This window comes from Platichthys flesus, chromosome 6, assembly GCF_949316205.1.
Source record: "Platichthys flesus chromosome 6, fPlaFle2.1, whole genome shotgun sequence".
Taxonomy (NCBI): Eukaryota; Metazoa; Chordata; class Actinopteri; order Pleuronectiformes; family Pleuronectidae; genus Platichthys; species Platichthys flesus.
Window position 1 is genome coordinate 14,469,959 of NC_084950.1, and position 72,089 is coordinate 14,542,047.

The 72,089-nt window shown below is 43.4% G+C and overlaps 2 protein-coding genes and 1 long non-coding RNA gene across 3 annotated transcripts in view; all 3 read left to right on the plus strand.

Moving 5' to 3' along the window:
- The first annotated feature begins 1,259 nt into the window (after positions 1-1,259).
- On the plus strand, positions 1,260-5,915 carry morf4l1 (mortality factor 4 like 1). The gene is made up of 12 exons (XM_062390535.1): positions 1,260-1,398; positions 2,583-2,629; positions 2,724-2,791; positions 2,893-2,979; positions 3,319-3,396; positions 3,510-3,535; positions 3,701-3,792; positions 3,960-4,061; positions 4,164-4,252; positions 4,367-4,539; positions 5,281-5,365; positions 5,455-5,915. Exons 1-12 carry the CDS (start codon positions 1,359-1,361, stop codon positions 5,537-5,539), a joined length of 972 nt encoding a protein of 323 aa, XP_062246519.1. The 5' UTR covers positions 1,260-1,358; the 3' UTR covers positions 5,540-5,915.
- Positions 5,916-8,639: 2,724 nt separating this feature from the next.
- LOC133954748 (uncharacterized) lies at positions 8,640-48,435 on the plus strand. The gene is made up of 3 exons (XR_009920816.1): positions 8,640-8,681; positions 20,528-20,660; positions 48,012-48,435. It is a non-coding gene; the product is annotated as an uncharacterized LOC133954748 (long non-coding RNA).
- Positions 48,436-60,417: 11,982 nt separating this feature from the next.
- tle3a (TLE family member 3, transcriptional corepressor a) overlaps positions 60,418-72,089 on the plus strand; it is a 19,973-nt gene continuing 8,301 nt past the window's right edge. The window contains exons 1-7 of the mRNA XM_062390008.1: positions 60,418-60,820; positions 61,271-61,423; positions 61,996-62,096; positions 62,308-62,371; positions 63,762-63,806; positions 68,023-68,085; positions 68,268-68,342. Of these exons, the coding sequence (XP_062245992.1) occupies positions 61,400-61,423; positions 61,996-62,096; positions 62,308-62,371; positions 63,762-63,806; positions 68,023-68,085; positions 68,268-68,342 (372 nt within the window). The 5' untranslated portion in view covers positions 60,418-60,820; positions 61,271-61,399. The remainder of the gene's footprint in view (positions 60,821-61,270; positions 61,424-61,995; positions 62,097-62,307; positions 62,372-63,761; positions 63,807-68,022; positions 68,086-68,267; positions 68,343-72,089) is intronic.

Consider the following 72,089-nt stretch of genomic DNA (forward strand, 5'->3'; position numbering starts at 1 on the left):
TTGACTCTGAAGACAACAGGTCTTAAGTTGTGTTTCTGATCCTTTGGGGGTTTCAAGTTAACATTTACATTACACTCAGTAATGATTTTTTTGTTTTCTGGAAATAAAATAAAGGGGCCAAAGCATTTATGATTTATTAATTTGGTTTATTATCTTATAATCTGTTCATGGATAATAAATAAGAAAGAATGAATGTGGTTGCATCATTTTCAAGAGAGACCTGTGTACAAGAATATACATTCATGATTAGGGTGACATGTTTTTTTTGTATATAGAACTATAACATCTTGAAAGTCTTGTAGTCTGAAATTAGATATTTTTATGCCATTTGAAAAGGGCATTGCAGTCTATCTGAAATAGTTCATGGTAAAATATCCTGAAACCAGAGATAATTGGTAATTTTTCAGCCTTATAGTAGCTGTGCAGTTTCCATGAATTACTAATATGAGTCATAAATGATTAAATACATAAATAAAATATGAAACCCATATTTTACAAATAAGTTTTTCTTATTAGTAGAAATTTCCTGTATACCTTTGATAAAATTCATCAAAACCATCTAAACTAGTAATGACTTGGCTATTGGCTTTACAACTTATTTTTAGCCAGGACATTCCTCTTACTTCTTAACAAACCACTAATTAAAATCTGTGCCAGAGGAATTGAACAAAATGTTAAATACAAATTTACAAGGGTGTTTTTATTTTCATTTCATTCATTTGTGTTTTTTTTTTTGCAATTGGTCATACTTTTTTAACGGCAACACGTTTCCAATACAAACATAGTATTTAAAACCAGACTGAGTGTGAAGATACAAAACATGAAAATACAACAACGTAAAGATACATTTAAAGAGAGAGAGAGGAAACAGGGGTTAGAAATCTAATTAGGAAATAAGTTGCATATTTTCACAAATAAGCAAGCCACTATTCTTTATTTAAAATAAATGTTGAACCTTTTTCACTTACAAATATGCATCATCAACTCAATCTATCAACCAAAGCTAAAGTTATTTTATTGTCTTATATTTCCTTATATTTATTCTGCAAACACACCTAATACATAATGACATCATCAGTCTGTGGCAAAGATATGTTCATTTGGTTCCTTCTTAGAAGTCAAATTAATTAAAAAATATTCACAAAGAAAACTTCAAAAATTGCGGGAAATAAAATACGTAAGAGTTGCGATCTCTATGATCTGGATCACGCCGTGTTTCCCTCAAGTCTGAGGTCGCATCTCACGTCGCAGTTTTAATACGTCACCTCGCTGGTCATGACGTATGTAGAAAGCGGCGCCGTCTCAGACTGGAATGGGAGCTGGCGATTTTCCCCATATTTTGTTAGTTTAATCCGTGAATGGCGCCGAAACAGGACCCGAAGCCTAAATTTCAAGAAGGTAACCACCTCTCTGTTTCCTCCCGGGCGGGCTCCGCGCCCTCTCTCAGCGCCGCGGCCGTTGGTAGCATTAGCTGGTTAGCCGCTAGCTGACAGTGACGCTGCCGCCGAGCAGCTAGCGCCGTTAGCTTTCATTGTTGATGCGAGCCCACGGAGCGGCTCCGCGTCCCGGTAGTTCTCCACCTTGGCTCCGTGTTGAGTGGTTAACTCTCGAACACAATGCAGCGGCGGCCGAGGCCCGGCAGCAGCACAGCCTGGGCTCCGGATTGCAGCCATGTTGTTGGGCAGCTAGCTCCGATCTGGAGCATCATTCATGTGGTGTTCACGGACCCACGGCAGTTCTTTCTCTTATACAGAACAACGCTGCTCTCTATCAAAGACACCGAGAGCACGGTGAACACCTGCGTGTCCCCTGAGGGGTCCATTAACCATTTAGAGGAATGAGAAGGTTCGAGGAGGACCGTTGTTTCATATCATGGATTTGTTCATTAAGGACAATGGTCATTAATCAACAGCAAAATGACTGTAAAGGAATAATTTCTATCAGTTCTCTGGCCAGTTTGGAAAATACATGACTTGTTATGGTCAACACATACAAGCAGTACATACTGAGTAATATTCAGACATGTACAATTGAGTAATTTAATGTTTTCATTCACCGCTGATTGCTTTAATAGTTTCAAAAAGAAAAGCACATTTCTAAATTAAAGTAGATGATATACATCCTGTTTCTGAGGCTGTTAGATCTAGTGTTTGTTGAACCTTGAGATAACGTGACTGGCTCAATGGAAACACATTCTGTTTAACTTGGTGCAATGTAAATAAATGATGAGATGATTAATTATTGATTGGACTTTGGACATAAAATCAACTGTCAGCGAGTAAAACGTTTTCTGAAATGTCAGCATTTTCTCTGTTTTACTCGTGTGTTATTATTTGAATGTACTGTATCTGGCTTCATGACAAAATTATAAAATGTAATAAATATTCTGTCTTTTCTAGGCCTGCACTTCATCCCACAGGTTGACTAAAGGCTTATGTTCTGGCTGACGTCCAAGACTTTGAGGAGAATTGTTTATGTTCCCCTAATCTGAAACCACTAACGAACTTTCAGCATGTGTGTGTGGAAGTAGTGGAGTTGGCTTCCTCTCATGCTGATTTTTAATTGACCACCACTGTGTGCAGGTGAAAGAGTGCTGTGTTTTCATGGGCCATTGCTCTACGAAGCTAAGGTAGGCTGACATGGTAACCTCAGATCACGTGATCATCTTCTCTGTCTCTGACCTCTTTGTTTGTTTTAACAGCCAATCCTGTCTCTTTTTGCAGTGTGTGAAGACAAACATCAAGGAAAAACAGATCAAATACTTTATTCATTACAGCGGCTGGAATAAAAAGTAAGTTCCCTGTTCAGTTAAATCCAGTCTTAAAGATTCGCACTGTGAAGAGTTCACAAGTGCTTGATTTCGTCCTTTGTTGGATTTTCTTTCTGCTCCAGCTGGGACGAATGGGTTCCTGAAAGCAGAGTGCTAAAGTATGTGGACAGTAATCTGCAGAAACAGAAAGAGCTTCAGAGGGCCAATCAGTAAGTGCAGCCTCTCTGTTTTTAATGTCATACAATAAAGAGTGAGTTATGAGCTCCACAGAGCCAATGCTTAAATATATAAATAATACGTTTAATCAAATTTTAGTAGAACAATGTAATAATGTGGTGAGTTGAGAATACAGCAGGAAAATCTCCAGAAAATTGACAGTGAGTAAGTTGGCGTGTTGATAATGTTTCCAACGTGCAACAGACGCAGATCTTCAAACGAAAACAAATATCTCGACAATCCCCTGCTGCACTCTTCATATGTGAAAGACAAACTGCCTTCACACAATTTTCTGTGTACATTTTGATTTAATGCAATTTCTCTCATTTTAGAGACCATTATGTAGAAGGGAGAATGAGGGGAGCTGCACCGAATAAGAAGATACCTCCTCCACCGCAGAAAACTGATGTGTGAGTGCAAGTCATTTGGTATTCTATTTGTCAGCTGCTGTTTAACATGTGTTATACTTGTTATTTAATTTTTTATTGTCACTTCAATACAATTATTTTTTTTTTTCTTGTAGGAAAACCAAAAAGAACAAACAGAAGAGTAAGTATACAATTATAACTGACTGTTAAAATGCGTAAACCAAAACCCTCCAAAATTTATTGTACAAGTTTATTGCACAAATGTTTCTGCAGTCATATAACAGGGTGTAGCAAAAAAAAACGTTTATGAATGTAATTACAGTAAATTCTTTTTATCTTTGTGAAGCTCCTGGACCAGGCGAAGGGACAAGTTCAGGAGGGGACCCAACCCACCCGCCACGAAAGAAAAGGGCACGTGTTGACCCAACTGTGGAGAGTGTGAGTTCACAAATCTATTAACCTGTTATTGTTTTGGTTGGTGGTTCCTTTTAATTTGCCCCTTTTAATGTAAATTGATACTGAGCTGCACTGAAACTGAGTGAGGTGCTTATGTATGTACTTGCTGCCGTTTCGTGGAAAAAGTCTAATTTCTGAAATCTGTTCAGGAGGAAACTTTCATTAATCGAGTGGAGGTTAAAGTAAAAATCCCTGAGGAGTTGAAACCGTGGCTAGTTGATGACTGGGACCTGATTACACGGCAAAAACAGGTCAGTAACCAGTGATTTAAAGAGGTCACCGTTTTCCCAGCATTTTATTTATTAATGTTGTTGCATAAAGTGCATTTTTGTCTCTTTATTCTATGTTGTTAGCTCTTCCACCTACCTGCCAAAAAGACCATCGATGCAGTTCTTGAAGATTATGCAAATTACAAGAGATCAAGAGGAAATTCTGACAGCAAGTAAAAATACTCATTTTTCACATTCTGAAATCCAACAAAATGCAACCTTCTTTTTTCCATTTCCCAGTTCTTTGTGTTGTAAAGATTTAACCTTTTCTCCTTTTTGCCGCTCAGGGAGTTTGCTGTGAACGAAGTGGTTGCTGGTATCCGGGAATATTTCAACGTCATGCTGGGGACGCAACTTCTCTACAAATTTGAGAGGCCGCAGTATGCAGACATCCTGGCCAATCACACAGATACATCCATGTCTCAAATCTATGGCGCTCCTCATCTACTCAGACTCTTCGGTACAAACACTGTTGCATTATTTCTTAACAACATTCTTCTCGCCAGTCCCCTGCCTCTCGCTGTAGAATCTAGTTAACCTATTCTTCGTCTTTAGCTTTCGTGTGCACCCACTGACCTGAAGTGTGGACTTACGTTTCCTTACATCCTCTGTTACCCTCTCATCCAGATGCACTCGGGTATCAAAGGTTGACACTGTTTGATATGATGTAAATTGGTACTCAGCCTTAAGGCTCAAGCTCGCTACCTAACTCATCTAAGCTATTAAAGCATTAAACTGTAGTTTCCAGTCTGACAGAATAAAATACCACATCTGCAATGAGATCTCTGCCTCTATAGACACAGGGGTCTTTTTTGATGTTTAACTCACAATCTTGATTTCTGACTCAATAAAACATAAAAAAATTGGTTAATATCTAGAAAATCAACACTGGCTTCAATGAGATGAGTATGTCTTACAAAGTCGGAACTATTGTACATTAAAGCAACAGAACACCTTCCTAACATGCTATTGAATTATGTGTTGTACATAGAAAGGAAACTGTAGAAATCCACCAGAGTGCAGCCTGTAGCTGTGTTTACCTTCATTTTGAAAAGATCACTGTTCACATTTCTTTAGCTTTATGACCTGTGTTCTGCGCTGCTTTATAAGAATTGAACCAGTGAAGTGGCATTCGAAAGGTATTGTGAATAAAGGTTACCGGTTGTGTGGTGTGTAAAACTCTTTTGTTTGGTTTTGAAAGTGAGAATCGGAGCCATGCTGGCGTACACTCCGCTGGACGAGAAGAGCCTTGCACTCCTGCTCAGTTATCTACAAGACTTTCTCAAGTGAGTACTCAAGCTTTCACAAAGCTGTGAATAAAAACTCGTATTGATTCATCTGCAGCAAACATTGGTTAAATGTTGCTCCGTTCCAGGTACCTTGTAAAGAACTCGGCGACGCTGTTCAATGCAAGTGACTATGAAGTTGCCCCTCCAGAGTACCACCGCAAGGCAGTTTAAGGATTTTTATTTTCGGAGCCTTTCGTTTGTGGAAGTTTGGAGACTGTGGAAAGGACGGGATTACAAACAGCCTTCGGAGAGCGGATTGTGCGGGATCTGTCGATTTATTGAGGAAGGATCAGAGCAAGATGTCACACTAATCCCTGGACAAATTGTATTTTCTTTCATGTGGAAAGCTGCTGAGTACACTCTTCCTGTATTGGTATGTTTTTCAGTACCACATTTTAGTTTCTATGATGCTTGTTTTGCCCGGTGTTTTCCAAAATCTCGTGAAAAGGAATTTCATCCTGGTTTTTATTTTGTTTCCTGTGCAGATGCTGGCTAAATTTGTCTTGTAGGCTATCATCGTTTTCTAATAAAAGTCTTTCACTCTCTAGTTGGTCGGTCTTTGTGTGTGAGTTTACCTTTTCAAGCGTAGACACAGACCTTGTCAGGGCTAGTGTACCTCATAGGGACCAAAGCTCAGTCCTGATGAGACTACTTAATTTCTGAGGTCCTGGTTAGGGGGATATAAGGTATAAGGTTTTGGTTGGTTATCCAAAGTGAATTCCAAGTCAACGTAAAGTCCTTATAAGAATAGCTGCACAAGACTTATGTATACTCTGATTTATCTTGTGGCCATTTATTTATTTATATATATATACTTTGAGAACAAATGAACAGTCAGTGGAAACCAAAATCATCAACCCGTTACTGGCTTGATTCAAAACTGCACAGCCTAATTTTTCTCTAAGTTACTGTAAAACCCCTTCTTTTTGTGTTTTTAATAGAGGGAAGCAGAGATCTATAGGAGTTCATTTTCAACCTGCTATTATAGCAAAGCAGTAAAAACCTTCAATCTTTGCACAAAATGTAATATATTGATATAATTTGAATATGAGTAATTGTGTTATTAGTAAGGTCTGTTTACTTTAACACGATCTGTTTTCATTTGTATGTGTTAACGTGTGTAAATACTCACTGACATTGTATATCTATTTATTAGGGCCTGAGCACTGACAGGCAGTGACAGACAGTTTTCATATATTTAATATCTAAGAGCTACAACAGTAGTCAATAATTTGGTTGACAGAACATTTCTGATTAATAACTGATCGATCAACTCTGGAAAAAGTGCCAAAAAACGTAAAGGTACCAGTTTCAAAAATGTTAAACTACGATTAACTGAATATCTCTGGGTCGTGGATGGTTGATCCAATTAAACAAGAGAAATGATTTGCTCATCACCGACAACAAAGTAGTTCACATGTTGGGAGACAGATGCACCAATTATTACAATCATGATTCCATAATGTGATCATGGACCATATGACGGTTGATTGCGAATCAGAGATTTTGGATCAATTTTTCTAGTTTTATTATTGTAATGTGTGGTCATGTTTCCATTTCTGTCATCTTTAAGATCATTGTCCCCTCAGCAGTCGGACTTTAAAACCAGCTGTTGCCCTGGTGAATGGCACACCCACATTTTTACATACTTTAGTATTTTAACAAAGGACTAATGGATGTTTAACACTCGTTTTATGTATTGTTATGATGTGTATGGGTTGTGTGTGACTATGTTTGCAAACCAAATGGCCCCCCTATTTTGTAGTTATATTTATCTATTTTTGTTTTTAAATTTACATAGTGTAAATTATTGTGCAATTAATAGGTGGTTGAAGTCCTGCCAATTTTAAGGGATTAGTGTCTTACCATGGAGACTTTGGCATGCAGGGGAAGAGTGGGGATCGAACCCCCAACCACCACACTCTACCGCCTAGACCACACTGCCATTATATTAACAATAAGGATTGGATTAGCTACCAGTTCCCAAGAGAAACTAAGCAAAGGAAGAAGATGGACAAATTATTGTGTGTGTGTGTGTGTGTGTCTATGTCATTCTATGCTGCTTTTGATACACATTTCAGAGAAAACATTTTTTTTTACATATATTATAAGTTACTTTTATATTTTTGGATTTTAGATACTGGATGATTTAACATGCATTAAAAACCTATTGTTAGAGAATAACCCAGTAGTTTCCAACCTTGGCTTCTGACGCCTTACAAAACCATCTAGTTTATATTCGGTGATCAAATAAATGACGTATTGTTCCCATCAACTAGCACAAGGAGCTCATTACTCATTTATCAAATCAAACCTCCGGCCTCCTGAACTTTTTCTTTGAAGGTGAGCTGTCTCTCTGCCCCCCTTTGGAGGTCCTTGTTCAAGTTTAGCTTCTCAGGTTGACTTCCACTTCATGCACAGACCAGGTGAGGCCTCACTACTGCACTAATCTACAACAAACAAAAGTCCCTAAATCTTTGCTGCTTAATTTCCAAGCAGTCTGCTGCTGCTTGTTTCCGTGTGATGTCCTGAGGCTGCCCCCTGCTGGCCGCTGGGTTCGTCTGCGGCTCTGGCTTGGTTTTTGCAGCTTGTGAGTAACTAAAGTTGTACATAAAAGAAAATCTTCTGAATTGTTAGCAGTGGCCTGACTGAATCTATGAAATACATTTATAATAGAAAATTTATGTAAGCTTCTTGTTATTCATTTTTTTTTCAGGCAAATTAATTGGCTTTTCGAGGGCTTTAACAGTCTCAAATTCTTAACAAAATTTGCAGGAAGTTAGAAAGTGGTGAAAATTCACATTTCATTTGTCATCTGTTATTTATTTTTTATTTTTGTTGTTGCTTTATGTTATTTTAAAAATTAGTCAGTTTATTTTTTTAAATGACACCCGATTTTCGAGGTTGTAGTAATCATGTCCATGCTTCACCGATCAGAGACGTCGCAGTTGCACCTGGGAATTGTGGGTAGACATTACAAATAAAATACGTTTTCCTTAAAACTGGTTGATATCATACAGACTCGTGGCCTCTACAGAGCATAAAACATCGTTCCCAGTCTCGTAGCTTGTGGGGATTTTACCTCTGAATTGTTACAATATTTATATTCCCGAAATTAATGCGATTTTTTACTTCCGGTCCTTAACCATGCTGTTGAGCTCAATTTATACCTGATAAGCCAATCAGTTCCCTGCCACCTGACCATCCAATCAGACGGATCCCAACTGTCCAAAGACCCACCTCTCCCCTGCCTCTGATTGGACCAGGGGCACCGGGATCATTTGTTCTGTTCCGGTTGTTACAACTGCTGCAGGTGAGTTCACACAAAACTTCCTCCAGACTAAAGCCAAATGAACCAATGATCTGATGTTGAGATCTTCAGCAGAGTTCATTTACATCAATATTGTGAATGTTCATCAAGTTCTGTCCCAAACTTTTGCTCCCTGTGGTCATCACATTTAATCTATGTTTAAGAAATTGTTGTATTAAACAACTGCTGACTGAAATATTCCACAAACTCAAATTATGAATGACCCTTATTTGACTTGATGATTCATCAGGGGACAGTAGCAGATACATATTTGTCACCTCTGAGCAAGACATGCAAGTTTGAGTGGTGTGAGGCCAAAGTGAGTAAGTGAGTCTTTGTTAAGGCTGCAGCTCCTGAAAACACACACAAATCTCCTCACATATTTGCAGATCTCTCCAAGCATTGCACAGCGGCAGTGTAGCAAAAGTCACGGGACAAAACAGCCACTTTAGAGGAAGACTTGACAAAAACCTTATGACTTGTCTGGATTTTCAGCTCTTGAAGCAAAATCCTTTTCCGACATTCATCTCCATGTATAGGTTTATCATTTGTCTACACATTTACAAATATAAATACACAATCTGAACATGTATTTGAAGATATTTCCTTTACACGTTTTCCAATCTGATTATACACACACACACACACATTCTAAATACACATTTGCAGGTCCATGTGCACATTCACAAATCTCATTACACATTTGGATATTCTTTAACACGTTCACAAATCTGATTAAACACAGAAGGATTGAGACTCTCCTCATTTGTCAGTAGTGCTATGATAATGGCCCCGTAGTAATTCGCTTTCGTGAAGCTGTGCACAAGTGGCTCAGTTCATCTGTGAGAGAGGCCTCAAGCACTCGAGGATTTCTAGAGCAGTGATTCTCAAATGGGGGTACACGTACCCCTGGGGGTACTTGAAGGTACTCCAGGGGGTACTTGAGATTTTTTTTGAATATATTTAAAATTAGCATCCATTCAAAAATCCTTGAAAAATTGTTATTTAACAAATATTCAATAAAATATAAGTGTAAGTTCATGAACTAAATTTTATATTCAGTAGGCTTTTCAATTTAATTATCCTAAAAAAACAGAGTCTCCCCCATACCGATGGTTTGACCAAACGTGGCACACGCCACCTTTCATCACCTGTCATCACCTGGCTTGAAAACTTCAACAATGGAGTCGAGTTGAAGTGCAGCAACAATGCTGCTGAAACACGGAGGGACAAGTACCAAAGAAGGCGAAACCAGAGCAGAGAGCCTTCCCTAAACAACACCGTGAGAGCTTGTGCCTCTTCGGAGGGGCGCTAAAACGTAAAAGTTTTCCGTTGTGAAGTTAATGATTCATAACAAGAAGTCCGCGTCTCTACCGGTACCCTTTCAAAATAAAAGCATGTAATACAAAAGCGGAAATGAAATTGTATGGCCTTAAAGTGAGCAAATATTTCACAATAAAATAACAGAAAGACACTTCAATAATATTAACAATAACATAGATTGGGTTATTTACACTTTTTGTTTTTTTCTGTGGGGAGAGATTAGCCAACAGTGCCATTAAGCCACCACATCTTCAGCGGTATCTCCAGACAAAACATGAAAGTCATGTTGGTAATTGAAAAGGTTTTTGGGAAATTGTTGTGAAGGTCGAAACACACCTTAGCTAACAAAAAGGGCAAAAAAAAATTGGATCTGCCCCTTTTTTCTGGATTCTCTGAGTCTCTCACAAAGTCCTTGAACATGAATCTAGAGACGGAGGAAATTCTGCGATTCATCAATAAGAAAGAAGCAGCTCAAGAAATATAGTAAAACAATAAATATGAATAAATGTAGAAATATATAAAAAAGTAGGGATAATTCTGTAGCCTTGCGTTTATATATCCAGCGTTTATCCTGGCCACAGAGCACAAAACGCATGCAATGCGGAGACTCGCGCTTGGTCATCGATCGCTCTCTCTCTTCACCGACCGCAACAGGCTTGAAATTGCCTGTGCTCGGCCCCGTTAGTGCTACAACGTAACCCTAGTTTGTGTATGCGCAAAAACTGCAATAAATGTTGTTCAATGGGCTATAGCATTCACACTCTGTGTGTCAATATATTTTGCCAATCAGATGAAGCCCTGCTAATCTAGATGATAAATTAAAGAAATTCATATCATTTACAGGTTTTTCTTTCAATGAATTATTGTTAAAAGAATTGAGAAATTGATTATTTGAAAATCAGAGATATGACGGAGCCTCAAATCTCACTCTGCTGCCTCCACTGTGGAAATTTCAAGGGATCTCGTTTGTCAAGGGTCAGATTCATAATTATTATAAACTTGTGCATGGCTATCTATAGTTTTGAGGCCAAATTTTGGTCCAATACCATAATTATTAGGACATTTTGGCTTTTCCTCACAAATTCAAAGAACTGTTTGAAGGTTAAGAATTGGTTTTACGGTTAGGGTTGGGTTTAAGTTAAGACCCGAACCGACTCATCTACCTGCTCTGTCCTGTCCGCAAAAAACAAAAACCTGAGAGCCCGTCCTATGTTGACTTGTGGTGCAGATGCCAATGTTGATAGTGGGGAGTAAAAAATCCAAAATACCAATATATTGGCAAATATATATGAAGATTAAAATAATTTAGAGATAGCTAAACATAATGAAGACTTGATGCGTAATATTTTGGGCATATTTAAGACATTTTCAACCAGCAGTAATTGTGGATTTACAGTTTTGTTTCATTATTTTACATTTTCACTGATTTCACAGAGAATAATTCATGGATCATGATAAGAATAATACTACATTTAGGGGACTGCTGGAATCCATGATTATTAATCTAGATTTTCCCCAAAAATTTCATTTTGTGATGAAATATGACAATGACTGGAAGGAACGGTGTAAAAATAAAAAACTCAAGGACTTAAAATGGAATGTTCCGGAAGAAGATCGCTGTTTGGGTTGGCAAAAATACATGTAAAGGAAAAACACTCCTCATAAAGATCACAAAACTTCTTTAATGTTAAAGATTAAAGATACATTCAATGTTCTATATATCGAAGGATCATGCTTTATGATCTGAGAGGTTCCATTGATAGGTCCTTTATAGCAAAATAAGATGAAGGGGATAAACTCCTACTTAATCAGGAATCTGTCAAGAATACTTCTAACTTTCTATTTAAAACTAATAGATCAAACCAGTGATGGAAGGATTTTTTCACCAAAACGTGGGGACTATTCAAAACCCAGCAATGATTCTGCAGAACTCTATTGGTATGACTCAACAGATAAGCTACCTCATAGACCTGCTGGCCAAGGAGAATGCCTACCATAGAACCGAGCACCACTGGAGGATCCATCTGACCCAAGAGTTGGAGGAGCAAAAACGAGAGCTGTTTCGACAGAAAAAGATGAAAGAAATGATCATTAACAGAGAAAGGAAAACAGAGCAAGAGCTGGAGCGGATACAAAAGTACAGCAATGCAAACCAGGAGAAGTTCCACACCGAGCTCCAGGAGGAGAAGAGGATGAAGAACTCTCTCCAAGAAGAGCTGGAGAATATCAAAGCTTCTTATCAAGAGGTTTGCCAAAGTCACACAACCTTCCAGGAGAAGTTAATAACCGAGCTCCAGGAGGAGAAGAGGAAGAAGAACGTTCTCCAAGAAGAGCTGGAGGATATCAAAGCTTCTTATCAAGAGGTTTGCCAAAGTCACACAACCTTCCAGGAGAAGTTAATAACCGAGCTCCAGGAGGAGAAGAGGAAGAAGTACATTCTCCAAGAAGAACAGAAAAATATCATAGCTTCTTATTACGATGTCAGCCAATGTGTTGCAACCAAACTGGAGGAGTTAAACACAGAGCTCCAGGAGGAGAAGAGGAAGAACAACATTCTCCAAGAAGAACAGAAAAATATCATCCTTTCTTATTACGAGGTCAGCCAATGTGTTGCAACCAAACAGGAGGAGTTAAAGGCAGAGCTCCAGGAGGAGAAGAGGAAGAAGTACCTTCTCCAAGAAGAACAGAAAAATATCACAGCTTCTTATTACGAGGTCAGCCAATGTGTTGCAACCAAACTGGAGGAGTTAAACACAGAGCTCCAGGAGGAGAAGAAGAAGAAGAACTCTCTCCAAGAAGAACTGAAAAATCTCAAAGCTTCTCATCTTGATTTCTGCCAAAGTGTTGCAACCAACCAGGAGAAGTTTTACACAGAGCTCCAGGAGGAGAAGAGGAAGAACAACTTTCTCCAAGAAGAACAGACAAATATCATCCTTTCTTATTACGAGGTCAGCCAATGTGTTGCAACCAAACAGGAGGAGTTAAAGGCAGAGCTCCAGGAGGAGAAGAGGAAGAACAACATTCTCCAAGAAGAACAGAAAGATATCATCCTTTCTTATTACGAGGTCAGCCAATGTGTTGCAACCAAACAGGAGGAGTTAAAGGCAGAGCTCCAGGAGGAGAAGAGGAAGAACAACATTCTCCAAGAAGAACAGAAAAATATCATCCTTTCTTATTACGAGGTCAGCCAATGTGTTGCAACCAAACAGGAGGAGTTAAACGCAGAGCTCCAGGAGGAGAAGAGGAAGAACAACATTCTCCAAGAAGAACAGAAAAATCTCAAAGCTTCTCATCATGAGGTCTGCCAAAGTGTTGCAACCAACCAGGAGAAGTTTTACACAGAGCTCCAGGAGGAGAAGAGGAAGAAGAATGTTCTCCAAGAAGAACTGAAAAATCTCAAAGCTTCTCATCAAGAGGTCAGAAAAAGTGTTGCAACCAAACAGGAGGAGTTAAACGCAGAGCTCCAGGAGGAGAAGAGGAAGAAGTACATTCTCCAAGAAGAACAGAAAAATATCATAGCTTCTTATTACGAGGTCAGCCAATGTGTTGCAACCAAACTGGAGGAGTTAAACACAGAGCTGCAGGAGGAGAAGAGGAAGAACAACATTCTCCAAGAAGAACAGAAAAATATCATCCTTTCTTATTACGAGGTCAGCCAATGTGTTGCAACCAAACTGGAGGAGTTAAACACAGAGCTCCAGGAGGAGAAGAGGAAGAAGAACTCTCTCCAAGAAGAACTGAAAAATCTCAAAGCTTCTCATCATGAGGTCTGCCAAAGTGTTGCAACCAACCAGGAGAAGTTTAACACAGAGCTCCAGGAGGAGAAGAGGAAGAAGAATGTTCTCCTAGAAAATCTGTGGAAGTTCAGGGTTACTGCTGATGAGGTCTTCCAAAGACATAAACCTTATGTTTCCAGAACTGAGCTCACTGAGGAAGAGGTTCTCTCCAATGTCTTCCCTGATCCCAAACCCAAGGAGACAGGGCTGCCTGAGAAGACAGAGAAACCAGAGAATGCTTCGTTGTGGTAGAGAGAAATCAGTGATTTGTCTCAAAATGACTTTTAGATTCATCACGGCTCAAAATGGAAACCAACCGCTACATCTGCCCTTGAACGTGTCTGTTAGGCAGAAGTTTGCATTACTCACTTAAATATGCCTGATTATACGTTATTAAAACACCTATTGTGTGTAATTTGAGTATCATTGTGAGGATTTAGATTTTTAGGCATCATATTGTCATGTTTTTGTAAATTATGTCCAGAGAAATATTAATCTGTTGTGTGACATATTCAAGACTTTCCTGTATTAAATCCAGACGATGATCTTTCTCCAACCATCACCATGAGCTGCAGTCTTTGAAAAAGTGAACATTAACATTTGTAACTTGCCAGTTTGTTAAACTGACATTTCCTCACTATTTTAATAGAAATCATAAAGCAAGTTATCTCTCATTTCCCCCTCAAATGTTTTTAATGTAGTAAAAGTTAATTTCTCGTTGACATTTTAGTGTAAGAAAATTAATTATGTCCTACACACCAACAAGTAGGCAACGAGAACAGCACCTCAGTAGAGTTCATAACAATCCCTGTAAATTCAATTAAGCTGCACCAAATTGCACACAATCATAATTATTAATCCCCTAAATATTCAAATTGAAAACGTTTTTGGGAAATTGTTGTGAAGGTCGAAACACACATTAGCTAACAAAAAGGGGGAAAAAAAATTGGATCTGCCCCTTTTTTCTGGATTCTCTGAGTCTCTCACAAAGTCCTTGAACATGAATCTAGAGACGGAGGAAATTCTGCGATTCATCAATAAGAAAGAAGCAGCTCAAGAAACATAGTAAAACAATAAATATGAATAAATGTAGAAATATATAAAAAAGTAGGGATAATTCTGTATATACACAAGGCTAGGAATTGAAGCGTTTATCCTGGCCACAGAGCACAAAACGCATGCAATGCTGAGACTCGCGCTTGGTCATCGATCGCTCTCTCTCTTCACCGACCGCAACAGGCTTGAAATTGCCTGTGCTCGGCCCCGTTAGTGCTACAACGTAACCCTAGTTTGTGTATGCGCATAAACTGCAATAAATGTTGTTCAATGGGCTATAGCATTCACACTCTGTGTGTCAATATATTTTGCCAAACAGATGAAGCCCTGCTACTCTAGATCAGTGATTCTCAAATGGGGGTACACGTACCCCTGGGGGTACTTGAAGGTACTCCAGGGGGTACTTGAGATTTTTTTTGAATATATTTAAAATTAGCATCCATTCAAAAATCCTTGAAAAATTGTTATTTAACAAATATTCAATAAAATATAAGTGTAAGTTCATGAACTAAATTTTATATTCAGTAGGCTTTTCAATTTAATTATCCTAAAAAAACAGAGTCTCCCCCATACCGATGGTTTGACCCAACGTGGCACACGCCACCTTTCATCACCTGTCATCACCTGGCTTGAAAACTTCAACAATGGAGTCGAGTTGAAGTGCAGCAACAATGCTGCTGAAACACGGAGGGACAAGTACCAAAGAAGGTGAAACCAGAGCAGAGAGCCTTCCCTAAACAACACCGTGAGAGCTTGTGCCTCTTCGGAGGGGCGCTAAAACGTAAAAGTTTTCCGTTGTGAAGTTAATGATTCATAACAAGAAGTCCGCGTCTCTACCGGTACCCTTTCAAAATAAAAGCATGTAATACAAAAGCGGAAATGAAATTGTATGACCTTAAAGTGAGCAAATATTTCACAATAAAATAACAGAAAGACACTTCAATAATATTAACAATAACATAGATTGGGTTATTTACACTTTTTGTTTTTTTCTGTGGGGAGAGATTAGCCAACAGTGCCATTAAGCCACCACATCTTCAGCGGTATCTCCAGACAAAACATGAAAGTCATGTTGGTAAGCCACCTGAGTTTTTTAAGAGGAAACTTTCTGAATTCAGGTCATCTCAAGACACGATGCGAAAAGCCTCCCCAAAAGCAAACGGAAACAAGCTACCTGTCAGTATTCTTTTCGATGCTTAAAGAAGATATTTTAAGATGATAAATATTTAAAAAAATATGTTTTCATGAGTTCAGTTTGAGAACATATCTTTATTATGATCCCAAAAGAGTTGATAATTATTTTGAGGTGCACAAATCTTTATTTATATTGAGATAATAATAAAAGTCTTTAGTTACTTTTATATCTTTTTATTTCGAAATAGTTCAAGAGAGACCACTACAAATGAGCAATGTTATGGACATTGATGGAGTTTTAAATTTGAATGTGTCTAGTTACAAGGCTTAATAAATCACATTACATCTTTCTTTCAACCAAAAATGCTTTGGGCTGGTTAGGGGGTACCCGGCAGAATTTTTTCTTCGAAGGGGGTACGTCACTGAAAAAAGGTTGAGAACCACTGTTCTAGAGGCCGAGCCAGACTGATTTATCAGCCGGCCGATAAAAATCATCCAATATGAGCTTTTCACAGACATGTGCTATCAGCGTTTATGTTTGCTGATATGTAAAAACATTTTTTTTTAAAAGATGTGCTTAATTCATGTTCTATATATTTGCGATTTTTGACAGATTTATTCCCTTGTATCAGTATTGGCCAATGAAAATCCCTATGGGTCAGGCTCTATTAGAAGTCAGCAGTATACAGATTTTAGGCTATTTGTCATTATTTTAATGCAACAAATCTCTGAGACCAGTTGCTGTATTCTCGCATGCTGTCACTTTCCTTGCACTGTGTCACTCTCTCTCTCTCATGTTCTGCGCCTGTCGTTCTGCAGCTCTGCTCGTTCTAAGTGATTGATCAATAACCTACCGAACTTTAATGGGTTCCTTCGTGGCCCCTACTACCTTCTACCAGGTTTCCTGATGGTCCGTCCAAGTAGTTTCTGTGTAATGCTGCTAAAGGAAAACACTGATGAATACATTTTTGTCACTAGATGACAGTTTACACCTGTGGCCACTGCTACTGTCCTCAAACATATAATAACCCTGATATTATATTTAAAAGTGTCCTCTGACATGTGGAGTTGCTCATAGTTCCAGGTGCCTTTACTGTTTTGCCTCCTACGATCCCGTCCTCGGCTTGTTTCATTCACTTTGAGGCTCTGCTGGATTTTTTTTAACCTAATCATTTGCTCATGTTCTGTCTGGTCGATTTCAGTAACCTGGGACCATGGCGACCTGCTTTATTTCAGCTAATTGTGGCTTAGTGACTGCAGCCAAGATTCCATCCTTTAAAAAAATATTTACTGTAATTTATGGCTCACTTGGTATGAACTGGACATGTGGTTTTAATTTAAACATTTACAAGACAAGGTCTGGGGCCAGTGTGCTGTAGTTCTGCCTCCAAGCTTTTATTACTCCACTTGAAAATAGTTTCAAGTGAAAATAATTTCAAGTGAAAATAATTTCAAGTGGATTGGTGAATGTGATCAGTCTCTGGGGATTACTCAAACACTTGTGAGCGTTTTCTTCTCATATCGGCTGAAATGGTTTTCCTGCTCTGAGGGCTTGAGGATGGTGCCAGTGTTGGAATAACATCTGGGTGATGGAAAGCATGTGGCGCGGTAGAGGAAAGAAACGTAATAGGCTATTGAAACCAGGCCACAGCCCCTTCCTCCTCTCACCTCTCTGCTCTGAAATGTGTTCAGCAGAATCCCCTCCAGCTGGCGTCGTCTCCGCTGTTGTTACTCGACATGAAAAAGAGAAGCTAAATATTAGTTTCAGGCTGATTTGTGGTTTCGTCTGTGTCAGCCGCTCGCAGTTGTTTTGGCAAGAGCCGCTCAGAACCGTTTCAAGAGGAATTTCTTCAATCCAATGTCCCTCGGCCTTAACCAGAACCATATGCCTTCCTCACTGGGGTGTGCTCTCAGATCACAGCGGCCTGATAGCTTCTAACAGCCCGTCAGAAAGACTGACTGACAGACACACACACACACACAGGTCTCCTCTGCAGATTTGTTCAGGGAGACACCTCAGTGCCGGTTTTAGCTCAGTTTACCGCTGCGGTTAACACTTTACACTCTGCGTTTGAGGCCGGGTCACGCAGAGGCCTCCCTCTTGTGTGATTTGCTTTAATGTGACCCTGGTGACACCGAGCCGTAGAGCTGCCATAACCCCCACAGATGAGAGAGACAGACATGTGCATGATACAGCCCCGGCTATTGAAACAAAGTCTGAGTGATGGTTTCTGCAGGTTTATACTCCTCATGTGTCTGCTCTCATCTAAAAGACTCACTTCAGACAGGTCTGCTGGAACTGCTTGGAACAGGCATCAGACACGACCTCAGTTCACTGCCCTGTGGGGACGGACAGGATTTAATATGAGTATTGTAACATCTATATGTGGTTCTGCTTTATATATCAGAGCAAATAAGAGTTGATCTTTAATATGTATAAACTATAACATTTGGATACGTTTAATTCGATCCAGCTCAATTTGTAGGTTGTTTAGCTTGGGTTTTTGCCATTTTTCACTACCTTTCAGGGTTTTACTACATTTCAGAGGACAATATCAAACTACTCTATAGCTGCATTGTTAAAAAACAAAAGATGTGATCTTTGATTCAACCACCTACAGTTTGTATGGGGCTACAACCAATGCTGATTGGTCAAATGATCACTGTATTACATGTACTCAAGTGATCAGATACAAAATCATTTACACAGAAACGTTCTGCAGACTGCTCACATAGAACACAGGCAAAATATCCATTCTCTCATATATAATTGAAGGAAAAAAAACTAATATTCTCCTTAAATTCCATTTTAGATTCATTTAGATTCATGAATTATTCTTTGAGAAATCAATGTTAATGAAATAATTTTTTGGGGACTGGATCTGCTACACAACTTAAGGGGTTCTTCCCTGAATCATGTCCCACCGCCCAGTCTTTTTTGAATAATCCTGCCAACAAACAAACAAATACCAATGAAACATGGCATTTGTTTGTTTTGTCACACTGTGATTTTTTTGTATTACGATAATTCTAATATAACTTATACTTACTTATAAGTAAAATATCCAATCAACTCCTCCACGTCTGGAAAAGTTTGATTTGGTGTAGTGTTGAGTGAGAGCCAGCAGGGGGCAGGATTGCACTGAACAACAGTGGCAGCAGTTTGCCACTGAAGCTCTGTGGTTCTCAGTGTTTGTGCAGTTCCTGTGAGGTGCTGGGAAGCTGACCCAGCTGGCTGCTTTACATTTATTTCTCCAAAGTCATTTCTCCTTCTAACAGAAGCTCATGAGAGACGGCAACCCCGGGGACGGATTAGGTTACTGCAGATATGTAATGCCAATAAAAAGACAGTCACACAATCCTTCGCCCAGACCGTAAACTCAAGACAAACTCCTCCAGGCGCTGCTGAGAACTCCCCCCCTCCACACACATCCATTAGACAACAAGTGTTATCAGTTTAAGTGACTGATGAAAGCCATTTGTGCTTCTCCACGACGCCTCCGGAGTGAATCCATCTGCTTCGGGCTCTCTGAGGTGAAAAACCCTCAGTGTTTAATCTGGTTGTGAATGTTTCCCCAGACTAGGAGTTAGTGGTAGACTAATTACACATTGGGCATGCAGCCTCAGTAGCACGCCGCTGCCAAGAGCCTCATGTGACTGTGTGTCATTAGTATTGGAAAAGTGCATTTGCCACAAAGGGCTGCGGCCACCCGGCGCCATTAAAACATGAAAGGACATACCCCACTCTTCTGGAGAAGGAATTTGCGAGACATAAACAGCCTGTAAAATGGAAAAGTACATCTGTGTCCATTTGTTTTCCTGAGAAGTGGCCAGATTCTGTAATTCTTACTGAGATTTTTTTTTTCCAATAACACAGTCCAAGTAAAGGCCGAGGCGCGTTTGATCCATCTGTTTTCAATGTGGCATAGTAGTGGTTTTGTGCAGCGCAGGATCCCAACACAGTGGGAGACTTCAGAGCGTGTCGGGAACTTTACTCAATTTACACTCTGGGTTTTTGTCACGTGTGTGTGATGGGCTCTCCGAGACACCACCCACCTCAGTGCAAAGTGAATCCACTCAAGAACCAGACTTTTATATTTCTTTTCCACCACGGTATTGGAGCAAGTGAACCTGACAGCTGCACTTATTAGTCACTTTGCAGGATAAGACTTTACATGCATTCTTTTATGTTTGCAAAAGTTTTAGCTTGTGACTTGTTAAAACAAAGCAGCGCTCACCCGCACCCCCCCTTCGTCCTTCTAGTTTTATTAAAGCTGCTTTCAGACTTGCACTTAACTGCGGCCCTTTTCCTGAAATTTTTCAGAGGGGCTGTTGGCAAATGTCTCAGTCAGGTGCTCTGGACAATCTGCAGAGCTTTTCATGCCAATTCCTGAGTAAAACGTCCGGAAAATGTCCAAGTCAGCTCCAAAACTGAAAAGAATACAGGATGAAAATGAGGTTTCTTACGCGTGGAAGATGAAGATGTCAACTTATGAGATTGGAGAACTTTTGATGATTAGAGCAGAAGCTGATGTCCGGTCTCTTGTCTGCTTTAACTAGGTTTCTCCCCTCGCCTGGATGTTCCGGACCTTTTCCTGTTGCTGGACACGCCTCTTCATATTTGAAAGATGAACTCCAGAAACTGTCCAGGCCTGTTTTTCCACATATTCTCAAAACACCATGTCTAAAACCGGTTTGTTCAACCAGACTATATTTTCCCTTAATTAATCAAATTATTAATCCCTAATTAGTATAATGAATCAGAAGTTTATACTGTATAAAACTTGCAAAGATTAGAAAGTTTTATCATGAAATATGTTTCCTGACCGATTAAACTGATCTTATGACTCTTTGTGGGGGGTCCAGACCGGAGGTTGGGTACCAGGAAACAACATGACATCAAATCACACCGGTGTCACAGATTAAATATACACGTCTGTGGTGTGACAGTGTTGAGACCTCAGCTACCTTCAGAGCGAGCGTGAGCCTGTCAGCGTAATAGTTGAAAGCTAATTATACTATTATTAGACATCACCTCGGCAGAAACAGGAGTTTTCTTTTGATGTGGATGTGAAAGGCTGAGAACCGACAGCTCTGAATATCTAATAAGAGAAGTCTGCGTCTCCCTCATTAGGCCCAATACTGAGCTAAAACACCTTTTTCATGTCACCTCAGTAAACAGCTTAATGTTCCTCTTTCATCTGCTGCTCCCCGGTGTCTCGCTCAGCTTTGATCCACGGCTCAGTGTCTGCCTGTGATCACATCTCAGTGCTGAAGATTTGTCCCTGTGTTCATTTAGATTTGGTGATAAGCTACTTACCACGAATGGCGGAAGGATGTTGTGGGTTAGGAACGAAGAACGTTTGGTTCAGATTCGGATCAGGGGGCAGATTTCCGCAATTTTCATTGGTTTCGAAGAAGATATGTTATGGATTAAGTGAATTTAAATGTGGTTTCATCAGGTGACTATTGAGCCTTGATGGAGGTTTCCACTCTACTGAATGTCATAAGATATTATCTATTATCTATACAGCAGCCTGCACTTATGGAATTCCGCAGGTAGAGTTATAGTTTATGGCAACACATTGATACACTTTTTTGTCTATTCAGCTCAGTGGAGTAACACTTTTACTGTTGTTGTTGTTGTTGTACTCATTCCAGCTCTAATTTAGTCAGTTTTTTTTCTGAAATGTTGTCTTATTGTAAAAACATAAAGTTAAAATATTCATTTTACAATAAATCTGTTTCCATTATAAACGTCAACAACAAAACACCAGGATTTAACCTGCAGAGGGCAGACTTCGCTGAGGAATAATCTGTTGAGATGAGAACAGTTTGTGTGAGACACTCCAGATGCCAATTTATTAGGAACACAGAGTAATACAAATACTGTACTGTGAATCCTTCCTCCATGAAGGTTCTAATGTTCAATTTCATCTCAACCTTGATTTAGTAGTAGAGTTAATCTCAACACAGCATAATACCAAAACGCTGCCAAAATCTCCTTAAAGCGAAATTCTAACCAGTGCCAACTATTCTAAAATAATAATAACAAGGTTCATGGAGGTAGGATTAACCGCAGGACTGTTGTATTTGTCTGCTTTAGCTCTAAGTAAGTAATAAACTGTCCACTGAATGTGAAATGTAATTAGTTGCAAAGTAACAAAACACAACGTGCCTTCTGTAAGTTCCCGTCTGACAGGCAGCAGCTTCCTTTAGATGTGTGGGAATGTGGTGGTGGTATCTCACGAGGAGTCCTGGACCGTGACAGTTACATCTCCTCCAACTTTGCTGTTGGTCAGTCCTGGGTTGAGTGATTCCTCCTGACCTCGACGTGCCACAGCGTTGCCCTCGGTGTTCAAACTTATCCGTGTTGCTTGTTGACAGCAGCTCCCTGCTGGGGCTGCCGGGGATTGGCCCGATGCTGACCTCCTGCCAGTCTGCTGAAGGAGAGGAGGAGGAGGAGGAGAGGAGGAGAGGAGGAGAGCGGCGTGGCCCGCGAGGGGAGAGTGAAGCCGAGAGTAGTAATGAGGAGGAGAGGACAGATTCTTGACAGCTTTTTGCCTTCTGTGATGCACACACGCGCACACACGCCTTGCAGAGTTAGTTAGCTTTTTTCCCACACTCCCACAGTGTGAGTCAAAGGACAAAGTAAGGCATTATAATCAGTTGTCAAGTGAATAATTACAAAAATATTTGGTTGGTCGTCGCTCAATTTTTTATGCTGATGTACTGGAGTAAGGACTGGCTCGGTAGCCAGCGTGGATTGTTCACTGCAGGAACAGAGAGCCATGTATTATTATAATTTTAGAGGGAAATGATAGGTTCCCTCCGCACTAATAAATAGTCGTGGTAGCGTGATCAGCGAGCGGCTCATAGTGGAGCTAAATTAGCCCTGAATACTGTGCCGTAGATCAAACAGAAATGGCAGAGAATCAATTAATGATTAATATGCCATCTGTTGGAGGTGGCGCTCTGAATATCAATACGACTCCCTTCGGATGTTTAATCACCTGATATCGTTGTGTTGGAACACAACAACAACAGGGCTGTTGGAAGTGCGGTGCAGTGTCGGCGAGCTCAAATGTTTTTGATCCATCTCCGCGAGGCTCATGAGATATTCACTGCTCCAGTGGAGGAACGCGTCTACGGGGCCCCTGACAGTGAGGCGTGCATGCAGATAGCTGCTCCGGGGTCTGGGGCACGCTCTGGAGATCCCGCCCAGGGCCAGGCTCCATTCATGCTGCAGCACGGAGGATGTTATGTATATGGCCTTGACGAGCACACTCCTAACCCCGAGGCCCTGACGAGAGGGACAGGAAACAGTTGGCTCTCAGTCGACTGAAGTGGTGCCTGGGACTTTCCCACACGCCTCAGGATCCTCCTCGTTCAGCCTGGTCTGCGGTTGGAGCGTGTGTCTGCACCACTTCACACCAGGGAGAGGAGGAGGAGGGGGGGGGGGGGGGGGGGCGCAGGCTTGCTGTAGAAGTTGGAGAAAAGTTTTCTGAGGGGATACGCTGCCCCTTAGCCGAGAGAACAGCATAAATTATTTGCACTGGCAGATGTTCACAGACCCAAATATGCATGAATTTGTAGAGCTGGCAGGCTTCCCCCAGCCAAACGTACTGGTTTGCACGACGCATGCAGGAGCAGTTGTTATTCTGGCTGTTTTACAGAGAGCATCAATCCGAGCTGTCAGCACCACCAACCACTTTGGTGGAAATTATTTCACTCCTTAATAAGGGAACTCTGGTGCTGTATTACATGTGGCGGTCTGGGCAACATTCTTGGTGGGTCTGTCATCGAGTAGCTGTTCTCCAACAGAGGGCCTTCTGTGTTTGGCCTGAAGCTCACTCTGGAACCCAGAGATGAAAAGAGGACACTAACTAGACGTTAAATGAAACCACCACCTCTCACATCCTCTCTGCTGGTGGAGTTTAAGAGCACCTCCTGCCAGGAAGTGGGAGAAAACCAATATTATATTGACTCGACTCTGAAGTTCTGTTCCATTGTTTAGCTGAAGCGGGGGAATAAAATATTTTGACAGCGGACCGCTTGGCTCTGCTTGTGTGTCGATCGGATCTGCTACTGTTTCAGGTCGGGTTGGAGCCAGCCGTCGTCGGGGGTCAGTGCAGAGGAGGGATGTGGAAAAATAATATGAATCACTGGAAATGAAGTTAAGAGCTGAGGCCAGATGGGAACAGAGCAGAAGTGCCTGGTTTTTCTTCATTTCAGTCTGGACCTATTTTTAAAATTAATTTGCTGTCAATAATAGGAATATGTTGTGTTTGGCGGTATGGCTCTGTTCTGGAACCCCGCTGTCCCTCCACATGCATACGTTGAGAAAGCCTTAAGCAGGCACAGTACATATCCCTTCCATTTATTTTTGGTACTTTTGACTTTTACTCCACTACATATATCATGCACTTTCTACTTTCTACATTGTTATTTTATGAGCCCAAAACTACTCAATAATGAGAGGGGAATTGGTCTGCCGATCCAATCAGAGCAAGCACTGACATTAGACCCCGCCTCCTTCAGCGAGAGCAAAGCGCGCCTGCGACAGCCTCGGGGGTGCGGCTACACAATGCACGAATGCGAAGGCGAATACCGTGGGTCAAAGTTCGTCAAAGTTGAAAATGACTCTGACTTGCTTGACCACAAGACGTTTGTATTCACCTCCTCGCTCGCTCAGATTGGAAGTGAAAAAGGGGGGTGAAGGTTCTTCACTGAAACACTTGCATATGTGTGACCGAGTCCTCAGGGGAGAAGGAACTCCTGAAGTGGCTTCAGAAGAGGCCCAGACTCAGCCGTAATGATCCAGTTGACTGTTGCATTGGGGAATAGGCCTCACTCTGTAAGCACTCTGAGGCCAAAGCAAAATGAATTAAGCTCATGATTTTATATACACTCCCTCAGTTAACACCACCCTGCCAGAAAGTTCTTTATTTCTGTTGAATGTTTTCCTTCACTGCTTCCATGAGCCTCCATGAAAAATGAGGCAGGGAGAGCAGCGTCTAAAAGAGCCCGACACACAACAGAGCAGCGTCAGTGACGACACATTGATTAGGTCAGATTCAGTATGAAACGGAGGTGCTGGGGATGAGGTGGGTACTCTTGCAGTGGAAGCAGGAAGAGTAGAGCAGCTTAAATAGAGTGCGCAATTTGAGCTTCACCAATTAAAAGCCGTGGAGGGGATCGGCTGATGTTGACGTACTGGGCTCGACTTCACCAACGTTAACATGATGCTGTAAAACCTTCAGCCCAAACACAAACAAGTCAAGTGTTGTGTGATCACGGCACGTCCAGGTGAGTCAACGCGTCTCGCCACCATCACGGCATCACAAGCCTCTCCATTGTGATATTTGTGCAAAGCTTTTTTAACATGTCGGACTAGATGGCACACGTGTTTATGACTTACTGTGAAGTGTCTACATCGGGCTGTGTCGGGAAACGGATTTAGAAAATACCCGTCCTAGTGTCCTCTGTGGTCATTTATTTATGCCGGCTGTTCTAAGCTGTGGTAATTATATGGGCTCTAATGTGCAATTTGCAGTACATTATAGCCAGTGTTTGTCAAACAGCATCTCAGTATTTTTCTGTTCCTTTATATAGGTATGAACTCAAATGGTGTCACACCTGCATGTGAAGCTCATGCTATTAGACGTTGTATAATCAAGCTATCATCCAAGCCCCGAGATGCAAATAACAATAATAAAGGTAGAGTGAGTGTAACCTGTAACTGCCTCTGCTGCGTCTAACTGCTGCAGGAGACGGGACTTAGAGCCTCTCCTGCAGGAGGTTCTTTGGCAGATTGCCACTTAGTGTGGTCCCCCTGAGGGCTCTTACTCGTGAATCAGAGAAAATGGGAATTACACATATTAAAGAGGGTAAACGTCAGTAATCACAGCACTGGGAGGATGCTCGAGGACTCATCAGGCCCGCTGCTGCTTTTTTAGAGTCACTTGTTTCAAGGAGCAGCCGTGTTCAGCAACAGACAGCACCGCGACGTGTAAAATTAGATGTTTCGGAAAGAAGCCCACCTATGAGACTCACTGTCAGCACACCTGTATTTACCCTCCGACAGTCTCGTATCCACACGCTGACAGCGTGTACTACAGTGGTGACACCGCTTGACCCCCTGATCCGTCAGTCATGCGGCAGCCAGGTAAGGTTACGGCCTGTCATGTCTGTTCCTTTCCTCTGCCCATTGATATTTCAGTGTGTTTGTGCTAGGTCGAGTGCATCCTGGTCCCTGTCAGCGGCCAGCTTGGTAGTTTTGACACGGAAAAGTTTGTTTGTTTGTCCGTCTGGTCGGCAGAGGTCACCCAGCGGTGTGTTTGTTTGCTGGGTCAATTGAGTCCACTAACAGAAGAGGTGGGTGAGCAGAAGTGATGGAGGGAGCAGCACTCATTAGTGGTCCTTCCTCCGTGTGTGTTCCTCCTCCTGGTGGAGACATCCAGACCACCAGGCCCTTTACCCTGACTCCCTGATAAGATGTCTGGAGTCGCTCCACATGACTTAGTGCTGTTGGTGCTTTGACAGAGAACAACCCTCAAGGGAAACGCAGGCAACCATAAATATTTAGGCATCAAAGAGCTTTATGGAGTTAGTTGTAAAAGGATTTATAGCAGCCTGGGAGGCGATGCATCAGTGTCAAAAGGCTCGAGGCGGCCCGGTGTTTACAGCATCGCATGTGAATCCTCCCACAACTCTCGGCCAAGCCCGGAGAGCTCGACCAAATAAGCACTTGAGTGCGAGGAATGCAAACACCACAACTTTTCTAAACAGGTTTGAGAAAACAGGTGTGAGCTCTGTGTCCTCTTGGCTCCCAAACTGTAATCCCCTGCAGAGACGATTCATAAACAGGACAGGTCAGTGGCCTTATATGGGCCGATCGGAAAAGTAGGTGTTGTGCCTCCTGAGGATTTCATACAATTATTTGTTCCATAAAATGGAAACTAACCACTAGAAGGAGAGTAGATGATACCTCTTTTGCACCAAAGTTTAAAGGGTGAAGACGCGATTGACTTCTTTCTTGAATTTGTCTCTCAGTTTTGTTTTCTCCAGTGAGTCATGTTCAACTTCACAAAGCTGCCGGAAAGTGAGATACTCTCTCACCTCTTGTCTTGCCAATGTTGCTCCGTGCACGACTGCAAGAAAAAAATTGCTGTTTAACATTGTTGCCAAGATGTAAAAAACAATAAATACACAAAGTTTCATGGCTATTTATGTATCAACGCCTGGAAATTCAATGCAGGCCATAATCTAGTGCAGGAGAAGGTACAGCATCAGCATTCTGCCAAACGTGTTTCTTTCGGCCTGTGTGTTATGTTTTCAATCTCTGCCCGTCAGAGTTCTTGAGTTTTCTTGACCAGTGGAAACTGCATATAAAGATGAACCATCTGACTGTTCCCTAAAACTGAAGCCAAAACGTCTTGATTGCCTCCTGGTGGTTGGCTGCAGAATAGGTCTGAAATACCGCCTCCTCAGTGACTAAAAGTAAAAGTATGCATGAAGTAAATTTTTCTCAAAGATAGTTTCTGTCAATTTTACTGAGTTCTAATCACACTGATTTATAGTCAAGAGTTCAATTTGCTGTAAGTTTGTTTTTATTTAGTTATCTGAATCTCTAAAAAGAAGAGGCATGTGTTGGTCGTCTTCATATAGAAAAAAAGAGATTTTTGATCTGTTGCCAATTCTGCCAGTGTGACAGTCCCGAAACTGCTTCCCATGGCATTTTGTCGAGGCATCCTTCCACCCTGACCTCCTCCATCTGTGGAGCAATGCCGCACTACGTCATCCTTCCCTCCCAACGGACGAGAGTCACACGTCCTACAACGGTATCGCCACTTGAATGTAAACAGGCTGTAGTGCTGCTCTCATTCGACCTGATAGAGGCGTTGATCCTCTCATCTGAATCTCTGCCAGTCAGTGATGAAGTGTGTATTTCCCAAAAATGCTTTAAGCCCCGGAGTGCTGTTAAATATTTAAATGTTGCCCAGCATGTGGCGTGGTGATCTGTTATGCAAAATTAATCAATCTATGGACATATGTTTCTATAAAACCAGCTTACATAAACAGGTTTTAATAAACCATCTTCCTGGGCAGCTGATTAGTTGTTATTTCCTCACTGTTGCACTGTAACATCTGCACCATGTTTCCCAGCTAAACAAATGACTTTTAGCGCCAGCTGTCATGAGGCCTCGGCGGCCGCTCCTCTTTTACCTTCAGTCTCCTCATCAATGTTGCATGAGGTGTTATCTGCATCCCTCTCATCTCTGCTTTCCACCCTAGGCTTTATCTGCCCTTGTCTCTTTCATCTCTGTCCTCCGGGGTGGCCGGACATCTCGGGTCCACCATCCACACCACCACCGCCACCGCCGTCCTCTCTGCTGTCCGCTCATCTTCCCCTTAGCTATACGGCCTACTTCTCCCCGGTGGGGTCACAGGGCTGCTTTGTCCCAGATTGCTGGGGGATCAGGATTCCTCATTATCCTGTTAACTGTACATTTATCTGACAAGACAGAGGAGCGAGAGCAACCCCCGGCATCATTAAGCTTTAATGGACAGCCTAGAAATGAGGGAGAAGCCATAAAAGCAGGAGCCGAACCAGAGTCTCTCTTTAATGTCTCTGATCGCCCTGACAGGATTATTAATCAGGAACTAAAGGAATTTAAAACCTTTGCTCTTGGCTTCCTCACTTAGAGTCTTTAGCTTGCACCATTACATAGCAACCCAGGGTCAGGAGGTCTGCAGCTAATTGGTTCTACAGGGTTTTGAATAACAATGAGCTGAGCCCAATTACTGAACTACAGAGAGGCGGAGATGAGAGGAGAGGGAGGGGGACCCAGTGGAACAGGCACATGCGGATGGAGGGAGGGCGGAGGAGGAGGAGACGGGGGAGGCTGTTTCACGGCTGCTGTCTCTCTCCTCCTCAGAGCAGGGATATTAATGAGAACAGTAAATGAGTGCTGGCAGAGACGGGGATGTGCTGCTGTCGAAAGAACAGCCGCCCTGCCCCTGCAGGACATTAGCAGCAGCAGCTCCTCATTCTCTATTCCATTTGACTCTCACAAAACATGAGCGCCTCCATTCTTTTTTTGTCCCAGATTTTCCCCTTTTCTTTGCATCTCATGTTCATTTATTAGTGATGTATTTTCTTTTCTCCGAACACAGGGGATCTGTTCCTGTGGTCCTTTGATAGCAACGCTGTATTCCAGTCGGTCCTGTAGAGCCTTTTAATGCCGTCTTCAGGGGTTTGCATCCGGCAGCGGCTAATATAGTTAGTCCCTGCAGTTTAGAGGCAGCTCGGCAGTAAATTCGTACTCACTCTCCGGCTTAACGACTGCTTCTCTTTCCTTAATTCCGTGACCCCTGCTGCTTGGGTCCACATCGCGGCCTGTTCTCCATCCTCATACTCATCCATCATTATATGCTGCACGCTCTCTGCTGCCTCTCTCCACTCTAGTGTGTGATGCAGTGTCCCCCTCGCTCTGATATTGCTGATGAAACTGGTGCGGGCGGATGCATTATCAGATTTAGAGAGCTAATTTGTTCCAGCGGCCTAAAAAAGAAGGGCTTTTCAGGCATTTGAAAGGATGTCTTTCTTTCTTTTTTTCCTTTTTTTCACTTGGCCATGCTCCTGCCCTTGAAACGTTGAGTCACATTGAGCTGTAGGACTTTTCAAACCGATCTCTGCTTAAATCATCTCTTTCAAATTCATGAATTCACATTGAGCAATCCCCCCTCTTCTGAGCATTCATCACTTTCAATAAACCCTGGAGAAGCTGTCATTATGCCTCAACCTCCTCATCCCGTCTCTAAATTGCTGTTCAAGGGCTGCAAATTGGAAATGTGATTTAAATATTGCTTGAAACGGATAGCTCATATTCACCTAAGCCCCCAACCCCCCACCCCGGTTGCCGTGCTCCGTCATGTGATGAAAGCCGAGGATGTCGGCTGACGTTTCGCTGCACGTCCTGCGCCGCCAGTGGAAGACATTAATTGCCGCTAGCGGAGGGTTTAGCATCTGACCTTTCCAGATCACAAGGCAAACAAAAATCCTCTGTAGGTCTCCTCCCCCCCCCCATGCTTTTTGTCACTTGTTCTTCATGGTTGGATTGCTCCGACAGATGAGGGGGATTCTCTTTGCTTACACTTTTAATCAGCTACAGAGCAGTGAAATACTCCAGCTGGAATGAAAAGGAGATAAATGCCCTCTTAACTCTTGACTGCAAATGAACTACAAATCCTTGAGCTGGATTGCTGTTCATTCTTCAATTATGTAAGCCTCCATCTGTGTTTTTTTTTTTCCTACTCCGCCGTGTCATTGTGTATATAGAAATCTATTCATCACAGACATGATTTATAATCTCAAAATTCAAAACGCAAGCGTCGATAAAGAGCACAAGTCCTTTTAGCCCTGGGATTTTAAGCAATACAAACAATAAGTAAGCAAATACACTCGGTTTTGATCATCTCCTGGAAAAGCTTTTGAATATTTATCATCTGTTGATTGATTGGCTTCATATAGATTTGTGTGAGGCCGTCTTGCAAATACCCATTTGAAATTCCTCCTCAGCTCTGCAATGCTCGGATTGTATGTTGAATCTCATCATTTTTATAAAAATGGTTGCCAATGCCATTCACTCCAAACAATCCTCCGAGCCCGTAATGTAGTCTGAACTCTCGTATCTGCATATTTGAATACTGTAACAGAGTTGCAGCTGCGGTCTCTGAAGAGTTTATCATTATTTCACATTTATTTTGTCTCCCTAATTACCTAATTAATTCTGTTGTTTTGATTGTGGTGTTTACCGTTTGCTTTGTGGAGGCGTAATCCTGTTCTATTTGTCTGTTTGAAGAAGGAGCAGTCTCAATGAATTATTCATGCTGCGCTCCAGCGACAGCACAGCCGTTTAAATGATGAAGGCATTCGTGAAATCCTCTCTTTCACACACACACACACACACACCCACACACACACACACACACACACACACACACACACACACAAACACTCTCCTTCTCACTCTTGCCTCTCTTTCTCTGCGAGCGCCTGAGGCGGTGGAAGTGGGATCTAAAGAGGGGAGAGGATTTTGTGAGGCTCACAAGCACACCTCAAATGAGGCGATGGGAAAACATGTCCCTCTAATGTGTCTGAGCGAGCTCTGAGAGGACGGGACTCAAAGCCATGTCTAATCTGACACCATGATGTGACCTTTCATCTCCCCTTCTCACAGGAAACAGAGCTCCACCCTGCTCATTGTACGCGTCAGTTTACGTGTGTGTGTGTGTGTGTGTGTGTGTGTGTGTGTCCGTGGTCAGGCCTAGCGCCCACCAAGCAGGAATGTTGACACTTGAGCCGACACACGGGCCTTCTGGAGTGCTGCTGATGTGTAAAACGCCGTCTGCTGATTGGATATATCGCCGCGTCATGTGGTGGATGGGTGTCCACTCCACACCATCAGCTGTGACTTTCACCAGTGCTGAGGATACTTGATAGAGCACGAGTCAGCAGAAGCGGCTGGATCTATTTGAGGGTTCCTGGCATCTGGCTGGACTTTTTCAAAGAAATGCTGCGTCTTGGGCAATCGGTGTGGTCTTAATGGCGTCCCCTCTCAAAGAGCACTTCCTCAGAGACAGGAGGAGGAGGGGGGCGCTGATGGGGCTCTCTGGGGATTGTCTGTTTGTAGTGTTTACTGCCAAACCCTTAAGGACTTACAGGCACTTTCATCAGCACTCAGTAGTACATAGTGCACACTTCCCCGCCGCTGTTCCCGCCGCCTTTAATGTCTTATTTTCCTCACTTGCTCCTGTGCATCAAAAAAGAAGAAAAAAAAACTATGTGCGACACCTTTGAGTCCCAGGAGTCATTTATCTGTGTCTGTAAGGACTGATTGCCATCTCCCATGCAACCATTATACACTCATTTGCATGGGGAAGAATCTGACATTTGTTCACAGCTTCATTCATGCCTCCCCCTCAGGACAGCATCGTCCTTAAAAATGCACAAATCACAACCAGTAGCTCTGGTTTTCAGGATGCCTGTTTCTTTTGATGATAGCAGGCTTGATGGATGTTATCAGCCGCCAGGACTCGGGGCTCAGACGAGGCCTCGAGCACACAGTGTGTATGGTTTTATTTAAAATCTTTGGTAATGTGTTGTTTTCTCTCAGTAGGCCTGTGGATTTCTGCATTCTATTTGATCTGCCCTAAACATACATCTTTAATCTCCGCTGCAGGCTGTGGGAGAGAGAGAGAGAGAGAGTGTGTCACCGCCTCCCCACCGAGTCCCCGGGCCTGTGCCTCTCACAGCCCTGCAGCATCTCTGGGGGGCCTGCAGAGGGCAGCATACTTTACACATCCCCGCCACCTAGACAGCAGCTCCTTTTACACCTGCACCCCCACCACCATCTTTATTAACATATATCTTCATTAACTCACAAGAGGACTCACAAGAGGAGCCAGGAAAAACAGAAATTAAAGAAGGGAAAAAAACAAAAAAACAACAGGCTGAGAATGAAACCATCATGGGCCCGCGGGGTGTTCTACTGTTTGTACTGACACAGAGGACGAGTTATGCTAATTAAGAGTTCTTTGCATAATTAGGGAGTATAAACTTTATCATTATTATGAGTGGAGAATAGCCAGACAGAGGGTAATTTCAAGTTTCCCAGCAGGGTGCTGCCGGAGAATAGAAAGAAAAGGACACTCTCTCAATGTTATTCCTGCTGTCTTTTGATGCAGGGAGCATAATTCATCTAAGATACTTAGCCTGAGTACGCTTTAATGACGATGACTTTTCCCAATGTGATTTTTCAAAGTGTTTTAATGTATTGTCTTCACAGCGGATGTGTTTGCCGTGGTAAACCCGAGGACTGCATATTGAGTTATCCACCTAAATGGAGTTTTTTTTCTTCCATGGTTAATGAGCCTTCACTTTATGCCACTTTCTGCAGATGCCCCCATGCCCCTGCTTGTGTATTGTGTTTCTGTTGCTGCTGGAGACTGGCGAGTGTTGTGCGTGTACTGCGATCATGTGCAATGCCATTGAGAGATGGCAGAGTGGTGATGCCGCCGGCGAGCTGGCTGTGAGCGAGTGGGCCGCGGCCATTACAGGGCCGTCACAACAGAGTGCTGAAACCATTAGGTTATACCTGTTATAGCCTTTTCCTCTTCGCCTAAATCCGATGATGCCAGAGCCGGTGGACGCCGCTCGCAGGAAGTCGTCTCCCGCCTCAGAGCGCAGATCCTCATGTGCTCGCTTTAAGACTTTGAATGATAGTTTATGCCGCAGTAAGTATTCCTTTCAAAGGCTTTACAAGGCACCGGGGATTAAGAGACTGTAACACACTCATCTCATTTGTGTCAGGGCCGGGTAAAGGGAGCACTCTAAATACACGCTGCACCAATAAGGCGTATGTACGAGGGAGAGCGGGGACGAGGGCTCTCAGATGTGGGGTAGACGCGCTCCGCACCTGCCCCAGTTGTTCTCCGGCAACATGGCCGTCTGCGCCTACTTCACAAACGCAGGGAACATTCCCTCGCTTCAAAGGTTCCCCTTGCTTTTTTTTTTTTTTTTTCATCTCTGTGCACCAGCCCACGGCCAGAACCACGGATTAATATTTCAAAACATGTTTCTTGCTTGCACCCCCCCCCCCCACACTCCTCTCCATCTCCCTTTATACCTCCCCTCCCTCCTCAGCCCCCATGATTCTCCTCCCCCCAACATCATCTTTCTCTCTCTCGCTCTCAAATACACACACACATACACACGCATACACATGCACACACACTCACTCACAGCTCCATTCCCTGTTCACCACTTATTCTCCTTTCTACTCTTCCCCCCAACGCCAAACCCCCCCTACCCCACAAACCGCCTGCCTGCTTGCTCACTGAAATGCATGATATTTTTCCATATCTCATGTTTTGCTGCTCCAGTGATCCCCTCAATCCAATCACCAGGACGGTATGTTTTATGGATTAATAAGAAATGATCCTGGAAGGTCCAGTCAGGCAGTCGAGGAGCCAACAGCAGGAGGATGAAGCGATGAAATGGAGGGGGAGCGGGGCAGGGTGCCGTCTGCAGTTGAATTTTAATGAGCACCAAGGGGAATATCATATTTTTTTTTTCCTGGGGTGTCCTTCTGGTGCTTCGCTCTAAATCACTGTCACACAAACAAGGTATTTCCCATCATGCCTCTGGTTTGGCTTGGTAACCGTGTCATCCTGTGGCACAGGCGCCTCACCGGCACACCTGCTCTGCTATCCTAATTGAACAGATGATCTGCCAATTTGTCATGTTTATCTTCAGAGGCGTTCTGGCGTCAATGCCCTGCTCTGCTCAGCCCCCTCAGAACACGGTGCAGATGTTAGCAGCGCTTCTTTTTTTTTTTTGACAGATCTTGTAGTCATTACTGAATAATTCATCGCTGCATTAATGTCTTTAGATAGCATCTCCTGCATCTTGCCTCGCTTTTTTGGCTGCCTCTCTTTTCTTCCTTCTCCAGCTCCTCACAAGGGAAAACTTTATTATTCTCTCCACTGACGGCAAAGTATACGGATAAAAGATAATTGCCCGGCTTGACTCAGCCATTGATATGAAAATAGGATTGAAATTATTCGCCGTGGTTTAAAGGTTAGTTGAAGGTTATTATTCAGGGGAAGGCGAATAGAGGAGAGTGTGCGTACAGCCTGGTGGCAGGTCTGACAAGACATTTCTGAAAGGCTAATGTGCCGCGCATGCTGCAAAGGCCATTCACCGAATAAACCGAAAGGCTCTCCCGAGATCTTCACACTGGAGGAGTCAATTATTTAGGGGCAAATTATGGCTCACTCTGTGCATAAACATGATATGCTCCAAATAAGATTGTGATCTAGATTTCCAGCACACGCTGGTATATTTTATTCAGGTGATTGTTTGTCCTTCCATTCAGCCTTTCATGCATGGTGGAATGTAATATGAATGCCATAATGAAGAGGGAGAGGGCTTTCTCAACCGGTTTAATGTATTCGATCCGTTGCATGCTTATGGGCTTGTTATGGTTCAGATGGACTTTGAACACGGGCTTAATAAATCACCTCCGCCAGCAGTCGTCTGATGTTTCTGCTTAAGAGCCGCTCTGATGTCTGTGGTTTGCCCGTCACTATTTACGCCAGTCTCCATTGCCATGGCAACTGGGGGGGACGTTTGCAGGTAGTGTGCTGTGAGCCGGGAGAAGTCATGGTGGGCTGGTTGATAGCAGCAGACGGCTCGCTCGGTCTGTCTGTCAGCAGATTGTCCACCTGTGTCTACACCAATATGTTGCCGTAAAATAACATTTATTTTGTTTCTATTTGTTTTTTCCTACTCTTCTTTTATTGTAATATTTCAAAAAATAAAATTTCAGATCATTGAGGATCCAATCGGGGAGCTAAAACACCAAGAACACAACAATTAGTACAATTTAGATAATTACACACTAGAGACAACATCACTGGGATTATTTTATATTCAATTTCCACCAATGGATCCTTTTTACCTACATTTTTCACACTTGACCTTTTAAGAGCATTCAATTCACATGTCTTTAGAACGTGCAGGGAAGACACACAGGGTAAACAGGCATGTGATACATTTATTTAATGATTCATTTATTGCCATTGTTCATTTGGAGATTCTGAGTCTGATATGTGTGTGAAACCTTCATGTGTATAGATCAGAGTGAGTCAGGAATGAGCCCTCTCCTTCCCCTCCCTCAAGGATCGGGGTGTTCTGTAATCACTCACCTGTTTCCTTTGTTTGTCAGAACCTCTTCCTCTGCTCCCAGACTAGACGCGTTATTCAAAATCAGAACGCCTGTCATTTTTTCCTCTCACTCCTCACAGAAACTTCACAATTTGTCAGAGCTCTTCATCTTTGTTCTTCTTTGTTGTTTTTTTTTGAGTAATGCACGAGAGCACACCGTGAGAGGATTATGAGGAATGTGGTGTTTCATTCCCCAGTTGATTTTTATTCATCAGCGATCTGATCCTCCTGTTGAAAATACATATTTCAGCATGAAGTCCTGTCACTTCACTTAAATGATTGAACCAAACCAATTTGGCAGCGGAGAGCTGGTTGCTGGACTGTGTGCTAAAGGATTCCTGTGGTGATGAGGTCTGTTTCCACTGGGTCATACATTGGCAGAGTTAGGCCTCCAGTGCCGATGATAGATGGCCCACTGTCGATATCTGTCTGCGTTCCTGTTTTCAGGCCTGTAGTAAAGATCACCGACACCTTATCTTTCTGCCTCATTCCCTCAGTCCTCTCCTGCGCCGCTCAAAGTAATTGGATCCTGTCCCTAAAGCTAAGCACTTCAGGATGAAGTTTTTCTGAAGCCCAAACTGCTCATGTGATCACAGGCGGATCGATACGTGGTTTTGTCCCCAGCCAGGTCTGCCGGCTGGCACAGGGAAAGATGTGATCCATGCAGCTCTGACATTGACGGGCCCCAGAGAGACAACGGCTTCACTCACTAGAAAAATGCTCCCCATTAGCCTGGCTGGGTGGCTCTGCCCCGTCATTGTTATGCTATTGAGGCGGTGACATTTGTGCTAGGTGGATGGCAAATGCCTTTCTAATCATCTGCTCATGGCCCAATTTGAATTTTCATCAACTTTGATGGACAGCTCTCGAGGAATTATCATCAAGTAAATGAAACCTTCCCCGTAAATGCCATGGCTGCTGCTGCCACTCCCTGACGGCGTCCCGCTGTGCCGGCGACAAAGCCGTAGACGGTCTCACAGCGTCTCCCTCCAGACCGCTGGCCTTTAGCCGTTGTGCTGCCGCTCGGGGGTCAAACCTCATGACTTTTTCTCATAGTCTTGGAGGGGCCTGGTGAGAGGCCACGTCCTTTCTCAGACCTCAACAACACACGGGCCCTCTGCCCTCCCCTCTGCCCAGGAAGTGGTGCTTATATCCATGTCGGAGAACAGCAGCACTTTACCGTACAATGTGTTGTTTTTTTTTAAATGGCTGAGCCAGCGTCTCTTAAAACGGGGCACTTGTATTGACCCACCTCCCATCTCTCTCCTCTCCCGCTCTCATCCCCCACTGTTTCCTTGTTTGAAACAATATAGCCTGCCTGTTGTTATTGATTCCAGAAGATTGGGCCCCAGTAAGTGCTCCTTTGAGTCTGGTGTTATATTAAGCAATTGTTCCAACAGCAGATGACAGGGCTGGGAAGGTTTGGCTGCCTCTAATAGGCCTGGTATTACCCGCGTGTTAATTGATTGGGCAGCAGGAGGAGGGAGGAACTGGCTGCTTTGAGAATTCAAGGCCAAGCAACTGCTAAATAAGCACTAACTCACTGTGTTGGCTTTTATAATATGTCACAATAGCTGTGGTCCAAAGCTCTAAATGTGGTATTTTCATTACACCCAGCAGATTCATCATTTTATAACCATAAGATAACAAGTATGACTGTAAACAATGCAGCTCACTCGCGATGTTCTGGATCTATTCAGACGATTCATTGTCTGTGCTGCACCGTCAGTAGTCAGACGGTGTCAGCCGTGCAGGCCCAGTTTTGCACGGAGGTCCGTTTTATAGAAACCGCCTGAAGTAAAACGCTCCATTCACACAACTGTGTGCAGTAACCTCCATTTCCTCCTCTGTCACATGCATGATTAAGACCAGCTTCAGGTATTTATCACTCGACCAGGACACGGGGAGGTAGAGTCGGTGTGGGGCATCGGAGTTCAAGCAAAAGGAAACGGAGCCCACCTCGGTATTTGTTCCTCTGACATCCAAACATCTCTCACCTGTCAGTAAAACAGTCATCTGCTCCCCCAGTGCGTTTGAAGCTGCAGACTGATTCAGCATCAGCTCCACGTCCGCGCAAGCGATGACATTTCTTTGACAGTCATGATGCATTATGCATCTAATTCCATTAGCAGTGAGCGACCAGCACTTGTTTTCAGTGAACTCCCTGTGTGTTTGTGTGTGTGTGTGTTTGTGTTTATTTTGGTCAAGTGAATCCTATTAGATTCCATTTCCAATAACAGCATGTTCTGCTGTGGTAGCATTTCAGGGTGGAGGTAATTTGCTGATGGCATGGCCCTTATTAGAAAGCAATTATTATTAATTACCAGTGGGTGATACAAGAGCTGATTTAATCCTTAAACCCCAGTGTTTTACTGCCAGTGTGACCAGTGTGTGTGAGTGGGTCCGTGCTGTCTTTCTCAGAGATGATTGCCAGCCCCACACTCTCACCCTCAGCTCCCACTGGCCTGCTGCCAAGCGGCGACATTGTCATTATCAGTGTGCCAGAGGGCTCGGTAAATGTCATTATTGTAGCTTGTGGATTCCTCCAGGGAATCGGCAGCTTCCCGTTTAATTTCTCTAACAGCCCGGGAAATATTTGTTGCATCACCAGCCCGGTTCATGGCAAACATCTATCGCCGCTATGCAATTAACGACATAGATCATTTACATAGTCACAGAGCTCATTTTCATAATGTTCCCTTTATTATCAGAGGAAGAAATTAACCCAGGAATTTATTTACACACCCGCTGCAAATGGTAACAGTGTGCTAATTGGCTGTTAGATGATTAATAAGCTTATAGCACATGCTAATGAATGGTGCACTCACTGTTTCGGAGGTGCTCTAGCACTCTGCTTGTTTTTTGGCAGCTTAATTAGACAGATAATTATGTACTTGTTGCTTTTGCTTTCAAGCAAATACCATCAAACATTAAAGAGGATTAAACTGGCTTGCAGAGCAATGAGCTTGTATTGGTTCTCTAAGTTCCACATTAGGATAAATGGGTTTGTTATTTCCAGGATCAGATTTCTGTGTCTCTACAGTAGCACCTTGTGTCGTCCCAGTGACTGAGAGGGAATTAAGAAAGAGGTATAAACCATTCACAAAACAGGTGCAGTTTAAAATATCAATTAATAATAAATCATGAAGAAATTTCATTATGATCAATAAAGGAAACTGGTGCTTATATTTGCTTATATTTGTATGTAAAAACTAAACTAGATCACTAAAACCACTTTCAGTTTGCCCTTTTAATGCCGCTGCAATTTGCTGACAGCACACAAGGGACCAACAACAGACATCTCCTGCTCAAATCTCTAAAACTTTTTTATTGTTTCACTTTGGTAATACAGCGATCATGTATTATTCATCGTGCTGCTGCTCCTAAAATGCTGTGTCCACTCTTAAGTTATATCCCTTGGTTCTTTTGTAGAGGATCGTGAAGCAGAGACCAAACACTTTGTGATGACAGGGCTGGGTTAGTCTCCAGAGACAGTCCTGTTGTGTTACCATGTTTAACATGTTGTTGGCTTGCTGGTTGCAGGCGAAGGATTGCAAGAAAGCCGTGTGTCTCTTTCTGTTTAAAGCTCAGTTTTGTCACAATGCAGCACTTTGTAGATAATTACTGCAGTTTGCAACTTTCCTTACAGAAGATCCAATTTGGAGCTGTTGGCTCTTTACAGAGAATTCGCTCACTGGTTTTGTTTTCCATCTGCTCTGTATAGAATAAAAGTCAGTGGTTGTCTGTGGTTGTGAATCCTCTGGGAAAGCTGGGCTATGAATATTTGATGTAAATCCTCCTTTTTATCACTGACATGGCTCAGAGCAGGAATCCTCATTGATCTGCTGTTATAATCACAGATTAAAAGAACTCTCCCCAAACAATTCCCTGATTAAAGCTCTGTTTATACGCACCGCTCATGACCAAGTGAGGATTCTCACTCAGGCTTCGAAGAGAGCCCCCCCGCAGGATGTGCAGCGCTGCGAACCCACACTCTTTAATGTGCCTCCCACCAGCTATTGTGAACACCAAGTCTCTAGATCTGTTTTCAACTCATTAACTTTCATAACTTGGCCTGAATCGTAACATGTCACACTCATGAATCGAGTCCGTGGAGGGATGTGATGGAACAAAAAGAAAAATAGAGAAACATTTTCCGGTATTTCCTTTATCTCGCTTTTTTCCAACCGTATGAAAACTCTTCAAGATATGATTAGTTTCTCTTTCAAATTTACAATGCAGGAACGAAAGCTCTTGTTGTACAATTGTGCAACTGCATATCCGTTTCCAAGCATCTAATTTCAAATTCAATCATAACCTACATGTTTTCTGCTTTCTCTCATATATTACTCTTTTGCTTCATCCGACTCTGCAACGGATACGACTAGCATCGACACGATTTCGGAGTTTAAGAGCTAATAAAACAGAAGTTTGTAAATACAGTTAGACCCCATTTAGTTTAAAAACCATGGAGCAGAAACAGATTTTTCGATGTTTGGAAATGATGACAAGGAAACTCACAACTGCTTCCTGATTGGGTGCTTTTGGTCACAACATAGCCTTTGCTGATTCGTCAGGCTCCTATCACATGGCCCCCTTCCAGAAGAAAACACCTGGCATTAGCCAAGGCTACCAGAGTAGAACGCTATATGGGTAATCCATTACAAGCGTTGCTGACCATGTTGTCTTTGCTAACAGTTGTTCAGTTAAATTCAGACATTCCCTTTAGACCAATGAGTGGTCAATTGATATACTGTTTCAGGCATGTTAGTATGGATGTAGCCTTTGACCTTTACTCTGAGTTTTAGGCCACAGGAATCACAATCCTCAATGCTGATTGGAGAAACACAAGGACAGAGAGGGATAAATACCTAAACTGAATGCCAATGACATTTCGGTTGGCTCTTGGCCTCTTTTCAAACCTCCATTTATGACTTTAAATGATTGGCAAATTTCCTCTTAATTACACCAAAGACGAGCCAAGCACAGAGTTTATTCTCATCATGTTCAGTTTGCCAATTATGGATGTGGCTGGCAGCGTGGCGGCTTCCACCTCTCATTTCTCAAACCCATATTGTCCCTGGAGCGGAGAAGATTGGTACGTGCCCGACGTCTCACTGCTGTGCTCAAAATGCAGCAGATGAGATTACCCTGTGTGCATTAACACGCTTTCACCTAATATCAACCACGAGCCCACACCATGCATACTAATCCTAGGGATACGTTCCTCCGTACGAACCAGCTCTCACCTTCATTAGTGTGTAAAATGAAACACGCCTGTTTTAAACCTGATTGATATTCTGGAGAAGTTCCCCGAGTGAGACTCTTCTGAGACTGACGACTGACAGAGCTCCACTTGCTCTCTTCTCCTGCCGCAGTCTGAAGAAAACGCCGTCTGTAGTTCACGTTAATACACCAGAAATCAGGACAGAGGGATGTCTTTTTGCTTGCATTCAGTTGCTGTAAGAGGGATTGTTAATTTCTGTTTTGACATATCAGATTAAATTTGCTTTCTTCATGCATGTGCCAAGGGTAATCTGTTCCAGCGCTCAGTTATGATTATCCCGGTGGCAAGGACAGAAAAGATAGAGAGGCTATAGCAGGCTCAAGTAATTAAATTAGCCCTGAATGGCTAATTGGATCAATTTGGAAGGCAGACACTGTCAAGGATAAGAGTAATCATCTATGCAGCGGCAATCTTTTATTGCTCAGACACGTCTTGTAAAAAGACAAGGTGTGATCCCAAAGGTTAATGTAATTACTGTCCAATTCTCTCACTCACTGTGCACAATAATGCTAATTAATCTAAGATCTCTGGACTATAATGAAGCGCGACAAGCCAGGTAATGCTGATTATAGTATTCCGGACATGACTGGATATTCTCTGTTATTTTCCTCATCCCAGGCTCACTGATGATGCTGCAATTAGCCCACGCTTCCTCACACTGTGCACAGGGCTATTGGCTTCAAAGCGTTCGATCTGGTTTGCAGAGTTTTGTTCTCACCTACGCTGCACTTTAGTATGACAGTCATGCATTTGCTGTTTTTTTTTTTTACCACAATAAAGCAGTGATTTACATTTCATCAGAGACGAGCTCTCTGCGCTCAGCGAGGTGTAAAGCAATGTAATGAGATCGAGACTTTCCTTACGAACGGAGCATTCATATTCATTAGTAGCAGGCATTAACATATGATGCCCGTGACAGATATGTGATGCATGCTTTATGAATGCAGTTAATGGCACGGTGACAGCGCGGCGGGCCTTAAAGGACCAGAGCAATCCGCCAAATGAAAGCCACAGAGCGATGGGACAATTATTGATTCTCCCCAGTGTCCTATTGATCTCTGACGTTTTCATCGGGCACAGAGCTGCTAATCTGCTGTGTATCAGAGAGACACCCACGGCGCAGCCCATTGACTCTGCTATCAATAGCCACAAAGCTGGATATCATTAAATCCTCATCAGTTTGTTTCCCCCGGCCTGCCGCCACAGACGACTGAGCACTCTGCGTGACCTCTAAATAACCACTGTCCACCGGCTTGTTTATGGCCGTGGCCTCTGGTGGCAGACATTTACTGCCTCTTTTTTTAAATAGGCCAGTGTAACGGCACTGCTGTACACAGAGCAGATATTGACCGCAGCCTCAGAGGGTGTGACTGGACACAGTTTTAACCCATCAAGAGAGCTCATATAGTAGGTGACCCGCTGTCAACAGAAAATGCATCTACGCTTTGTCAGCAAATGCAGTCACACCTCTCAATTTGTCTTGAGGGCAAAGTAAAAAATAGAGCACTAGCTTATTGAACACTGGCCTGCTTGTTCTACAGAGTTCTGGCTTCGATTGAAGGTAATTTTACACCTCACAATCATCTTACTGTTCAAGGATAGTCCTACTTACCCTGTGAAAACAGTTAAATAATGTAGCACTGGAGTATGGACAGTATATATAGAGATGGACGATGGCTCACCACTTCCTACCACTGTAAAAAAAAAAAGGAAGTGGTGGATGCTAACTTAAAGCGTCATCTTGGGCCTTTGATGTCGTTTTGAGCCAGAGTGCAGAGGAATGATCGTTGTGTGGAGCCGTGGGATCGAGTTCCAATTCCAGTCCATGATCTTGAGCAGTGATTCAAAGGCTGTTAACTTGGACATGTTTTTGATTCTTGAGCCATACTAGGATCTAAAAGTTTAAGTGTGTGTCTTCAAAGCCTCCAAACCTACATAGTCAATAGCGGGAGTCGCCCTTTCTAATGAATGGAATGTGTTATTGCATATAGCGTTTTAATCGTCTTAATGGCCACTCAGAGAGCTTTACACTTTTACCCATTAACACACATCTTCATGCAGAGCGTCTATATGCCGCGCTTTGCTTTCACACATCATTTACACTCTGACTTAACAGCTGTCAGGAGCGATGTAGGGTTCAGAAGCATGCAGACTGGAGAAGCTGGGGATCGAACCACCGACCAACCTTCTGCTTAGTAGAAGACTCTCTCTACCTTCTGAGGAGCAGCTGCCCTTTAACACGATGACTCACGTTATAGATGTGAAAAGAAAGAAGATGACTCTTGTTGGTTCATGTCTCCAACCCGACTATGATTAGCCTGAATATGGCAAAGGTCAGAGTGTGATTACCTGCACATCACTGCTCCCTAATTACCAGCAGTGATTTCTGAAATGACAGAGGAGAGAAGAGCCAGGAAGGGCCTGCGCCCTCCCCCAGAGAGAGCAGGGCCCCAGTGGGACAAGGACAGGTGATGTGGCGATCGATGGCGCCTAAGGTGTGGGGCTGACAAGGACAGGTGCAGGGGAGCACTGTACCACGCTCCATTAGAGAGGGAGGCTCCCTCTTGAGAGCAGACAGCATGATAAACAGCTTCAGCTCTGATAATAGTCCAGCTGATCAATAGCCTGTCCGCCTGCCGTCCCTAAGGGCCAGGCAGGAGCAGCAGCCACGACAGCTGACCCCCAGGTCGTGTGTGTGCGTGTGCGTGCGTGTGTGTGTGTGTAATTGTGAGGGCGGGGGAGGAGACAGGTTTGGGAGAAGAAAACTATCACTGAATCAGATGGAGCATCACATTGCCCTCTTGACCTCTCTGCCTAACCTTATCTTCTCAGTGTAATAGAATCAACCAAGCATATCCAATTAGTATCTGCATGTCCTTCGCTTAAGCTCTAATGGTTTATTCATAGTAGTACATAGCAGACACTTTCACAGCCTCCCCTGTCCTTCTCACAGAGCATACAGTATACTTTCTTACTGTCTCCTGCGTCCTGCACCCTTCTTCCCTTCAGACAATCCATCCCAGTGAGTCCACAGATGGGTGATTGGTTCTCAAATCTATTAAAGGTATAGAGCTAAAATAAGTTTTGTTCCATTTGATAATTAAACTACTTTGATAATCTTAAAATCATTTTAAAGCATACATTATAGATATTATATATTATGCTACAAACAACTTGTCTTGATTGTTTGGGACAATAAACTGGATGTTTGATAAAACAAGAAATTCACAGGCACCACCCTCATGTTCAGAGAAATTATATTTAGCTTTTTTTCTGCTATTTTAGAGACAATAATAATAATTGTCAGATTGATAATGGAAATACTTAATTCGATACACAGGACAGATGTACTTTATTTTCTTTCTGTGTATCTTTACATCTCTATATATTGTAACTGTTACTCCACAGCATCTTCTAAAATCATCTTATCGGCTATAAAACATGATGTATTGATAGAGATTGAACAACCTTATAATGTAGCTGGGTTCCATTTTAACCATAACAGCCTCTATAATGTTACCAACACATTAAATAATATAATCGATGAATGGTGTAATCACTTATATTTTGCTCATTATACTTCTGTACTTCATTGTAGTTGTGTTTCACTAAATTATTTGTATTTTTCACTCGTACTGTGCAGTAAAAGTGTTGTGAATTGTCAGCACTAATTTGTTTGAGGGTCGTCACTGTGACTGTGAAGGAATGTAAGGGATTAGTCTCAAAGTGCAACAGGGAGGGATTACAGGAACAAATATCAGACTGGATACACTGGCTGGCTGATGACCTTTGACCTGTTGTGGTTGAAATACAACCACTCTAATCAGTGGGAACCTGATCTGAGCCAGGATTTTCAAGACATTTTTGAATTTCAGAAAACAAAGCAGCTGTGTGGCTCAGTGGCCTCGTAGTCAAATATAAATATTTCATTTTCTCTTGCACAAAAGCACAATTGCATATCCATATTTATATCCATTATTCATTGTGTTTGTGTGAGTACAAAAAAATGTATTTCCCCAGTTTGTCAAGAGCGCCTAATTAATTTATTGTCGGAAGGAAAAGGAGAACAAAGAAATGTTTTTTGCAGGAATACAAGAATCTGGCAAGTGTGTAAACTCGTAAAAATCAGCATGTTTTTGGATAGAAGCAAGTAGAGAGAAGAGGAAGCAATAGTGTTTCAGCGAGGGGTTGCAGTTCTGCATCAGTGGGCGGATGGGCGGATGTGGAAAAACAACATGAACTGAGGCACACACACACACACACACACACACACTGTAGTGTTGAGTCAAGACCACATGTCTGCTCTAAAGTCCTTTCTTCTCAACGTGCCTGCGTTATCTCACAGCTACAGTTGTGGCTTCAATGGCTGTGAGACATCCTGACTTGGAAAGTGAGACTCCATATCTTGAGCAACCCTACAAGCCATAAACCACAGGCAGCAGCTTCTGCAGCCCAGCTTGCTGCGACTTCAAACACTAACAAGCTGGAATAACATTTTCCTTGGGGTGGCTTCCCTTGACGGCTCCCAGCTGCTGGCAAGCTGATGGAAAGAAGACAAGATTTATTACAGGCCTTGTCGCATTTGGGATAAAACCCTAACCACATCGTATAGAAACTGTGGGATCACAGAATGTGTCATTACTGCGTCTTTCTCTGTGGATCAGGGCAGGATCCGGGGTGGAATCAATCCCTTGGAAAATCAATTTCCATGTCTGAGCTCGCGTCCCGCTGTCAGTGGTTCTTGAAAGCTGTGTGTGGAATTAAATTGACATTTGAGGTTGATGGTGAATTACTTTAAAACCTGTTTCAATTTAAATGGCACTATAAAGCCAGAAGAGAACGTATCAGCATGAAAACAAGAGGGAGAGAAAATTCACTAGAGTTGAGTCTTCACACCCCCTCATGGTTTTGTTAAGATCGGGTTGTGCCGGGTGTCATGCTATTTCATAACAGGAAATGTGAGGTGGTGACGAACGAACCGATCTGACCCACAAACACGCTCTCTGTGGGACTGCAGGAGTTCAGATGGAATGTCAGAAATACTCTATAAGTCTGGATTTTCAAGAATGTCCACACATTGGCGTGAGGACGGCGGGTGACTTGTCCCCGCTGATTCACCCCCTGAGGAAACGGCCGTTAAACTGACAAAAGGGAGACTTGAGCTTAAGTCAACATGTCTGAACAGATTGTGCTGCTACAGTTCAGTGTTACTCCATACCTGTTAGACAAGGAAGTGAGAACACAAAGTGAGCAACACAGTTTCCCCACAGAAAAACAAGAAGTGGGTGGGAAGTATAGCTTGTGTCATCACTGCTGTTGAAAGGTGTGTGTGTGTGTGTGTGCGTGCGTGTGTGTGTGTGTGCTGTGTCGGCATATGGTACGACATCAGCTCTGCTCAGCTGCAAACACTCCAGTCGAGCAAATCTATCACAGATGCACCGGCAGACGAGCGGCTCAGGGCGGAGAAGACGATACGACAGCACTACGCTGTGCCTCCATGTAGCTGCATTGTTACCTCACCTTGACTTCAATGTATAATTCAATACAGCGGTGGATCAAATTACAGCAGAGGCTGCGCGTGTAGGTTCAACAGCAAAACTGTCTAGTTGAGACTTTAATGAAATTATAATTGCGTGGTGTGTTGAAAGCACAACAACAGGAGTTGATTGTTACAGGATCCGTCGACTGTTTACCTTCCCCAGAAATGGACATGGAGAGATGCTGAGACCACCCAGCTCGCCCCGAGTGAGAGGCGCAGTCAGACCGCGGCCGCAGAGCAACGAGGCCTGTCTAACCAGATAAATCTCCGCTTTCATGAACCACATGAGAAGGGTCGACATCTGCATAACATTTCAGACCACGCTCTGGACTTTGTGCAACTTGCAATTTAAACATCAAGAGAGCTGTGAAGAGGGGGAAATCAGGGATTTGGTTCCGTGCGATGGAAAGTTGTGCGGCTGCGAAAATAGGATGAGTGAAGGAAGGTTATTCATCTGTGCTGGGCGGATTAAATGGAACACCTGTCCACGTCAGCGGCCTGTCTTGTTCCTGTCTGTCGCTTTTGCAAAGTATGATTTTAGACAGAGCTTGTCTCCCTCATCAGAAACACCCTATGCAGAGTGTGTTGTTGTACGGGTGGAAGCATCATGTTACCCAGGCAGCCTAAATAAAGAAGAGAGATGGAACGAAGCGTTGGTGCTTTTTCTTCCTCTTTTCTACATTATTTTGATTTATAACTGCAAGTCAAGCTGCACTGCTCTAAAAATAACAAAGGAGCAGAGGCAGCACTCGCACTTCTGTGTGATTGTATTGATTTTGATAGCCGGCCCGAGTGTTTGTGTGGCTTGGGGCGTATTTTATCGAGAGCAGTTAAATAACAAAGGAGATGGGCTGGAAGTTCCCTATGTATACCAATCAGAATTTATAAATTGCTCCATTACCTTTATTTCCCTTGGTTACTCTGGGAACATTAGCAATTATTCTCTCATGGGCTCGGCTCATAAAACTAATAATCTGGTGATTTAGTGCCTCGTGGCACGGTGCACCCAGTCTAGCCCACTCTAATCCATTCATCTTGCCACCTATTAGTTTTATTTTGGAGGGACAAATTGCTTTTCAAGAGAAAATGGGTCAATAGGTGTCCTCTATTAGAAATTGCTAACAATGTAACAGTTTTTTTCTGTGCACATGTGTTTGGTAGAGTGGCTCAGGCTGATTATCATTCTATTTGCATACTGGGAGGTTGCCTCAATTATCTTTCTTGGGTTGCATGACAAATTGCAAATAGCCAAGGTTATATATGCAATACTTAATTTATTCTGTATTTGCTTGTGCGAGTGTGCGTGTGTGTATCAGGCTGTGTGCAGTTGTGTGCATGCCTGCAAGTGTATGTGTGCAGTGTAAAATGAAGTCAACACTATTCTATTTCTTTCTTTTTTTTCATTTGGTGTGTGATCATGAAGATGGATGTCCGGTCCTGGGAGCTGAGAGGACTCCTGCTGGATGGTGGCTCCATCCCACTGTCCCATTAGCAGCCCCCCAGGGAGACTGAGACCTGGAATCCGGGGAGACAGACCCAGATTAGCTCATAAATCACTGCCCTGGGGACCGAGGAAAAAACCGTGACATCATCACTATGAGACTCTACGTCCTGTGATCCAGCTGGCCGTGCAGTCAGCAGCAGTCGCTCTCAGCTGATAAGAGTTGGCAGCAGTCTGTGTTAAAACACATTCCACCCAAAACTGCCCGGGTTACTTTTTGTATCATCTGAGTGTTTTTGTCACTGACTTAATGTCTTGAATTTGTCTAAGAAACGGAAATGACACCGTTTATTTTTCTTGTTCATTCTAGAAATAAACCAGCCGTGCTGTTAGGTATGCATTAAAACATCGGTTACTACTGTAGATATGCGTTTGATTGATTTTAAAACCCATGCATTCACTCCAATGCTGTCGCAGTACAACTCCTGCAGTGTTGTTGCTGCTGCTCGGAGGCTGCTGCTGGCTGAAGAGCAGCTGTTTGTGAGGCCCAGTTTGTAGCTGGGTCTTTAATAAGGCCAATGGATCCCGCCCTCCCTCCCACATGCACACACTCAGAGGTCTGTGGTCACACAGCTGCCCCTGTCTGGCCAACCACTTCAACCTCACCACTTCCCCTCTCTGGGTGGGATGACAGACGCTGGGAGCAGGGAGAGGAGAAGGAAGGGGGATGGACCTCCGTCGCTTGCTCCCCAGATGTGGCCTGTCTGTCTGGCTGGAATGTGCTGTACAGTAGAAGGATAGAGAGATGTTTAGACAAACAGGGAGGGTGTGTTTATGTATCCTAAAATGAACCTCTCACAGTCACATGGCACCTTTGTGGCCCCTGGGACTGGACCACAGAGGCCCAGTCCCGTGTCAGCTGGTCGGCTCTTTTCCTGTCAGCACACACACCTCCGCACCGCTGTAATACAGACACTTATCCAAAGTGAGGCATGCTGTCCTCTAATATCACTATCAGTGCACGCAGTGTGCAGCTCACAGTGACAACAAATGCTATAGGGTGAGCGTTTTGGACTAAATGGAAGCTGACAGTTTTAATTCCAGTTCCTCTGGGGACTCACTTTAACTGGCTGAGAGGAGCCGTCTCCCACAATACAGCCCGGTCCTGCTTTGTTAGTCCATGAAGGGTGGAGAGGATGCATTTGTCGCATGAAGGGAGTCATCATGGTCCCTCGGCGGCCGGCCTCTGTCCCCAGCAGGCTCTGCTGATGTAATCTGCCAGACTAAAACTTACATTTACACAGGATCCACAGATGAGATAAGAGGCCCTAAGGCCGGCTTATCTGATGCTATCAGAGGAGAGGAGCCGAGCCAACTTTCCTTCTCCTTCTCCCCCTGTGTCCTGCAGCCCTGTTGCACTGTCAGACTGCAGCTGATTTGTGTAATGACATCAGAGGGAGACTGAGGCCTGGCGACAGTGGCCCGAAGGCGCCCGAACCATAAACCTAATTGGTGGCTGTCGCAAGTTAACTACATAGCAAATTTCCACATTCTCCCTGTTCTGCTTCAGTATTTGAATGACTGTGAGAAGGGAATAGCTATTTTAAACCGCTTGTATCATTTGTAAGCAACTTCTGTATATGGGGGGGGGGGTGTTGTGAAGAGGTATTTACAAAGATTATTTAAGTAATTTAGTGCTAGAATTTTGCTTTAGCTTTATTTTTGCAGTGGTGTGACCCACAGTCTTTTCTCAGCTCAACTCGCTGCATGGTTAACTTCACCTTGTAGTGAAGTTTGGGAAACATGAGCAAAGGTAACAAGGATATAATGAGGGAAATGATGTGCACATTTATGAAGGATATTTGGCTTCTTTGCCTGAGGAGCCCTTATAATGATGTGTAGGCTGTCTTGGTTACACAGCCAGAGTCCCAACCACAGTGCCTCTGCCAGAGGCACCCACAACGCCACCACATTCAAAAATGCTGTGTTTGGCCCAGCCAATCGGTGGGCTCCACAGCCCGGGGTTAAGCGGCTTCCCGACCTCAAAGCAAGGGGTCAGTGTGGAGGAAAAACATCACACAAGAGCCACAATTGCAGCCCTCAAACATGAAAAGTCTCCTTTTATTTTTGACAGGCTTCCCACTTTTAATGGCCGGGTCTATGTGCTGCATAAACAAACAGAGAGGCTCGGTCTGCGCCGGCAGCCAACACCGGTGGCTTTGGTGGTGAGTTGGATTACAGGCTACGATGGAGCTGTGGTTAAGATGGCACACACACTGAGCTCCACTCAGACTCTGTGACAGTCAATCGAGCTCTCCTCCACTCTCTAACAGTTCAGCGGCGACGGCAACATTTCCAGATGTCTGAGCTGTGGCTTCTACGGCAGCTAATCTACACTGTAGGCTCAGTTAGGTGTAGGATATTTCCTGTTTCTGCTGTTTAATACATAGTGTGTTGACTTTATTTCTTTAGACACTTAATACATTACTGTATACTATGTTTAACCCTCATGTATGTGTATATATACAGGGCATGTCCTCATTCGACATTTTTTTCCTTTAAGTGTTTCAAATATAAGTGAAATGCTAAATCAGAAATTGCCTGATTCCAATGAAGTTATAGAGCTTATCCCCCTCCCTTTATACTGTATAGCTCCTGTTTGTGTCTGTTCTGCTGCTCTGGTGAATCAGCCTGTGTCCGCTCCTCCCACTCCTGCTGCAGCGCCTCCTCCTTCCAGCGCTGCTAATGAGAGGGAGTTTAATTAGTGCCAGCAGATCCCCCCACTAACTGTAACTTCATTAACCGCTGTCAACAGGCCAAGCAACACTGCACATAAACACAGCTCATTATGACTGTGCCCTATCTGTTGTCTTCTCCCTGCTCCAGAATCCAACACTATTTATCTCTATCTATCTGTCGCCATATATACATATATAAATCCCACACCATAATGAGGCGCCTCCACTCAGGATGGATGGCAGGGCGTGAGGTCATTTTTCACTCCTTGCACAGACTGTGAGGCAAATATAGGCTTTTGTCTTAGTGTCCCAGTAGAAGGTGCAAACAGCTGTGACTGTGTGTCTGTTTAGGATGGAACATCCAGCAGTTGGCGATTATTACCCAAACAGAAAATGTGACGGTTCATACCTAATGAGTCTGAGTCATAAGGAAGTAAATTGGTGTCAATCATGGTGTTGAACAGATGGCAGAAATCCATCATGTGTGTGAAATCCATCTCATTGATTTATGCTCTGACCCACGAATCTAAAGCATACCGTGATTAACTTTACAGCTCACATCAAAATGCATTGACCGACTGCCGCACAGTCTTGAGCAACAGGATCAATTTTCTCTAATAAGGATGTGATGCTCTGTGTAGGTGTTTGCTGCCCCAGCACTGGTTCTGGCAGAGCTCAAAGTAAAACTGGGCCAGTAAATCCAATCTCAGCCCACAGAGGAGTGATTTATGAGACTGCAGAGGCTAAGCTTTCATGACTTCACTTTCTTCTCTTGAGAGCTGTGTATATGACATGTAAATGTGTGTTTGCTTGGTCAATTATCCTCCATCTTGACTCTGTTTGGCGGCCATGGTCCAGCTTTTACAGCGCTGTTTGGCTGCTGATAGAGAGATAACCCCAAGCCTAGTTAGATTCCTGACAGGCGCGGCTTGTCACTCTGCGGTTCTGAAACCTCCCTAATCAAAAGATCTTTTGGAGCGAGCCAGTGCAGGGGCGAGCATCATCAAAGCTTTTTATGTTCCCCGGCTAAAGGCACAGACAGGGAATGGGAGGTAGCTTCAGCAGGTACGCTGTGCTCTTTGTTTACCCTTTCTCTTACCAGTCTGCTGCACAGATGGCCAACAATTACTTCTCTGTGTGTGCGTTGCCGCTGGCGTGCCACCAGCTTTTCAGAGATTGGTGTAATCCTTTATTATTTACGATTGTCTAAGATTTTTTGGATCAAGATTTAACACAATCTGTTGAATAACTGAGAGGAGCGGGAGGCAGCAGAGTGGAATGAAATGCAAACAAAGAGAGTGGAATGATGAAGTCAGGGCATCCATAATGAAGATATGATGCTCACTGTTAGTAGAACTGCTCCTGAATCCAGCACACTTTAATCCCATTAACACTGACTAAATATACCATTTGTTTTAAGCTTGCCAGTGGTGGTGTTTATGCTAATAGCCTGGCTGCTCTAGGCGATTTCTGAAGACTTTTGGAGGGCAGCAGCTAATAATTAGATTTAATAAGGAAGTCAATTTCTATCCTCATTTGAAATAAAAATAAGAGGCTTAGCCTCTCACAGGACAGACATTAATTTGTTGATTTGGTCTCACTTTCTCTCTCAGGGCTTCTGTCGCTATAATTCTTTAACCTTTCTGTGTTCTTTTTTAGGGAAGAAAAAGACAATCGTATCAATATTCAGGGGAATACTTACACCTGAAAAAATTAAGTTACAATGATGTCAAGTGAATTTAATAATGATGCTCAAACTGTTTACTAATATGAAGGCTGATGACGTGAACAATGATTGGACCTAACTAAGTATCTTTATTTTAGGTACAGTTTTGAGGTACTTGTCCTTGAGCATTGACATTTCCGGATACTTTACACATCTTTAAAAGATACAACAAATTGTTAAAGATAATCAACAGTATAAACAGTAGTTAAAATGATATGAACCAAATGCAACAATAACTTACCACTCAAAGGCCAAAGCATCAGTTATATGTAATATGTAGTCTAACATAATTTAGTGTTGTACTTATCAATAAGTACAGATCCTTTACTTATATGAAAGTGCCAAAACAACCATGTAAAACTCCATTACAGGTCAGTGTCCTCTATTCAAACCCTTTTATGTGGACACATGCAGAGACTGGCCGTTTGTACTGATCTCTAGATGCATAACCAGCTTTTTACAGTCTTAACTACTTGATATGTTGTCAAGTAGGTTAAAAAACTTCACCTGAAATTGAAATAGTTAATGGTTATTAACATGAAATCATCCGAGGAGTTCAGAACAGAAATTACTCTATGGTAGAAGTGCTGACATCTTATTGACAAGAGGTTATAAGCCAAAGGGACATCCATATGGTCAATGTAACCTGTTGACCTGCTATGTAATTAAACCTGTCAATAAAGTGGAGTAGTAGTAAACTAGAATAAGGTACATATACTGAAGTAAGTAAGAAAATTGTACTTTAATACAGTATAGTCATAGTAGTAGATGTAGTTTTTCACCATTGCCTCAATAAATGATTAGAATATTTGAGGAGCAGAAATGAAGTGAAGTGGAGTGGATATATGCTGCAGTCTAGGTGCTGCTCTGACCTGTCCTGTAGGCTACAGTATGGAGCTCATCATCCCGATCGACTGCTGGGCTCTGCTCTGCCGGGCGGTTGGGCTCATGAGCAGGGGTTCCAGCTGGAGGAGCTCTCTGATCTGCTGTCAGACAGCAGCCTCACTCTCCCCTGCCCTGATAACTTCCTCCGCTCTGTATTATTCTTCTCTACTCAGTCGAGCTTCTTCCTCTTTTCTTTTTTTTCCATTCTCTCCACTATCCCCGCGCTGTGTCTCTCTTTTTCAACTTAATAATGGAATCAAGTACCCCTCCAGAGCGAGCAGAAAGGCTGGCTGCTGGGTGAAGGAACCATGTGTCGGTCAGCAGGTATAGGAGCACTTGTGGAGTCAATTTGGCATGGAGGAGCGGAGCTATATTACTGTGTGCCAGGGAATATGAAATGCTCCTAAGTGAGCCAGAAGAGGTGAAATGCAGTATATGAGTACAGAAGTCTGCGGTCTCATACGGAGATTTGTGAGATACTACACAGCTCACATTGTCATTATGCAGCTTGTTAACAGGCTCTGTTGACCATTCATTACACTGTGATGAATGCAGCTTAGCGCTCACTTCTATAAAGCTGCTTCTTGCTGTTGAGGTTCTGCCCTGCCGTTCGCTGTTATATCTCCGTTTGATGTAAGTGAATATAACATTCACCCTGAGACTCTCAGCCAAACAATTCACAGACTCTGACCTCAAGAGCAATTGTGCTTTTCCGTGCAGGGGCTGTTACCTTGACAACATATTTTCTTTTTCGAGACAGTCATGTGAAGTCATTCCCCTGCCATGTGAATGTAATCACCAACCATAACTGAATCTAGGCCCAAAGAATCTTTTTAATCACATTAGCCATTTAGCAAACTGAATCAGAGTAACTAAATCTTTGTTGAGCAGCTCAAGGCCTTTTCAATCAACTGGTACCACTTGATCCTCTGATCACTTTAATGCGGACTCTTTTGCAGAGTTTCTTTGTGTGCTGGACTATGGCACAATTCCAGTGAGAAGAACAAATCAGCGGATGTGCTAGCTTTAATCTGCACTTTGTTATCAAACAGAAATCATGCAGCTATGCATTTTCTGAGGTATGTTGCGGAAGCTCTCACTGTGGTCATTCTGATTCTTGATTATGGAGCGTGAGAAAAATAATCAACTTCAGCCTCTGAAACTAGAATGTATAAGATGTCTGAAAAAAAAATCCACCTCCACAAAATAACGACAACATAGCAAGACAACAACTTTGTGCGAAGATATAAGTGTGTAAGCCGTTTTCATTAACTCCTGCTGGTTTAGCAGTGACACGAATAACAGGTTGACTACAGAACAGAAGTTCTGAGGTTTTCTATTTTTATTTTAGACCTTGTATCAGCATTGTTTAACTCTCTTCACGTTTACGTGTATTGTAAACATGAAGAGACGTGTGATTAATTGATCCTGAGTTTAACTTTATATCACTAAACTTTTATAGAACACTGAGGACGTCATGTTTACTCTAGCATTGACGTGTTTACAGTCGATTAATGCTAAGGACAGTTTTAATGTTAACCTGATCCTTTTTAAATGACATGTAAACTTTGTGTTTATTTACAATGTGCTGTTGATTTCATCAGGGAGTTTAAAGAGCTTGGCAGATGGGCTTATAGTTCATGTAATTAGCCTGGAAACCAGACCAATCAGCTAGCACATGTTTTTTAACTCTTGCAGATGGCTGCCGCTGGTGTGGAGAGGTCTGTTGAATTTGCTGTCACGTCAGTATTACACATGGACAGTGAGACCAAGTTTTCATCATAAAAAACAATGAGTACATGAAACACATTCAATCTCAAGATGGTGCACAGCGTCCTTCTACAGTTTGCAGATTGAACTACAAAACATTGTTTCAGGTAGGTTTTACCATTTGGTGGGTGTGTCAGAAGTGCTACCCAATCAGAATAAAATTTTAAAGTTTAGTGTGTAGGATATAGTGGCATCTAGCAGTAACGTTGTTTATTGCAATCAACTAAATACAGCTTGCCTCACTGTCCCTTTCTAAACATGTAGGATAAACTATGGTGGCCTGCAGGTAACATAAAAACATGAAGTCCCTCTCTCGAGCCAGGGTTTGGTTTGTCTATTGTGGGCTGCCGTACAAACATAGAGGAGCTCATGGTGGCAGACTCCATGAACAAGGACCTCCTCGATGTTGACATTAACGCCTCATTCTAGGTTAAGGAATACACAATAATTCATAGCTGTAAGTGAACGTGGTACATCCCCTATATTCTACACACTGCACCTTTTAATAAGGTAATTAATTTAGGTTTATATTCCATGTCGTGTCATATTTCATCCACTGGCACATGTTTCCAGGTTTAAACCCCAATAAAAACATAATTTTACAAGAATGTCAGTTCTTAGTGTAAATGTTTTAAGTTGTTTCGTTTTTATTTAAACACGTTATTCCTCAATTCTTGATCTTAAAACAAAATCACATACAGGCTAAGCTTTGTGTTTTGTTCTTAATTGCTGTGCTTATTTCTATCAGTGATGGACTGCTGATAACTTAGAATATTAATTGAGAAGCAATTGGCTCCATGTCCTCCTCATCAGAACGTGTCAAAAGCCTCCTCGTCTTTTTGTTTATGAGACACACTTCATGTCTGCATTCTCCTCCTTTGATAAGGACTTTCATCCTGTTTTCATTGATTACTGTCTGATGAGTCATCCTGATAACACAGTGGCGGCAATTCATCTTTCCAGCACACTATGAGTCCTTTGTTGCCTGGAATGTGGGTGCCTGTGTGTGTGTGTGTGTGTGTGTGTTTAAGCATTTCTGTGTGTGTTGTGTTGCGGATTTCTGCCTCCCGCTTGTGAATGACGTGCCTGCAATATACAGTTTGTGTGTGTTTGCTTGTGAATGTGCAGTGCGTCTCTGTGCATCTCCATACAAACAGCATGCCAGCACAGTGACGTGTAAGTCATTGGCAACAAAGACCTCAGCCTTTGCAGTAACAGGGGCCTCATTTTCTGCTTCGTGAACAGGAAAGTGTGGCTGCACAAGAGAGACAAATACCCGAGTCATTACTGAGCCAAGGCCATATGATCCCCAAATACAGGTTAATGATAAATACTTCCACCACATCTTTGGTTCGTTTTCTCACTGCAAAGCATTCAAGATTTCAAACTTTCCCCCCCCATTGCAATGCCAATTTGACCTAACACTACATCCATACTATGTTTTAGTTTTGGAAATTGCATGCAGATCTAAAACAATCTTTGTCCACATAAGCTTTTTGGTTCTGTATCATGTTTTCATCCCTGTCAATAGTAATACACCTGAAAACGTATATCACGTGTAAGCAGTCGTATCATTGTAAAATGTTTTAACTATTTAACTACACAATTACAGGGTCAACAATGCTTGTAACTGATGATCCATGTTTCTTTCTACACAGTGCCAGTTGTTGTCTTCAGGAAGGGGGTCATGTGATAGGTAGCATCAATGAAGACTGTGTCAGTACCGAAAAGATCCAATCAGCAAGCAGATATGAGTGTCTACATCATCTTTTTCAAACATTTGCTTCCTGCCTGTCCAGACTAAAACGCAGCTCCTGAGTTTGCAAACTAAAGCGAGTACGGCAGCGTTTCCAAAATATTTTTAGCAGGTCTAAAACTCCAGGGTTGTGTGAATGCCTGGCATCCGTAGCAGAGTTGATGCATTTTCAAATGGAAAAATTAAGTAGGTGAGTGTGGATGCAGGCTAAGAAATGCATGCAGATAGATCCTTTGGGACAATATGGCCTCACAGTAATTGTTCACTGGAAGAACTGGAATGTTTGTTTTCTTGCTATATGTGAGAAATGTGGAAAGTAAGATTCTGCTCAGTTCAAAGTGGCAGGAGTGAGGACAATCCCTGCTCTGTCAAGAATTAGAGCCACCTCTGCAAATAGGCCAGTGTGTAATGCCTGAGGGTGGGAGTTTCACTGAGGCTGGGGTTTCCGTGTAAATAAACAGTGTGGGGGTCTCGGTGGGCGGAGGGCCTCCTCCTCCTGGGGTTTGGCCTGGTCTTTTGTTGCCTTTAATCCAAGCACTCTCCATTGAAAAGCATGAGGGGGTGCCTGGCTGAGATTAGCCCGCCAGCTCTTGTGTGTGCTTGAGTTTCTCACAGACTGCCTCCGCACTTTTGGAAATAACACAGTTATCCCACATCCTTGAGGTGGCTGACAAGAATGACAAGTAAGACCACTGCTGGGCAATCTCAGACCTTAACATGACAAAAATGACCTCAGCATTCCCAAACAGATGCAGCTCCGCTCAATATGAAACAGAGCTGCTTATTTAAGTCGGATAATTGGTTGGGTATTTGTTTTTATCATAAGACAAAACCACATAGAATAAAGAAAATCACAAACACAGGAACTTGTAGAAGAGAGGGAACAACTTGATTTTAATCCAACATGAAACATATGCAGGGGAACGACAACACTAAACAAAGCATACATAGCCTACAAAGCAAAAAAAAATAAATGTTTCCCATAAAAATGAATCTGTTTCAGTTTAAAGCATCTACTTACTGAAGAGATTTATATCCAAAAGAGCCATAGCAAATTTGAACTGAGCTTAAACTGAGCCTAGTGTTATACTTTCTGTAGCATACCTGTAACTATTCTGGAGCCTGGCCATTACGGCAGTGATACACATGACTTCCTGCTAAACACTGATCCCTGTTTGCAGCATTAAATCATGTTAATGATTTAAAAATGACTTTTTTATTACAAAGCTGTAATAAATGTTCTTATTTATGCATATTTGTCAGCTTGTTTATACTCTACAGGCCCTGCACAGACCAGACGTATGTCCCTGATTTAATCATGCTTAATGGACATGGCTATAATTAAGTTTTGTTTTGTGTAAGATTACATTTGAAACATGTGTAAAGACTCTTGCATGTCTCCTCTCTCGCTAATGTAGCATCTTTGAATGTGTGATTTATATCAAGTGGAGATAATATAATTATTCTCTCATTTTTAGCCATCTGATGCTGCTTTTCTTTTATTTCACAGGGTATCAAACAGCAGTGATCCAAAGGGCTTTTGTTGTCGTCACGATAAAGTACATATGTGTTCTTGTTAAGGCCACTAGCTACTCTAGCACGAGGCTATTCTACCAAGTTACACTCTTCCCTGTCCTATACGTAAAACACTGGAAGGTAGGAAACCAATTAACTCCTAAGGGGACATTCAGTAGCAACTTAAATGTCACACATTAAAGTATATCACTGAAATACAAATTAAAGTGCTCTGTGATAATTAAACAATGATGTATTTAACAAAACAATGCTGTGGAATTATTCCTAGAAAAATACATGATTTACACTGTGAACTACACAGCTCAATCAAAAACATGAAATTTGCACAATAATTGTAGTGATTAAAGATTAAAGTAAACGTCATCGATCCCACACCGGGGAAACTCACCTGTAACAGCAGCAGGTAGTCGGAATGAGGCAGACAAAATAATAAAAACAAAAAATACAGGGAATATGTTCATAATATAAACCTTTCACTAGAGAACTGATTGTAGAGAACTGTACTTGAGTAAATTGCATAGGCAAGGGATGATGGCACAAGGATGTGTAGGACCACTGTATTTGAGACAGGATCTTTCTTATGTGTTGTAATTGATCCATATAAAGGAAACTAATGTTTGTGTTTTCCTGCTTCCTTTCTAACTAACTGTAAATAAATGGTTATATTCATAACAGAATACAATATGACATGTATATTTATGAAAATGAAATGAACATATATTTAGTTATATTAAACCCAAAACATGATGTGCAGCGTAACCACGGTTACAACAGCATTAATGCCAGGTCCGTGTTCCACTGTTGGAGCCGCAGAGTGTATAGAAGTGTTGGAACACGTGTGTTAGGAGACAGGCTCTTTCTGGTGTGTTGTCGCTGCTCTGGTCCGTATGTGAAGGAAACACCAGGTTGTAATGGTGCGTCTGTTTGCCTGCTTCCTTTCTCCCTTTGTTTAATGTAGGCTCTCATTACCACGCGGTGGTAACAGATTGTTTGAGCTGCAGAGAAAAGCCATTCGCAGCTAATGAAGCAGCCATCCCCGGCTCTGGAGCGGTGGAGCAGCGGAGGAGCACCAAGGAGCACAGGCATTTGTCAGCGCTTGACCCCGCGTGGTATTGATTGACAACGCCGCCGCGTGAATGACAGGCCCGACGCGGCGGGGCCAATGGGAGGCCGGCGAGTAAGTGCGGCGCGCCGTCATTGGACGAGGCGCCTTAAAGCCGCAGCGTGGTCCCACGTGGGGGCAGAGAGGCGGAAGCTGGAGAAGGAGGCTCAGACATGGCTGATGTTCATATGTTCGTATCAGACAAAGACCATCGTCTCCTCTCCGCTCCCCCTCACCGGTCCCCGCAGTGCAGCCGCCGCACACGCATCCCGGGGGGGGGGGGGGGAGCAGGGGGGGTCACGAGAAACTCGAAAAGAGACAAACACGTGGAGTCGCTCACGTCGCGTCAACACGGAGGCTATCGACAATCGATTGGTCAGCATCGTGTCCTTCACGGTGCGACGAGGGGAAGTTGAACCCGATCATTGTTTCTTTACACGTTTTATGATAACGTTGTACAGAATAACACGCACACACCCCTGCTTCCTTGTATGGGGATAAAATGAAGTATGGTGGTTGCACACAAACGCACAACCACGCCAACACACACACCCTCCCCCGTCCCGCTGGTGGTGGTCCCAGCCCCCCCAATAACATCAACTTTATAAAAGATGAAGCTTGGATGTAGGATTTGTCAGATTTCAGACACCACCACCGGCACATCCATGTTGTTGTTGTCGGACACGGGTGATGAGGATGATGATGATGCCGCCGCCTTGTGGATCCGTGCGCGGATGATGTCATGCCTCCTCGCGCCCCACGTGGGGGCCGTCGCTCCCCGATAGGCCGACGCGAGCGGGCTCCCTCCGCAGTAATCCGATTGGACGGATCGCGCCGCTTTCACGGGCAGCTCGGCCCCTTCCTCGCCTTGTGCCTGTGTGTGGCAACCGGAGTAAAGCTGGACGACCGAGGGGGGGAAACGCGAGATCGTGGAGAGGACCGTGTTACGCTTTTAAAGAATCCACCAAGCCCGCTCGAGTCGGAAGACAGGATTTCGGAGGCGTATTTTTCATATTTGTTCCTCCTCTTTTCTGCGGGATTATTCGGCGGCGGAGAGGCGCGCACTCCTCGGAGGTAGAAACTAGTTTTTATTCGAGCACGACCGCGCCAACATTGCTCTCCGCCAGTGTGGCCCGGGTGCGCTCCGGAGAGGGAGAGGATGCTTGTCCGGATCCAGCTCGCTCACGTTGGATTAAATGCATGAATTACAGGCTGCTCTGCTGCTTCCCTTCTTCTTCAGGAATAAGAAAAAGTCGGACGGACGCTCGGCGCGCACGGGTACGTAGCTGTTGATTTCTCTTTTCGGCGTGTTTTTTATTTGAGGGGGGGGGGAAGGGGGGAGCGGATGTAGCCGCTTGCCATCGCTCGCTTGCGCGGCTCCGACCGGCCCGTGGACGTCCTGTTCACCCGGGGGGCTGTGCTCGGGCGACGGGGGAGGACTGAGTCACACGGGGAGCGGGTCCAACGCACAATTCTGCTTCGAAAAAGTAGCAGCCTCTGTGCGTGTGTTTGCGTCAGTTTAAATTGTGTGTAGCTTTCTTTTTGTTGTATTTAGATCTTGGGTTTAAGGTCATCGAGGACTAGCAAGTATACAGCTTTTTTAATTCCTCCTTATAATTGGTAGCCCGTTTGTTGCCCGGACTATTTATTAACTGTGGTTTTTAAAATTATTATGTTTTTATATTTCGTCAATGTTATTATTCAACCGCGTCATTTTTTCCAACACAGGATTTGCTCGACCTCCCCTGCCCCCCGCCTCCCCCTCTCTCTGAGCACATCTGAAAAACCATCTTTCCTCCAAACGACCTGCACACTGGAGACATAAACAAAGGAGAGGGTTTTTATTTCCCCCCCAAGATGTATCCACAAGGCCGACATCCGGTAAGAAAATGCCCTTCCTCTGTATACTTCACTATATGAGCTTTACATGTTGATTGTGACAACGCATGACGCTGTTGACATGGCTCCCGGCTGTGCTCTCCTGTCCATGCAAGCGTCTTTTCTCAACCCTCATAATGCAGCTCATCAAATTTCTATATGGTCATATTATGATGCGTTTATCCTACATCAGAACACGCACTTAGTGGTAAATGGATGCAGATGGCTTTGCACGCCTGGAGATGTTTACTCAGCCGTGCACTAACACATGACTGCTGAATATGTGGAGACAGGTGGTGGGTTTTCAATTCATTTTTTTGTTGAAAGTGGGTTTCACATTATTCTGGTCGAGTGAAAGCCTTTCTGTGTCATGTTATTAGCTTGTGGAGGTGTGAGGCCGACCCACCTGCTCAGAATGTCTCGCTTAACTGCAGAAGAGATGTGATCTTGAAAGTGCGTCTAATGTGAGAGCTGAGATGAGGAACACGTCCTCCCACTGGTGCTGGGCTCGTCTGATGTGATTTCTCTCTTCTCTTCTCTTTTTTCCCCCCTGTCTTTTAACATCCTTCTTACAGCCTCCACATCAGCCCGGTCAGCCTGGCTTCAAATTCACAGTAGCAGAGTCTTGTGACAGGATTAAAGATGAATTCCAGTTCCTGCAAGCCCAATATCACAGGTACTGATTACAGAGAACATCACCAGAGAAAGACGGAGTCAACCCCGACTCTCTGTCGAATATTAAAGGGCGATAGTTGGTTGTTGACGTCTGCATGAGCGAGAAAAATGTCATTTTTTTTCCCTTGCATACACGGCTGTCAAGTGGTTAAGTGTGTGTGTTATTGAAGTGATAGAGAAGCCTGAAATTGACACCTTGCCTTCTATTTTAGTCTCAAGGTGGAGTATGACAAACTGGCCAATGAGAAGACGGAGATGCAACGCCACTATGTCATGGTAAGATTATGTTACAATAGGCGGCAATTATGGCTCCAAATTGCAAGGCTTGTTGAAGATCTAGTTGGGGTGGAGTGAGACAGACTATTGTGATCACCTGTGTGGTAGTAAGGGCGGGCTGAGTGTCAGGTACAGGCCTGTGAAAGCCCCCAGGGGAGGGGGGGTTTGATGTAGCTGGTTGTTACGGGGGATCGCTTCCTGACAGGCAGGCGGCTGTGGGCTGCGGCTCCATTATAGCGTGCCCCTGATCTCCAAGGGTCGACTGCAGCGTTGCCCCCTGTGTGTGCTGATCTGATTATTCTCCTAGGAGACACGCTCAGACATATGCACGGCCATAAATTAGGTGTGAGCCGATGGTGGAGGGCCAGAGCAGTGTGTGGGAAAATGCACCACAGCAAACAAAATGGAGGACACAGGAACATGCTGCAGGTTATTTTGCTAGAAGTCTTAAGACAGTTTCTGCGGGAACCTTATTTAATATCCCTTTTAATTTATCACCAGTTTATAAAAACATAGGTGTGCCTATGATGCAGGAATTCAGCTCAGACGTGACGCAGGAGGCTGTTCCGTGGCAGCGCGCTCTGTTGTCCCAGGTAAACACACTGGGGATGACTTAAACCAATAGACGCAGGCTTAAGTTAAACATTCTTTTCAGAGGAAAACAACATGTCAGCCTGACAGGGAGGAGGTTAGGTAAACATGTAGGAAAGTATCCCACAGCCAGCACCAGGTGTCAGGTTACGCCACGGCTGTGGGGCTCTGATCTCAGACAGAATGGCTCTCTTGTTTGAGAGTAATTTTCGAAGAAGCTAATGGACTGAATAATGCATTGGCCTCATCAAATAGACGCTGACTGGAAAGCCATTTCTGCCCTGGCTGCCACTTGTGGGCTCCACGGATTACATTTCAGCCAGACAGACTGACCTGGCTTGAAATATCAAGTGTTGAGCAATCGTGTTACGCTAAGTAAACAGACATCCTGGAGATCTGAGAGCTTAAGATGGGGATCAATAAGTCAGGCCCTTTCTTCTCTGTGCCCACGCAATAAACAAAAAAAGAGAAAATATAGATTTATTGGATATTCGCTGTCAGCTGCTCAGAACTCCTGTTTTTTTTATTGTAGTTTATCACATCTGCTCACAGGAGATGGATTATATTGAAACCCTGGGATGATGTAATCAGTGTAGTGATTACAGTGATCAATAATCAAATATTGTTTGGTGGCTACATTTACTTTGTTGTTTTTTTACTGTGAAATCCTATGAGTTTTCAAATAAACAAATGCTACTACTGAACAAATTTTTGGGTTTAAGAAATGAAAAATTTGGACAACATGTTTGTTGATGTCAACTTTATTAAAATAACAATTGCATCTTTGTTTTCATTCCAGTATTATGAGATGTCGTACGGGCTGAACATAGAGATGCACAAACAGGTAGGTACCCTCATGCTCCTCATATTTTTCAGCTGGTTGGTTTTCCGCAGCGTCAGGGGATACGAGACCCAGGAGGAGCTGCTCACTGGCTGTGAACTGTTCTGAGCAGAGTAGCGGTAATAGGCTGTGAACAGGTGGAACTGCTGCGAACAAACAAGGCAGTATCACCACCTGTATAATTCCTAAGAACTTTTTTGAAGATAGCCAGTGGTGTAAAGACAGGATTTGTCTCAGCCGTTTGATAAGATTAAAGGTAGACTTTGGCAGGCTCGGCCTTTGACTTCATGATTAAAAGGAGAGGATTGCTGATAGGTCTGCCTTTTTTTTTTTTTTTTTTAAATGAACAGTAATTACAAGAGCAGGGCAAAAGCCCCTTTGTCCCTTATTATGCCCTTATCTCCATCATAAGATCCTATCTGGGATTGCTCCACAGATCAATCAGACCAATGCTCAAAGAGATAAAGATTGTATGAATGAGTAATCCTGAGATTCCCATGCACGCTGCTCTTAAACCAGCGAGGCGGTCCCCTGCCTCGTGACAGCGCAGCTTGGTTAACGACAGTATTGGGGGCATGGTGGATTGGGGAGGGTGATCCATCAGTGCCTAGGCCCTGTGTCACACTGCCACATGTCTGTCAGGGCTCTGGCTGCTCTGATAGCTTCTGTCAGGCACTTATCGCCAACCAGAGGGGGGGGGGGGAGCTGGAGACAAGTTGAAGAATAGAGTTGGGGGAGGGGCAACAGCCCAGCTCTGTGTAAACAGGTTAATCGACTGATCCATTTTAGCGCCTGACTTTTATCAGGAACCTCAACAGAGCTGATGGAAGTGCTTGAATAATTCATCAGTGGGGCCCTAACCTGCTGAACGGAGTGTTTGTGAGCAAACAGTGTGGGCCCGTCAGTGCAGCTCCCCCACCTCAAGGCCCGGGCAGGGGAGGAGGAGAAGATGGGGGAGTGGTTAACATGCAGGGTGAGGATAGATTATTGGATGCACACAGGCATATTATTTTCCTGCCAGGTTATTTATTCCATAGTGAGGAAATCCATTCCTCTTACTGTGCCTTTTTCATTACTGTGCAGGGACATAATTCAGATTTCAGAATGCACACACCGCCGCAGCTCAGATGGACTGATGTGGCAGTGTTATCTGATCCGTGTCTATCAGGCGTGACAGTATGTGGATGCAAAAGGCTAATTTCTGCTGCGTGATGTCAGCCAGTAATCACCATCATCTGCTGCTTGTTTCCAAGAGCTGCACAGGGTTTATGGGCCCGGGTGTCGGTGAGGCTCAGTTAGATTTGGCTGTTACCTGTAGTTGTAACACTGACATGAGAGCCGTGGCTGTGGGGAGCTTTTGCTAAGTAGCAAACTTATCTGCCATATCCCAGGATCACAGCTGACATGGTCGGCCAGCGGACTGTCAGCAGGGTCCATACAAAAGAGACGTGCAGTGAAAAGTGACCCTCCTTCCCATCAAGCTTCCCGTCATGCAGTGGTGGAGGGAAGACTTACAATTTTAGTTAAATAAAATAACAAAGGCTTTGCAATGCAATAGAAAGTATGGATATTTGTTGATATATGTAGTGGAGTGAAAGTGAAGATTACCTAAATATAAATTACAGATACATGAAAAATGTACTTACTTACTAAAGTAAATTTACTTTGTTATATCAACCACTGCTGTCATGTGGAAGTGCACTGGAATTGAGTATTTATATTTAGTTTTTTAACATTTAGCATGAAGCTAACGTTTGCTGTTTTTGTTGGTTTATTGTCTTAAGATTGAAGCCGTCTTTCGACAGATGACAGCTGACGAGGTTAATCATTGTAAAGACTCGTGCAGTCTTTCAGGCAGGCTATTGGTTTCCCTGAGATCAATACTGATAACCTCAAATGACAAATAGAAATTAATCCTGGAACGACTTAACATGTCACTTAAGTGGAAACAAGCATCACTTAGTACTTGTTTTAATTTCCATCCTAATTGTAAAATCAGGAAACGGGCGATGTCGTCATCTTGGACAAATTGGAGGCCCTCTTAATCTGACTCGTCAAGTATCGTTTATAAATGGATCATGTGACCTGAGCCACCAGTTGTTTTCCCTCTGAATTTAATACTCATCAGTGTCTCCACTCCATTTCGCTGCCGCTGATAGCAACGGGCGAATACCTTTCTGCACAGCATTGACAAGCCAGCCTGAGAGTGCTCTTAAAGTGGTGCTACACAGGTCCGAGTACCTGTAATTGTGTAGCAGCAGCGCAAAGCTGGCCTCTCAAGGGCCAAGCTGTCATCTGCTTAAAGTGGCAACAGCCCCATTTTTATCTGCCAGTGGAACAAAAAAAATCCTCGCGGCACTGCACTATATCTATTGCGACAGCAGTGGTGAGCTGAGTTGATGCCTTTTCCATGTATTTACATGTTGTGAGGCTGGGGAGGCTGCCAGTTGTTTAAGGCCCAGTGGATCAGCCACCTCCTGACCTCTCCCAGCCAGCTGTCACCATGACACTAAGCTACAGAGAAATGGACTTTTCGCTCAAGGCCTTCTCACAAATCCTGTCAAATGTTCGACTGCTATTGACATGGCTTATCTCAACAAACATGGATTATACATCGGTAGCTTTTCAACTATTTCTGAAGGCCTTCTTGAGCTCTTGCTAGAGCACTTACTACATTGCATTAATTCTAATGCCCATAAAACCATTATCTAACTCTCCCATTGCTTCATTGGTTGTAGGTCCCATTTATTGTGCGTCACAGGAGACTTGGGTTCATTGTCCTTCTTGTCTGCAGACAGTAATCAATTTATAATCAGTATTATCTCATGCACTGTTCCATAACACATGCTACCACATATTTATTTCACATTATTGCCTCTGATCCCAGGCTTTACGTGGTTTCATCTGATATTTCATCTTTAGCTGGTTGTTTGTCCTGCTGGCTTGCCCGGCTAAGTGGCTATCCGTATTGCAGCTTGGGTCAGCGGGTCTCGTTCTGTTGGACATTACTCTCCAATCTCTCTGGCTCGGCTCAGAGGTAATGTGTCTGGCTGCCAAAACTGCCTGGCATTTCTGCCATGTGTAATAAATAAGCTGGCAGTCTGCAAAGTACATTGTGTGTGCAGCTCCAAATGAAAAATCGGAGAAAATCCCTGTGATGTGTTTGTGTTCCGCAGTGGCCCTGGGTTGAACTGCAGCTCATAAATTCCATAGATGATGTAGCTTTGGCACTGCTATTTTTCTGCTCCCAGTGCCGAGCTAGAACCTGAGAGTCTCGTCTCCCAACTAGAGGAAGAATAGAGGAAGCGGAGCAAGCTGACTGTGCAGTGTTTTTACAGGAGAGGGGGTCAGATCACACCTCCTCCCCCTGCTCTTATTTTTCCACTATTCATTGGCTACTTTCATGTGATCGACAGGCTGAAAATTCAATTTAATGACCTGCCTCCAAGCACGTAATATGATTTTAAAGCCTGTTACGGTCAAGCAGAGGTGCCATTTGCATAATGATCCCAGCAAGATAGGCCTGCAGCCGTTGCCATGGCAGTTGGTAGACAAGCAGAAGAATGGAGAGAGGGTTGAGGGGATGGATGGGAGGTTGGCAGGGTGGTGCGCTGGGCAGCTGATTGCAGTGCCTGGCCTCCAGTGTTGGGAGGGCGGAGCTCCAGCTCTGCGCCCCTTACATTTACAGGCTGGTAGGCTCTCTTCTAATGGTATTGATCCTAGAGTCGAGGTGTGTTACCCTGGAGGTCATTATGGTTTCTAATCTTTGCTCAATCTGCAGTTAAAACCCTTAATGTAAGCTGCCTTCACTTTCACATGTAAGTAAACAGCGCAGTCTGGTTAGTGAGCCTCACTTCCTGGGGTGTGGTTTTGTGGTTTAACTCGGAGGTTAACTGCAGGACATCACAGTTGCAGATTGAGGGGAAGAAGGGCAGAGCGAGAGAGGATCCTCTCAACTCAGCAGCACTTTGCCTGCTCATATCCGTTTAGCATGGAGTGCACTCTCAGCACAGCTGTGCTCCATCCCCCTGGGCTCTCCTAATGTTTTAAATATTTCAAATGTCAATATCACGCTGTTTAGAGGATGTCGAGTCAAGCAGTTCTGATTGCCGCAGCAATTGACTTAATCGGTGTAAACATTAGAGGCGGGGTTATATGAAGTCACTGTCTGTTGCATACTTTAACATCTCATTTTTGCTCCCCTTTTTGTTTTCTGCAGACGGAGATTGCCAAACGGCTCAACGCAATTCTAGCTCAAATTATGCCTTTCCTGTCTCAAGAGGTGAGTTTTCAATGTGGCTCCCAAGCAATGTCACAGTTCAATGCTCAAATTGAGATACTTGTTGTTGCATTTATTCAAAAGATGCTACTTCAAATCAGTTTCCGGCTAAGCACTTTGGGACTTATGTTTTTGTCGTGAACTTGAACTTGTCCCAATAATCTTTTGTAAATGTCTCCCCACAGCACCAACAGCAGGTGGCTCAGGCAGTGGAGCGGGCAAAGCAGGTTACTATGACTGAGCTGAATGCTATCATCGGGGTACGTGGACTTCCCAATCTGCCTCTAACCGTGTGTATACTCCCTTTTTATTCCTTTATTTGACCTTGGTTATAGGCAAATCTGCACATAATATGATCAATAGGTGTTAATTGTATTTTTACAGATAAAAGCCTTCCGAGTATTTTGTTGATATAATGCGATGCTTCACCTGCTAAAGTTAAGCTGCTTTCAGACATGCACTGACCTGCGGATAATCACTTGGAATTGCCGCAGGAGATATCTGAACACAAATGTCGGGGTCAGTTGCTGCAGAGTTTTTCCTGCCAGCTCCCCTTTATAAATTCATGAGCCCATTTTAGAGAACAGCAGGAGATTATTCAGAAGATTCACTGTGAGTGGGTGGGCGGGTTGACGTTTGTAACACATGAGAGGTGCCATACATGTAGATGATGAAGACCTCAACTTTGAAAGAAAACACGATTTGAGAATTTTCAATATGCTTTAAACAAAAAACCTGTGACCTCCACAGCAGAATTGATATGTTACATCCTGCCTCTGTATGGTGTGCCATCACCTGCCTGAACACTCCAGAGACTACTTTGTTGTTGTGAACGCGTCTGACCGGAGAATCTCCTGCTGCATGTGAAAGGCGAACTCCAGACAAAGTTCGGACTCCATTGCGCCGACATCCCCCGCAGTTCATGTCTGAAAACAGCTTTATCGTGCAGATTTGCCTCTTCTTGAATCGAATGTCTTCATTTTTTCGTGTTGTGCCATATTCACCTATAAATTTATACTATATACACAACAAGTGTAGCCCTCAAGAGCCTGTTTGTTGTTCCAGCTCTGGTCTCGGTGGCATCTTCACTGCCTCGTTGTGTGTTTATAAATGCGAGCCTGAGAGCTCTTGAGATCCCCTTCGCAGCACGTATTGCTTTAATTGGCTAAGGTTTTAACGAGGAGCCTCATCCCTCACTGCTGACCTGGATAGCTGTGGGAATTAGAGGGCTGAGCGTGAGCAGAGACGGTACAGACAGCAGTCAGCAGTCTCAACTCTGCCGCTGTGCTCTCTTCTGTGCACACTGCTGCACCGAGCTGTATGGTGTTCATCACGGCTTCCAAATACCACCTGCTCCTCATCGATCAGCGCTGCTCACCCGGCCCTCCTGAAAGAGAAGTGATTGGTTTCACCCTCAATACAAAGCTCCAGCCATCAGTGATCTTATTACTACAGTTGAATGTTGCGGAGTCTTTAGCATGCGTAAGAGGCCTGTCCAGAAGGCTGACTTGATGACTTTCGGCACATAGTGGAATTCAATAGGTGGTGGAGAGCTGTTTGTTTTTATCTGCTGGACTGAAACAGATGCTTTATTACACTCTCACCGAAGCAGAGCAGCTGCAAGGAGCAGTTGTTCCCTAAGAAAGCAACTTTGGTTTGTGGCTCCTGCCTGTGTCTGTGATGTTTTCAACGCGACTTTTTGTTGGTCTTCATCTATAATTAAAAAATCTACATGTTTTAGATTATTTGACGGCACAGAAGGCTGACTCGCCAATTCCTGATCCCAGTTATGTGGAAGTGTTTGGCACCTTGCCCTGATTTATGAAACACTCCGGCCTCTTCCCAAGTCATGCTGCTCGCTCGTGTCAGAGGAGGTGGAAATGTAGCTACTGTATGTTTTACGAATACCCTGCCATTCGTTATTCATCGAGGAGCTCTGTAGGCATGCCAAAATCCTCATGCATATTGTAAAGCAAGGTGGGGTGAAAGAGCGTGCCAGGCAGACAGACAGCATCCAGATGCATGCCTTATTGATGGGGCTGAGGGCCATTAATAGGATGCAACTAGGGCAGCTGCTCGTGTCGAGATGAACCTGACTGGTGCTGCTTCCTGTTGGACTGGAAAACACATACAAATATCCAGATAAGCCCACAGTACCCTGCAAGTGGCAACCTGGATAAACCCACAGTATGGCTTTGTTTTAAATGGATGCTGAACAATGAGTAAGAAGATTTTTCTTTGTGACCCCATCGATTTCAGTGAACAATAATGAAAAGAAAACATCTAGGGCAGCTATTGCCCTGAAGATTTTCTGTCCTCCTTTCCAGCAAACTGACTACCCTGCACTCATGGTCAGTGACATCCACAAATATCTGGATATGTCATACTGTTGTTAATGGACACGTCTGGGGTTGAAGTGCTTGTTGCATTTCTCCTGCCCAAGTGCTGTGTATTTCACAATAGTTTAGTCAGTACACTGGAGACCACTTTAATACATCTGCTCACTTCTGCCTTTGTGTGTGGGTCTTATTTTTTCCTTTAGCTACACTCTGTCTGAGAGAAAAAAGGGGCAAAGAGTAGGTCTTTATCTTGACATATTAAATTAGAGGAAATAGGCCAGACTCCTTTCTTTATTTATTATTGTCTTCATTTATGGCCCTCTAATGAGGGCTCTTGCTGATCAACCATGCATATTACCCATCAGTGCCTCATTAAACACAATGAGCAAGGATGGCTCTCCCCTGCCAATGAACTGGCTCCTTAATTTCCCTCATGGACACAATATTATAACACACTCACTTTCTCGCTAGCTCTCCGGTCTCACTCACACTCTCTGCCCTGGGTATATATTTTGTAATTGGATTGACATCTGTCCTATGGAGCAAAGGATAAGGTTGCAAGTTAAAAACCATACTATATTCCAATCTAGTCCACTCTTCCCCCAGGGTACATAATGCAGAAAGCAAGATGCAATTAAAATGCCCTCCAGATATGATTCATTTTTATAGTATGTGCCCTTTTGTGAATATCTGTTTTGAAAACGAAATTTATTAGCAAATTCCTTCTGAGTTGATGTATTTTTAACTATGCGTTGGGTACATTCACCCCATTGTTGCACTGCTGTGATTTACCACGACCAAAATGGCCTACTATTCCATAAATGGTCAGTGATGGAAGTGCGTCTTGTAAAAGGAGGGAGGTGCATGCTGTAACAGCAGCTGAATAATTCAGCGGGCTTGTAGACGAGTAATAAATTGCTGATGTTTTTATTGGTGTCTCAGCTAAGTATTATTTAACCTTGCTTTAAACTGCTTACTTCCATGCTGAGTGCCTTTTAACTCCCATCCATTTCCCTGTGCCTTTCAAATATTGATGGTGAATATTGGAGGGTTGAGTGAGTGCCAGCATGGGACCCCTGGCCCAGGCTCCCGTGCAGCCTTCCAGTTGAACACGCACTTACACACACATGCACAAACTTACCCACGCACACACTCGAATGCTCAGAGTGAGAGCGAAGGCGTGCCAGCTTCTAGCACTTACTGTTCCCTCAGTCTCTTTAAGTTTGGGTGTGCAAATGATTCATGTTCTGTTAATCCAAGAATGTGAATATGAGAGGAGTGAATAGATGACTGCTGTGGTTTTGAAGCGTTAAAAAAACAGGTAGTTGTTTAGCCCACAGGCTGACAGATTCCCACACAGCTTCATGTTCCTTAAGAGGATTGCTCAACTCGCTGGTGGCAGAGGAGTGAGGAGGGCTGTGGTGCTGCAGTTTGAAATGCGCTAGTATACCCAAAGTGAAATATTCCCTCTGTGGGAAGCGGTGGGTAAATCAGATTTTTCTCTCTGTCATAAATGTAGAATGACAAATATTCCCATCATTTTGCTTTTGACTCATCGTGCACTGCTAACGCTGTGTGACTGAGCGTCTCCTGCCCTGCGCCTCATGCATTCAGACGTGTTGAGCAGACCATTGTGAGTCACAACTTCTACTCTCCTCGGCACAGATC

Coding starts and splice junctions, on each gene's coding strand:
- morf4l1 (XM_062390535.1), top strand. CDS start 1,359: ATGGCGCCGAAACAGGACCCGAAGCCTAAATTTCAAGAAG. Junction 2,980..3,318: donor GAGCTTCAGAGGGCCAATCA/GTAAGTGCAGCC, acceptor CTCTCATTTTAG/AGACCATTATGTAGAAGGGA. Junction 3,397..3,509: donor CCACCGCAGAAAACTGATGT/GTGAGTGCAAGT, acceptor TTTTTCTTGTAG/GAAAACCAAAAAGAACAAAC.